The sequence below is a fragment of the Schistocerca piceifrons genome, chromosome 6 (genome assembly GCF_021461385.2).
Source record: "Schistocerca piceifrons isolate TAMUIC-IGC-003096 chromosome 6, iqSchPice1.1, whole genome shotgun sequence".
Taxonomy (NCBI): domain Eukaryota; kingdom Metazoa; phylum Arthropoda; class Insecta; order Orthoptera; family Acrididae; genus Schistocerca; species Schistocerca piceifrons.
Genome location: NC_060143.1, coordinates 259,897,327 through 259,969,415, shown reverse-complemented (window position 1 = coordinate 259,969,415; position 72,089 = coordinate 259,897,327).

Sequence of the window (72,089 nt, the reverse complement as noted above, 5' to 3'; positions counted from 1 at the left end):
AGCGTACATTTAATAACAGTCGATCTTATGAGCAGCAACAACATCTGCAACAACATATTATGATGAATGAACCAGACAATAGGTGTTATCTATAGCATAATACGTCAGGAAGAAATAACAGAGCAGTTCATATAGTGGATATGCCACAACATTCTCCCGTAAATAACAGCACGTACGATAGAATTTGACCATATGCAGTACAGGTTTCATATTCCAGTAACGTAAGCCATAATTTTGACACGCAGAGCCTTGTTCACGAAAATGTTATTAATTTTGACGCCATCCGACACACGTTTGCATGAAAGACAGTATCACGACGTACGTAGACGACATTCTTATTGCAGAAGCGAACTGGTCGGAACACAATGTGATTTTAGAACGTCTGTTACAAACTTTCCATGCACAAGGATTTACAGTTAATCTTAGTAAATCGCACTTTGGCAAAACTTCTATAAAATTTCTTGGACACGTAATTTCAGCAGAAGGCATTGCACCTGATCCGGAAAAACTTCAAGCTCTACGTGACATTACTGTTCCTACGACGAAGAAGCAATTACGCAGTTTTTTGGGCTTAATTAATTTTTCGTAAATTTATTCATCACTCTGCTTTAGACACACCCAGATTATGCCAATTAACAGGTAAAAACAGTATTTGGTCTTGGGATAAGCAAGCACATTCTGAATTCATGAACCTGAAACATGCTCTGTTGAATGCTCCACTTTTATCGCACCCAGATCTTACCAGAAATTTTTCCATTGCCACTGACAGTTCCAATACCGCTTTAGGCGTACACATTTTCCAGGAAATTGAAGAAGATGGGTCTACAGTAATCAAAAACATCGCATTTGCAAGCCGCATTTTGTCACCTGCTGAACGAAATTATTCCGTTACAGAATTGGAAACATTATGTGTTGTATGGGCTTTGACGAGATTTCGGCACTTTCTTTATGGCAGACATACCACCGTGTACACAGACCACAGAGCGATACAATTTTTACTTTCGGCTAAATTTACTCACGACAGATTAAGTAGATGGAAACTGTATTTACAGGAATTTAATTTTACGATTGTTCACATTCCCGGCACGCAAAATGTTATAGCAGACGCACTATCGCGTTCTCTCAGCAACAATCAGCAAGACGTAGCAACCAACTTTTGCAAAGCAAATTTCAGTGTCATGTACATTCAGCAAGTTGCATTTGAAAACTTTATTTCATCGTCATTACAGGACATAGCAAAAGAGCAAAGTAAAGACAACGTGTGGAAAGAAATTAAACACCTTTGGCAAGATAAGAATAATGTTACGATTAGAAACCATTACACTGTACGCAATGACATTCTGTTTCGCCGCTCTCATCCTGACAGCAACAATTGGTTATTATGCATTCCTGACGAACTGGTTAACAAATTAATCTGGTACACTCATTTAAGTTACGCACATTACGGAGCAAGAAAATGTTTTCTTATACTGAGACAGAACTGTTATTTTACCAACATGGAGAAACGTATACGACGAGTTTTAGCGTCTTGTAAAATTTGCCAGAAAGCTAAATCAGACACAACTTCACATATTCCTCCTTTATATCCCATTATACCTGTTAAATTAAGACATATGGCCGCTGTAGATATTTTTGGTCCGATTCCGAGAACTAACAGAGGTTTTTGCTACATCTTTGTCGCTGTTGAGCTCACTTCAAAATTTTTTTCTTTCACTCCGTTACGCAAAGCTACTGCTAAAACTGTTTCGAAAGCATTTGTAAAACATTTTCTATTTCATGTAGGGCATGTGATGAGAGTAATTTCTGACAATGGATCTCAATTTTGTTCTAGCATATGGACACGCATGTTACGAGCTAGAAACATTTCTCCGATTTATATATCCAAGTACCACGCTTCTTCGAACCCTTGTGAACGGTTAATGAAAGAAATTGGTAAGCTGTGCCGAATATACTGCCACAAAAGACATATTGATTGGAATACACACATACTTTCATTCCAAGATGTAATTAATTCCACTCCAAATGAATCCACTATGCTATCTCCGTCTGTTATATTGAAAAACGTTGAACCACCAAACAAAATTAAAGAATTAGTAAACTTCCCTAAATGTCGTCGACTAAGACACCACGAAATAATTGATATTGCGCTGAACAACATCAAACGTGCCGCAGAGCGCCGGAGAAGACAGCAAAAACAGGTTTGTACACGCCGCGACTTTCACGTTGGACAGAAAATATTAGTACGTACACACTATTTATCCAACAAAATAAAAGGTAAGTGCAGTAAATTTGAACTTCTATACGCAGGTCCATATCGGATTCGCAGCATCCCTCACCCCAATGTTGTACACGTCGAAACTTTGAGAACCAGAAAATCGAAAGGCAACCACCATTGGTCAAATATTAAACCCTTTATTGAATGAAGACACTTTATGATTCGACACACTATGTTGCTATTTACTAATTTTTTATGACCACTTATGCAACTATATTCACATGACTAATTACTGATGATTATCGTATTTTTTCTTGGCAAGTGCCCGGCAAGGTAAGGTTAGCAGGTCGCTTTTCTTGTCGGTACACATCAGACCGTGCACATTTTCCACCTTTTTTTGTGTATATGATTGCACTCCAGTTTTGTTTGTATGCACTGTGAAATAGTTAAGATATAACACACCAGTCGACTTTGACATTTTTTGCCTTATGACATCTCAACATCGTGACTGTTTTACATTTTTTTTTTTTGCTGCTGCATTGTGATATTCTCTGTATATTTTGCATCTGAACACTGTCAATGTCTTTGACATATTACGTTTTCTGTCATGTTATGCTGTATGGTTAATTATGTCACCATAAACCAGTCATTATTTAGTGGGTATATGATTTAAATGCAAGACATTAATCTTTGTTCATCAATTTCAGAAAGAAATGATGCGTGTAAGAAATAAATTCAACAGAAACGGGAATTTCACCTAGGGAATAAACGAAAGAAGATGCAATAACTTTATGAGGAAGAGTAAATGGATCAGGATTAACAGACATTAACAAGAATATACTATACTCATCATAGAATAGCAGTTTTAACTAATTTTTTCTTTCAGAATACAATGTGATTGATGCAGGCTGTCAGACAGAACTACACATCTTAGTTTTAGTGATGAAATATGCTAGAGATAAGGGATAGTTGTATAATGAGTAATGAAGTGATTTTTTTGCAGATGATAATGAATGCTGATGAATAATGATGAAGAATATGCTATTATGAATAATGAAGTTTTTCTTTACAGGTGATGATAATAATGAAGTTATGATAATATGGATAATGAAGTGATGGATAATGAAGTTTTTTTTTCTTTACAGATGACGATAATGTTGAAGTTATGTATTTATGCTATGTAGTTATTTAAGTATTTGTTGCAGTTTGTTTTGACAGCAGGTGTTATATTGCATAGTAGGATGACGGAAAGTTTTGGAAAGGACAGCTACGGAACACATTTTTATACACATTTCACTACCTGTTAATTCGAAGTTCACTACTTTTCAGCATAGTGTGCGTTTCTTCTTTCAGGTCAATAATCCATTTTGTATTTTTTCCAGGAGAAGCTTTTCATGATACTTACTAAACCTGTTACTTATTATACCTGTTCTAGTACTTGCATTTTTATTTTTTACCCATTTGTGTTTATCGTTTATAAATGTGATCACATATACTGCCTTGTTACATAACCTTGCTACAGCTGACTCATGACGAATGACGTTACCTATCCTCATTTGCAGCAATAGGTCAAAAACAAATAGTGTTATGCCTCAGCAATTAATTTTCGATCCCAACGCAATGCATTGCTAACAAAAAAATGTATTACCAGTCCCAAATAGTGATACCAGTTTGAGAAAGTTCTGAGTAATGCTGATTAGCTCTGAATAGTATGTCACTTCAGTAATGACTTCTTAATGATACAAAAAAAATATATATATATAAAATAATGCTTTGTAACTGGCTAATAACTGCCACTGTTTATTGTAATGAGACTACTTATAATGCCTGTGACTATTAATGCTATGATTGTAATTAACTGATTTTTAATAATGACTTCGTAATGATCTGAATAATACTGAATGAGGAACAATGTTTTATTGTAATGAGACTATTTATAATGCCCATGATTATTAATGCTATGACTGTAATTAACTGATTTTTAATAATGACTTCGTAATGATCTGAATAATACTGAATGATGAACTATGTTTTATTCTATTCAATACTTGCTGGCCACTGAGTGCCAATAATTAATGTCACTCAATGAATTGTTATTAATTATGCCATTAATTAGCTCTTGTTTTCAATGTTGATACTTTATAACTGGAAAAGAATGTGATTGTTTCATAATGCTTTGTAATTAGGAGAAGGCTAATAATTCTTACTATATTCAAATGACAAATGATTAATTACGCTTTGTAACTGGAAAAGAATGCGATTGTTTAATAATACTTTGTAATTAGGAGAAGGCTAATGATTCTTACTGTATTGGAATGACAAATGATTAATTAACTATCCCATACTTTGTAACTGGAAAAGAATGCGATTGTTTAATAATACTTTGTAATTAGGAGAAGGCTAATGATTCTTACTGTATTGGAATGACAAATGATTAATCAACTATGCCATACTTTGTAACTGGAAAAGAATGCGATTGTTTAATAATGCTTTGTAATTAGGAGAAGGCTAATGATTAATACTATATTGGAATGACAAATGATTAATTAACTATGCTATACTTTGTAACTGGAAAAGAATGCGATTATTTAATAATGCTTTGTAACTAGGAAAAGAAAGTTACTGATTCTATGTAAAACAATTAATGAATATTTTTCTGTAATACTACATACTTGGTACAGAAATGTTCAATAACTGGGCTATGAATGCCGCAAACTATTAATGTCCTTCACCTTATGAGCTAACTACCCTGAATTACTGCAATGTCCATTTGTCCTGTCTATCCTAGTGATCATGGAGCACTATCTTTGGTTTTGCACTAATTCTACGTTGGTGTGCCTTGTAAGAGCGTGGTGTTGACACGAGATGCTGTCCACCACCGTGAGCGATGAAGACGTTATTATGGTCCGACTGTTTGGTGTACCTAATGTACTGCCAAAATGAGAACATGGAACATTACTACGACAGTTCAGTGTCTTGGCTACACTGATAAATTCTGATGGGAAAAGAACTTCAAATTGTGTCACTTGATGTTGTACTTCTGTGGAAAGATATGGACTTTCAGAACAGCTGTGTGCAATCTAAAGTGCCACAACCATGATGCAATCCTTCCCTTTCCTATCCTAATTCTTGTCACATAGTGAAAATCATTTTTTTGCTAACATCATTTATGTTCATGGGTTATACATTTTTTTCGATTTGCTGAACTCCAGTGCGAGTACACTTATGTCACTTGTCGATATGATTTTTTTTTGCCATTATGTTTATTTATTGCGAAAATGCTAAAGACATTTTTTCGATTTGTTCTGAAGTACAGTATATGTGCACTCTTGTCTTTTATATTGTATATACATTTTTATTTTGATGATATGTTCTGAATTACAGTGCATGTGCACTAATGTTATGTGTTAATATGTTTTCTACTGAACTTCAGTGCCTGTGCACTTTTCTCATTTTCCAATATGATTTGTACTCATTCTGTATGTTCAATACTACAGTGCGTATGCACTTATGTCATTTGTTACTCATTGTATATACATTTCGTCATTTGCTGATATGTTCTCAACTCCAGTGCGAGTACACTAATGTCACTTATCAACATGATTTTCTGCCATTCTGTTTATTTGTTCTGAAAATGCTAAAGAATTTTTTCAGTACGTGTGCACTTTGTTATGTGTCAAATAATTTGTATATACATTTTTCTGATTTGCTACTATGTTTTCTAGTCACATTTTGTCTTTGTCTGATATATTTTGTACTCGATGCGTGTGCACCACATTTAATTTATGTACTAAATTTGAATATTCTGTAAATTGTAAAAATTTCTTGCGATGGCAAGTCCAAATGACTCACCATCGCTGCCAAATTTTTGCCCCCCTAGTGGAGGGTTATGAAACACGTATGTAACGTAGCAGCGATGGTGAGGCATGATAAAATCTTTGACCAGAGAGCCTTTTATCGTGGTTGTGCAAACTCAGCAGATGGTGTACTGGGATCTTATTTCACTGGCGGAAGCAACGCCTATCGGGTTTGAAACGGTTTGTCACCGACAAGGCGTAACACTCACTTCCGGTCCGGCTAGGATCTCTTTCCGACTATTTGCTCCCCCGCCGTGTTACATAACTGTGAGTGGCGTGACATTCCTTGCTGTCAAATCAACAGATCGGACGACTTCATGGACACTCCAGACTCTATATCTCCTTTCTATCTTTCTGTCACGTCACCTAGTCGACTCATCGTAATTGTTAAAAAAAAAAAAAAATTGTTCAGATGGCTCTGAGCACTATGGTGAAACACGTATGTAACGTAGCAGCGATGGTGAGGTATGATAAAATCTTTGACCAGAGAGCCTTTTATCGTGGTTAGTCTGCGCTTGACCGCGCGAGTGTTGCGAGCAGTACGCTAGTTGTCGTCGTGGAGTACGCTAGTAGTCGTCGTGCAGTACAGTCTGTCGATAGCAGTAGCTCAGTTCAGTTGCGTGCAGTATGTCGGTAATAGCAGTCGAGTGCAGTTGTGTGTGTGAGGAGTCGGCGAGCGTCGACATGGCATTCTGGTCAAGAGGCTGAATGAGGTATATTGTTAATTAAGGTAATAATCAGATAATGTAAAGTTTATTTATTGTAATTAATTTCCAACAAGTGCCCCAATAATAATTTTGATTTCAAAGCAATTTTACAAAAAAAAAAAAAAAATCATTTAATTACGATTTCCTTCATTTCCCTTAAAGAAAAGTTTCAGTTAAATTAAAAAAAAAAAATATTATTTGCAATGCAGTTCCTCCAAGCCGTGCGCAACAATAAGAGCAGAAATTCGACAAGCAGTTTCAATGAGGTAAGAATTTAATTCTGATTTTTTTGCACAGGGCCAAAGACCGATATTTCGGTTTAATTGAATTATCATTATCACTGAGATTTTCTTATCACTGAATTGACTTTCATTCTTTTTGTGAGGAACTTATACTTGGGTCAGATTGCGATTCTCACTTTTATTGTCATTAAATTTAATTGCTAGGGAGGTTACGTTTGGCTCCCATTCATTTATTATTTCTGTCTTTAAAATTTCAGTGGGAGGTTACACTTAGCGCAATGTCCATTAGCATTCTTAAATAATATTGTCATTTTTAAATTTTTGTGGAGAGGTTACAGTGGGACTTAACATCTGAGGTCATCAGTCCCCTAGAACTTAGAACTACTTAAACCTAACTAACCTAAGGACATCACACACATCCATGCCCGAGGCAGGATTCGAACCTGCGACTGTAGCAACTGTCTGGTACCGGAGTACTACTTTACCCAAGGGCTTCCAAAGGGACCGTTGCCTTTTTTAATGTTTTGCGTAGTATATTTTGCGGTGAGCTTAGCTTGTGTGTATAGTGGTTGAGACGTTCCCGTACGCCCTGGTATCGAACGCTAAGTCATTTATTTTGTTGTACCACAAGTACTTACTTACATATTAAGTGCCCAGTATACTGCGATGTTCTTCATCATGCTGTAAACATGTTTCCATACGCATCCATGTTGTCTTTGACTTATTTTTGAGGAAGTCCTATGTGATGCGCGAAATGTATCCTCAGTTTCATTGCACAGTTCTTCGTTTGCAAATACATGCGCCTTAACCCTTTCGCTACAGTGAAATTCTGTAGAAGTCGGGAGCGAAAGTGTTGCCCAGCCGGTGAACTGCTGTAGCAGTTCCGCTTCGCATCATATTTCTCAGTTTCAATACGCTCGACTTAGGTAGAAGTTTTACCTATGCACCATCGAAGGGCTTTTTGCAAAGTCCGTAGTTAACAACAGAGTCACTAGATGGCAGTTGCATTCAGTTACAAAGCGTCGGTTCCGCTTGAGTTGCACTGCTCATTTCCGGCCTTGTTTCTAATCTGATGTGACGTGTTTTTAAGCTCAGTTAGTTTCTACTAGAAGTGACATGACAGATGTGCAGGAAGCTGGTTAGTGACTGTGAAGATGAAAGCGAACCATCGTCCGAGTCTGACGATGAACATGAAACACCTATTGTAGCTGCATCTACGTCAGGCACACATGCTACTCCAGCTATTCCATTAACATCCGCAGACTCAGATTTGTGCACAGAAGACGAATCTATAGATACTGAGGTAGCTGAACAGGCATCAGAACCTCCGAGCAAGAAAAAATATTGCCGGCCGCGGTGGCCGTGCGGTTCTGGCGCTGCAGTCCGGAACCGCGGGACTGCTACGGTCGCAGGTTCGAATCCTGCCTCGGGCATGGGTGTGTGTGATGTCCTTAGGTTAGTTAGGGACTTATGACCTAAGATGTTGAGTTCCATAGTGCTCAGAGCCATTTGAACCAAGAAAAAATAGCGTGGTAAAATGGCGATTTGAATCCTGGAAAAATATAAAGTAGAAAAAAGTAGATCAAGCGGAGGAAAAAGATCAGAACGTCCCTCGAGCCTGACAGCAGGGCCTCACCTACGTGACGAGTGGAGCAGCTACATACGTTGCGTTGTCTGTAAAGCGCAGAACAAGCGGAAGCAGATTAAAACGTGCTGTAAGGAATGCAATACGATACTTCGCACCTTTCCTTCCTCCATGATTTACGATACACATAAGACGTTTTGAAATATAACACTGTGCAATGAAGTTCTCGTAATGTCATTCTACTGAACCGTAAAGTAAATTAATTGTAAATAAATACTATTCAACAAGTGAAAACAAAAATAGTATTCAATATACGTTTTAAATAATAAAATACCCACTCAACCAGAGCTGAATCCGAAACACGGATCTAATAGAATGTACGAAAAAATTACACGAGTTATCTACAAGATTCAAGAGAACTGTTTTTATTGAAAATGAATATCAGAGACATGTGTGATGTGTATAAATATTTTCCCAAAGAAATACACAGTATAAAGTGCAGACGAAACTGTGTTGCTGGAACTGCTGATGTTGTTGAAAACGGAAGCATATTGTGGAGCCACAGCTAATTATAGGAACGGGCAATCGTAATTAATACAGCCTCTTCCGCCCGTCCACTGTCCGTACTCCTGCTCTAGACATCTGGCCGGAGCGCGTACATGATGCCACCGAAAATGGTACTCTCTACTGCGAGAGCGTTAACGCCATACTTCCGCACACTACAAGCGCTGGAACCCGTCTCTCGCTCTCTCCGCGCGCTCTGCGCAACAACTCCCTACCCAAAGATTTTACAAGCACTGCTATTATCGTTGCTAGTCGATACAAATAACAGTTCCTTTAGCTTTTTCCCAGAGCTTAGAAGTTTCACAGTAAAACACAGATAAATACAATGAAACGTCAACAGACTTCTACCTAAATGTACACATACAGTGAAGCAATGTTCTTACTTATTAAAAGAAAGCGTTTAAATTACACATTTTTAGATACAATTAAAACAAGATATATCGGCAGCAGGTGCCATGTATCCTGAATTTTCGGTGTTACAAGTGTATTGCCCTGTCTGCTCTGTGTCATTTTGAAGTGACTTGTCTTAATCCTTTGGTCAGTGTTCTCTCCGCCCATCTTCCCCGCAAAAAAATAAAAAAATAAATAAATAAAAAAATTGAAATGGTTAATATTATTATGGTTTTGTAATGTGCCCATTTGTCACGCATAGCTGTACCAGGAACCTATGCCTCATCTAGCGATTTTAAAGGAAAATTTTGTTTGTTTTAAATTTATTATGCAGGGAAACTAGCAGTTTCTAACAAGGGAACCTCCCCATCGCACCCCCCTCAGATTTAGTTATAAGTTGGCACAGTGGATAGGCCTTGATAAACTGAACACAGATCAATTGAGAAAACAGGAAGAAGTTGTGTGGAACTGTGAAAAAATAAGCAAAATATACAAACTGAGTAGTCCACGGGTCGTATAGGCAACATCATGGTCAAAGTGACCTCAAGAGCGTCGTGGTCTCGTGGTAGCGTGAGCAGCTGCTGAACGAGAGGTCCGTGATTCAAGTTTTGCCTCGAGTGATAATTTTATTTTCTTTATTTTTGCATAGTTATTATCTGTCCGCTCGTTCATTGACGTCTTTGTTCACTGTAATAAGTTTAGTGTCTGTGTTTTGCGACCGCATCGCAAAACCGTGCGATTAGTAGACGAAAGGACGTGCCTCTCCAATGGGAACCGAAAACATTTGATCGCAAGGTCGTAGGTCAACCGATTCCTCCACAGGAATACATATCTGATATATTCTATACGACACTGGTGACGGAATGTGCGTCACATGACAGGAACATGTTGTCGACCCACCTAAATTGTACACTTGGCGAAGGGGTAAAAAGATTCTTCTACCTTGCCCGACTTCGGTATTTTGTGGATGTGATAAACACTCCCAAAAAGTGATGAAAACATAAGAGTTTTTCACATAAACTGAAAATAAAAAATTAAACTTTTCACTCGAGGGAAGATTTGAACCAAGGACCTTTCGTTCCGCAGCTGCTCACGTTACCACGAGACCACGGCGCTCCTGCGGCCTCAGAGTCTTTGACGTTGCCTATCTTCCCATGAACTACTCAGTTTGTATATTTTGTTTATTTTTTCACAGTTCCACACAACTTCTTCCTGTTTTCTCAATTGATCTGTTTTCAGATTTTCAAGGCCTATCCACTGTGCCAACTTATAACTAAATCTGAGGGGGGTGCGATGGGGAGGTTCCCTTGTAAGTTTTAACATTTGTTTTCACGATGATTTAGAAGATGGTGTGCTCTGGTATAAGTTTTACAGCCCTTTTAAGCATGTTGTGAGCTCCATTTAATGTTAAGACCCTAGTGAGTTTCTTCCTGGAAGAAATTATAGATCTCCTTCTGTTAGCGAAGTTACCACAACTTTATTTCCAGTGTAATCCAATCAGAAACTTATGTTTCCTGTTTGTTAACAGCACAGGCTGAGCTGCTGGGAGAGCGTTCCGTGTCGGCGCCTTTTCGCCACGTGGGCCTAGCCTACTTGCGACCGTGTTCGCGGCTGTCGAGCATTTCCTAGCGCGGCTCGCTGTTTGTTTGCAGTCGCGCGTCATGGCTGCCTATGCTCAAGTTGAGTGTCTTATGTTATCTGACTTATGCTGAAAATGAAATTTTGCTGTCGGCCAGGAGGCTTTTGATTAACTGGCTTCGCAGAAGAAGTTTAGCTTTTAATGTTTAACACACATTATATCCTTGTTCTAATTTTATTGCAAATCTTTTGGTGTAAACCTTTTGGAGATCTCCCTAATGTTTTGACGAAATTGATCTAGAACTGTTTTAATTATTTTAATTGACTGCTTTACTTATACTGGTTTAGTTTAAAAAAGAAATTTTAAAAGGGACTATATGTTAAGGTCTTATTTCTTGAATTGGTAATTCAAAGGGTGTCTCATTCACCATATTCAACGCCTTCATGTTTATAATGTCAAATCAACTTTAATTTTCGGAACTGTTCTTCAAAGGGCACCTGTCTTTAAAAAAAGAATGTTGCTACCCAAGGATAAATGATGTTAGTTAAAGGGGCCTACTCCTTCCATGCAATTTTCCCGATCCTGGTAATTCACGAGTTCAGAGTTAACAGAGCACGGCATTCTACAACACGCTCATTCAGGTCTGAATCCGATAACTTGTTTACGAACATCGATCAAAAAATTCTGACGTTAAGGTCTTTTTCCATGTGATCTCACATTGTTGTCCTCGGTATACCGAATTCCGAAGCATGTATACGTGTCGATGTCATATGGGGTTGTTCAATCGTAGTAGAGACTCAAGGATAGCTTTCTTCTCGTGTCTTCTTCCTTCTACTCCGCGTCCTTTCTTTAACGCTACCAAATGCAAATGCACGTCCTCACTAAGACGGAAGTGTTGACTTTCCTGGAAAGCTACCATAATCTCTCTCACTGTTTGCCTGTGTGTTGTCGTTCGTGCACCTACACCACTTGTCCCTAAGCGCTCCTTAGTAGTGTAGCCATGACCGATCACATCTGCCATGGGTACAAATTAAAACTAAAGTGCGACTGCGTAAACACGTAAGCATGAAATCCAAGAACTGATTCCAACAATTGATACTAAACAGGGGTTACATGGCTATGGGGACTTCTCGCCCACCCTGTATGTTGAGAATGTTACACAAACATCAAAGGAAATTTTGCATCACCTCGGTTCCGAGAGTTAGGGACCTTTACAAAAAATTGGAATACAACATAAACATCATATCCGATCTTTTTATTCCTCATGAAAACAACAAATTGCATATTGTACCGCCATACAGCGAGACCTTCAGAGGTGGTAGCCCAGATTGCCGTACACACCGGTACCTCTAATACCCAGTAGCACATCCTCTTGCATTGATGCATGCCCTTATTCGTCGTGGCATACTATCCACAAGTTCATCAACGCCCTGTTGGTCCAGATTGTCCCACTCCTAAACAGCAATTCGGCGTAGATCCCTCACAGTGGTTGGTGGGTGACGTTGTCCATAAACACCCCTTTTCAATCTATCTCAGGCATGTTTGATAGCTTTCATGTCTGGATATCATGCTGGCCACTCTAATCGAGCGATGTCGTAATCCTGGAGGAGGTCATTTACAAGATGTGAACGATGGGGGCGCGAACTGTCGTCCATGAGGACGAAAGGCCCACCCATATGCTGCCGATATGGTTTCACTATCGGTCGGAGGATGGCATTCCCGTATGGTACAAACGTTACAGCGCCTTCTATGACCACCAACGGTGTACGTCGACCCCACATAATGCCACCCCAAAACACCAGGGAAGCTTCACCTTGCATAAAAATGTGAACATTCATTACACTCCAACAAAGTTAACGGTTTTAAAACAACAATTCTACAATATTAAGTTTTCAGATAGAAAGACAATAATTTAAATTAAAGTGACTTTAGCATTTGTTTGTCTGACATAAACAACAATGCCGCAGAGTCCAAGAGATCAGTAACACTTCGTTTCATATAAACCAATTAATAACAATTTTAACAATTAACAAAAGTCCAAATGAATAATTACAATGACCAAAATTTATTTACAGCTGATAACAGTTCCCAAGGGGCGAAATAATACTGATAATAATTCGCTCGTAGAAGGAGCAATCAAGCTTAGCGTAGACACCTGGCGTACAGAGCATACATTGGTAAATATTCAATTACGGAGACACTAGCTGCTTGCACACAAAATCAAATTTACGAAACTAAGCACAGAACGCCCCAATGAAATCCTAAGTGCAGCGATACAATTACAACTGAATAAACAATAAAAAAAAACACAAACACATGGGGGGCTACAGCCAATTCAAGTGAATAACACAAGCAAATTTAAATCTTAAAACGATTGGGTCAAACAAACTTTACAACTGCCATAAAACTAGTTCACAAAATACCCACTTATAAGGCTGCCTTACAGTCAATCCTTAGCTGGTGCTCAGGCAACACCCAGAACTCCCAAAAAAATATCTGGTGGGATAACAAGGCTGTCGAGTAAGACCTCTACCCAGAAATACAAAGTGAAGTCTGTAACTGATTGCCAGTTCTGAGAGAGGGTAGCTTCAATTACTGTTCAACACCACTCTTTGCTTAACGGATCGTAACAATAAATCACGAATACTAATTCTTAGTTCAGGAGCAAAATGTAACCTGCACTTAAAACAACTTCCGGGTAAACACACATGCAGGTATAGAGGCCAGGAAACGTTTTCAAGTAAAACGACATAAGCAGAGGAAAATCACCTTAAAACATTTCCAACAGTCCAAGTCTGACAGCACAAATTACTAACTGGCAGATACGTGAACCGGTCCACGTAGCAACAGTCGTGAACGGCCCCTGAGCGCCTAGGCTCTTCGGCTAGCCTGCAACACACCGCCAGTAGTTGCCGCACCAGCCAAATCGACGACCACTTCGCCAGACACTTGCTAGGCTTGTAGTGCCCACACCTCAAATTCAGCGACCCCTTTTTTTCTCTCCATCAGAGCACGCTACTTTGCGATCGACTCACAACAGACGACCAAAAATCCAAACAATGGGCAAGGGTCGCTATTCACAGAGCTCAGCCTCCACGAGAAAGGGAAGCCGACGCAAAATTCTCTGATTAACTTAGCTAATGTTAACTTCGGATGTTTTCCCTGTGGCAAGGTTGTGTACTAAAAGTTTAATGGGGCTCAACAGTTCCCGTACCCAGTAAGGTCCTGAAAAATGGGGACCAATTTACGGGAAGGCTCCTCATTCCCTCTTGTTGCAACACTAAAATTGTGGATATAAACATAATCGCAAACCTTAGTATTAAAGGGGCAACTCCGTTGATTATAACGGCAAGCCTGCTCCGATTCGTTACATTAATATTTACCCAAGCACTCACCAAGTTCCGTTGCATAATATCGGGGCTAATCGTGCCCTGAAGAATTTCATTCAACGATCATAATTTAGCTGAGGGAGAACTGAGAGGATAGGCGAGCATTTAAGAAGTAGGTGTTGCCTTAATGGCATCATGCTGTGCCAAATTAAAGGCTGAATTCAACCAGAAAACTGAAGTGTCCAAACTCTTTCGAGCCTTAGCAAGAACCATAATTAACATGTACTTAAAAGACTTAGCTTAACTATTTCAGAAAAGAGGGTCTGGTGGTGATGTACTAGACGTCGTTCTCGAAACAGAAACTCCTGAGCTCTTTTGAGGCAATCTCCGGGCCGTTATCACTCATTAAAGACTTTGGCGGCCCAAAATCGGAAAATGCTGGAATGACAAGATTGCGGTGATTCCCCCGCCCCCCTGACTGGGGAACAGGCAAGTAAAACGTGAAAAGCCATCGAACACCACTAGAATATAACTGTTAAAATCTCTCTTATGAGGTAGGGGACCGACGTGCAAAAAAGACCTTTATCTAAAACCTAATCCATAACTTACCTCTCCTCTCCAAGTAACCTTCTCCCTTCTCTTTTTAGAATGAATAGAATATCCTGGTGCTTTAGATCCGAAAATAGCTCCGGTACCTCAGTTAGGACAGAGGCCACACAACATACAGGTTGAGCCTCGCAACCACATCCGCGATGACTGTTCCCTCAAACATACGGCTGACGACGTCGGCAATATGATTCTCCATACCTTTGATCTGTTTGACAGTAAATCAGAAAGCCAATATATGGATTGCCCAACGAGCGATCCTCCCCGCCTTCCTAGGGCGCCCCAACACCCCACTTACGACTGTTATCAGTATCGAGATGGAATTCCCTACGCTCGACATCAAAATTAAACTTCTCTAAGACAAAGAGGGCCGCGAGAGCTTCCCACTCAAACCGAGTATTTAAGCTCCGCAGGAGATAATCTCTTCGAGGCGTAGGCTGTTTGCCCTCACATTCCCGTAAAACGGCAACAACGCCAGAATCGGAGGCATCGGTCTGTACAGTAAAGGGCAGCTCAAAATGAGAGATCGCCAAAAGTGGTGGATTACTAAGAACTTTGGTGGCTTCAAACGAGGGTTGTTGATATTCGCTCCACTCGAAAACTTCTCCCTTCCTACGCAAGTTACGCCAACTGCGCAGAATTAGACAAAAATTTGAGAAAAGAAAGCCATGCCAATAAACTTGGCCTCCCCTTTCTTGTTCTTGGGAGGAGGAAATTTACGGTCGCATGTACGTTTTTGGCCAATTCTGGAGCCCTTGGCTGACACCAAATTTCCCAAGAAAGTGATCTTAGAGGGTTTAGCAGTGAGCCCAGCAACCCTAAGCCGAAACAAGACTTGCTCAAGATGTTACAGGTGTTCAACAATGTAGCACTATAAATAACATCATTGAGATAGTTATGAACGGATTTAAATTTAAGATCCCCTAACACATTATTCAGTAACAAGGTAGCTTCGGTTGAGAGGCCAAAGGGAAGGCGGTTAAATTTATATAGGTTCCAGTCAGTGCAGAAGCCAGCGACATGTTTGGAATCTTCGGTTAAGGGAAACATATAGTATACTTGATTCAAATCCAACATAGTAAAGAAACCACGTAAAACAAATGTGGAGATCCGGCAAGGGAACTGACCCAAATAACATTCTCATTCAATGTCCTGTAGCCAACAATAGGTCAATAATCTCCACCTTTGTTTCTCCGGGATCAGAAAAACTGGAGAGTCATAGGGGGGCGTGGGCAGCGTAATTACTCCATCTCGGATCATGTCATTAATCAATCCCATCAAGAGCATCTTGGGGGTGGTGGTGATCTCTTATAAGGTGTTTGTCTCACAGGAACGTCATCAGCCAAGGGAATCCTGTGCTGAATTCTCTTGGTGACGCCCAGTTTATTTGTCAGAACTTCAGGAGAACGGGGAAGCAGTTGTCTTAGTTTTTCGGCCTCGAATGAACCAAGATGACTGACATCAAAATCGGAATCTTGGGCATGAACCGCATTGACCAGGTCTCGCACTTGGCAAGAACACAACGCTCTGTGGACAACTGGACAAAATTTGAAGTAAAAAATCTTACTGGCTTCATCTAATACAAGCCTGTGCGCAGCCGAACAACAGGTTAACCTAATATTTCTTTACAACCAGTAAATTAATCGGCCACGAAAAACCGAGAATACACAATTGCCTTCGCACTTCACTTACCAGAGGCAATATCTGTCCATTAACGGCCGCGATATCTCTGGGATAAAGCACGCAAGGGAGATATTCCACAGATCGCCCTAAATTCAAGGTACCACTGATAATCTAACAGCGAAATTCTGCTACCCGAATCGAACAAGGCACATACAGGCTCGTGGTTAATTTGCGCACAAACATAGGGTAGCCTCTGACCTACAACTGGTGTAATATGTGCACAATAACTGAGTGGCCTACGACCGCTAACAACTCTCTCCATCTCCTGGCATCAGCTGTTCGGATGGGGCGCGCACTTCACTAGACTGTCACGCACTAAAAGCCCACCATCACTGCATCGGTAACAAAATCTGTCTTTACACTGAACCGGCAAGGTACTTCGAGACTTCCTCATGTCGCCGTAAGGACGAGAGTCAAACTCACAGTGTTTCTCACGGCTTTCAACAGCAAATCGCACCCATTCCGTGGTAGCAACCAGACTGTGTGGTTCTACTGGAGGGACAGGTTTGCTAGAAAAATTACCCGCGAACAGTCATCTGCATTGATGCTAACACGTTATGGACAATCTCAACCTCGGTGGCCTGAAGTTCTAGCGCAGAAACTGCCATGCGGATCCTTTCATTGTAGTCAGACAAACTGTCGTGAGGTGATTTTAAAAAAAATAAAATAATATATATATATATATATATATATATATATATATATATATATATATAAGTTCGCTTTAATACGAGGAGGCATTTTAAGCTGAAAAATTTGTTTCCTGCAATCAAGCAGTTTGGCGTCTTTTGGGTTCTCAACAACCCCCAAGGTAACAGATACAGCAGTTGGATGATAACCCGCTGCGAAATACAGAAGGCGTTGGCATGGTGTCTGAAACGAACGGTTAACCACAAGGAAAACTCGATTTGCGCAAGATACTCAATAAAAAGTTCAATAATTCATTGCAATAAATGAATGATGGGGTTTGAAAAGGTAGCAGATTCTTCAAGAACCGGCCTATTTATCATCGTCTCTCCTACTGACTCGGAGGCCTGTGATAACTGGCTAACAACCCCAGCCTGATCTTCGCTCGCTCCCGCCCACTCATTTGAGCCGAGAATACTCAAGGCCACCTATAATTTTTTATCGTGATTATGCAACTGGTCAACTAAATTAATCTGTTCAGCATTTTACTGCTATTGTTTCAAACCTGTGGCGCGATTGCCCCAATGTGTAAACTGGGCCTGCACTCTGTGCAGTTATTTACAGGCGGGTTGACTATCCTCAAGAAATGCTGTATTCTGACAGACCTCGACTAGGGCTGAAGAGCAAACATCAGTTGCTAAACCTGCCTCACCAATGCTGTCAGACGTGAGGTGCAAGGATCCATCGAGAGCGAGGCGCAAACGAGCTGTCAGCTCAGCCACGCTGGCGTATCTTCAACTCATACTGCAGTTGGTCGCGCTGAAGAGAAGATATGCCCAGACACGTCGTGGCCTCCATAATGCAAGGTATGTACATGGAACAGTAAAATAATTAAGAGAGTCCCCTAGAATGTAATAAGTGCAATTCAGAAAGCAGTACATGGAGAATGAAGACATCTACCAGAAAAAGAACCCTCCCCCCCTTCCGGAATTATCTTACTAGTGCAACCACGCTCCGAGGCAACGATCTCTAATGTCGAAACATCGGCCACCCAAAATAGCCAATACCGATTTTAGTGGAAGGACTGAACCTCACGATTTGAATTATATTTCACCGTTTGTTGTACTGGCAAAAGGAATTACAGTCCGTATGTATTTTCAAAATAGTTTCACTATCACAGGAGAGAGCACGTAATGCTGGCGATGCTAAAAGCAACTGACACGAAGGTCCATGCTAGCAAAACGCAGCATCTGTGCTTGTGCTTTGTTTAAGGTCATGGCATAACATAAGACACCGGAGGTTGTATACGTTTAAAGCGAAACGGAAAATAATTGGGAATAAGCAGAAATCAGGGTAAAAAACTCGCTCACTAGCGCTACTTGCTGGCAAGATTACTACTTCTATAAAGTTACGCTGGAGAGAAGTAAATTTAAACCTCGTACTGTTACCGAATTTCGGTGCGCTTAAATTTCACCCGCCGTTTTTCAAATTAATTTCGTGTGATGGTAGGCCAGATACGCTAAGACAGTTGAAAAATTCGACTGGCTAATTGGTAGAGTCATCTGGCTACATAACTATGTTAGTATAGATGTATTCGAGATTTTCTCTTCAACATGAGCAAGTATTTCTGAGTTAATTCTTGCAGCTTGATCGTTTTGAGGTTTCATTATAGCCTTTTCATGAAACTAAGAATTTTCTTTAGTTGTTATTTGCATTTGATCACCATAAAGAGAAGAAATGAGGGCTTTAAGTTGCAGTACCGTACGGCACAAATTACCAGGAAAAATATATCCGTAAAAACTTGGCTCATTTTTCTGGGAGCAAAGCACCGATAAGTTGGTAAAGTCGACACTGAACTTTAAAGGTGGGCATGGGTGGTCCTTCTGTTATTGGTCTCGCTCCAAAATACATTATTGTATGCACGGTCGTTATCCAAAACGAGTTGCGGTTATCGATGGTCACTATTCAACAGAATATTAAAATCTCAAGCAAGTTTGTTAAAAAATTCAACGTGCACTATTCCACTCAAGCAACACGTTCCATACCTATCTTTTTGCCGTTTCAGAACCTCACAAAATGTACAAATTACGACTATTCCACCAACTGAAGCAAATGTGAGTCAATCATAGGATTAATGTTCAAGCAAATGGGTTCTTTACTAGCCCAGGCAAGTTAAACATACTCAGCAACTATTTCTTGAGGTTTTTCTGAATCTTCAGAGGACACTGACATTCTATTTAGCAAGTGTCGAAATCGACCAGTGAGCTAGGCGCTGCTCTGTCTGCGCCTGATGTAATTAATCTATTCTTCCCCTTTCACTGATTGTAAAATTCACATGACCTTGGCGCATGCGTTCATAATTTTCCCTAGCTAATTCGAAACGCCACTGGTCCTAGTCATCACTTTCGAAAACTGTATCAAAACTGTGCTGCTCATGCTGCTAAGGCGCAGCTAATGAATGACGTTCACGATCCGAGTTTAGGTGCACTACACGCTGGTCACTGCTTCTGAGAGGCCATGAAGCAGCTGCGCAAACACGCTGAGAATTTAGGCGGAGTTCTCTTTAGATGAAAGTGTCCGAGAGGCGAGACAATGTATGGTGCTCTCGATCAGCGCTGAGTCAAGACAATCTTTCGGTAAAAGTCTCCGGTGCTCGAATCAATTTATGGCGCTGACAGCAGTGTTGCAGCTAAGAGTTAATCTTAGTAAATCGCACTTTGGCAAAACTTCTATAAAATTTCTTGGACACGTAATTTCAGCAGAAGGCATTGCACCTGATCCGGAAAAACTTCAAGCTCTACGTGACATTACTGTTCCTACGACGAAGAAGCAATTACGCAGTTTTTTGGGCTTAATTAATTTTTCGTAAATTTATTCATCACTCTGCTTTAGACACACCCAGATTATGCCAATTAACAGGTAAAAACAGTATTTGGTCTTGGGATAAGCAAGCACATTCTGAATTCATGAACCTGAAACATGCTCTGTTGAATGCTCCACTTTTATCGCACCCAGATCTTACCAGAAATTTTTCCATTGCCACTGACAGTTCCAATACCGCTTTAGGCGTACACATTTTCCAGGAAATTGAAGAAGATGGGTCTACAGTAATCAAAAACATCGCATTTGCAAGCCGCATTTTGTCACCTGCTGAACGAAATTATTCCGTTACAGAATTGGAAACATTATGTGTTGTATGGGCTTTGACGAGATTTCGGCACTTTCTTTATGGCAGACATACCACCGTGTACACAGACCACAGAGCGATACAATTTTTACTTTCGGCTAAATTTACTCACGACAGATTAAGTAGATGGAAACTGTATTTACAGGAATTTAATTTTACGATTGTTCACATTCCCGGCACGCAAAATGTTATAGCAGACGCACTATCGCGTTCTCTCAGCAACAATCAGCAAGACGTAGCAACCAACTTTTGCAAAGCAAATTTCAGTGTCATGTACATTCAGCAAGTTGCATTTGAAAACTTTATTTCATCGTCATTACAGGACATAGCAAAAGAGCAAAGTAAAGACAACGTGTGGAAAGAAATTAAACACCTTTGGCAAGATAAGAATAATGTTACGATTAGAAACCATTACACTGTACGCAATGACATTCTGTTTCGCCGCTCTCATCCTGACAGCAACAATTGGTTATTATGCATTCCTGACGAACTGGTTAACAAATTAATCTGGTACACTCATTTAAGTTACGCACATTACGGAGCAAGAAAATGTTTTCTTATACTGAGACAGAACTGTTATTTTACCAACATGGAGAAACGTATACGACGAGTTTTAGCGTCTTGTAAAATTTGCCAGAAAGCTAAATCAGACACAACTTCACATATTCCTCCTTTATATCCCATTATACCTGTTAAATTAAGACATATGGCCGCTGTAGATATTTTTGGTCCGATTCCGAGAACTAACAGAGGTTTTTGCTACATCTTTGTCGCTGTTGAGCTCACTTCAAAATTTTTTTCTTTCACTCCGTTACGCAAAGCTACTGCTAAAACTGTTTCGAAAGCATTTGTAAAACATTTTCTATTTCATGTAGGGCATGTGATGAGAGTAATTTCTGACAATGGATCTCAATTTTGTTCTAGCATATGGACACGCATGTTACGAGCTAGAAACATTTCTCCGATTTATATATCCAAGTACCACGCTTCTTCGAACCCTTGTGAACGGTTAATGAAAGAAATTGGTAAGCTGTGCCGAATATACTGCCACAAAAGACATATTGATTGGAATACACACATACTTTCATTCCAAGATGTAATTAATTCCACTCCAAATGAATCCACTATGCTATCTCCGTCTGTTATATTGAAAAACGTTGAACCACCAAACAAAATTAAAGAATTAGTAAACTTCCCTAAATGTCGTCGACTAAGACACCACGAAATAATTGATATTGCGCTGAACAACATCAAACGTGCCGCAGAGCGCCGGAGAAGACAGCAAAAACAGGTTTGTACACGCCGCGACTTTCACGTTGGACAGAAAATATTAGTACGTACACACTATTTATCCAACAAAATAAAAGGTAAGTGCAGTAAATTTGAACTTCTATACGCAGGTCCATATCGGATTCGCAGCATCCCTCACCCCAATGTTGTACACGTCGAAACTTTGAGAACCAGAAAATCGAAAGGCAACCACCATTGGTCAAATATTAAACCCTTTATTGAATGAAGACACTTTATGATTCGACACACTATGTTGCTATTTACTAATTTTTTATGACCACTTATGCAACTATATTCACATGACTAATTACTGATGATTATCGTATTTTTTCTTGGCAAGTGCCCGGCAAGGTAAGGTTAGCAGGTCGCTTTTCTTGTCGGTACACATCAGACCGTGCACATTTTCCACCTTTTTTTGTGTATATGATTGCACTCCAGTTTTGTTTGTATGCACTGTGAAATAGTTAAGATATAACACACCAGTCGACTTTGACATTTTTTGCCTTATGACATCTCAACATCGTGACTGTTTTACATTTTTTTTTTTTTGCTGCTGCATTGTGATATTCTCTGTATATTTTGCATCTGAACACTGTCAATGTCTTTGACATATTACGTTTTCTGTCATGTTATGCTGTATGGTTAATTATGTCACCATAAACCAGTCATTATTTAGTGGGTATATGATTTAAATGCAAGACATTAATCTTTGTTCATCAATTTCAGAAAGAAATGATGCGTGTAAGAAATAAATTCAACAGAAACGGGAATTTCACCTAGGGAATAAACGAAAGAAGATGCAATAACTTTATGAGGAAGAGTAAATGGATCAGGATTAACAGACATTAACAAGAATATACTATACTCATCATAGAATAGCAGTTTTAACTAATTTTTTCTTTCAGAATACAATGTGATTGATGCAGGCTGTCAGACAGAACTACACATCTTAGTTTTAGTGATGAAATATGCTAGAGATAAGGGATAGTTGTATAATGAGTAATGAAGTGATTTTTTTGCAGATGATAATGAATGCTGATGAATAATGATGAAGAATATGCTATTATGAATAATGAAGTTTTTCTTTACAGGTGATGATAATAATGAAGTTATGATAATATGGATAATGAAGTGATGGATAATGAAGTTTTTTTTTCTTTACAGATGACGATAATGTTGAAGTTATGTATTTATGCTATGTAGTTATTTAAGTATTTGTTGCAGTTTGTTTTGACAGCAGGTGTTATATTGCATAGTAGGATGACGGAAAGTTTTGGAAAGGACAGCTACGGAACACATTTTTATACACATTTCACTACCTGTTAATTCGAAGTTCACTACTTTTCAGCATAGTGTGCGTTTCTTCTTTCAGGTCAATAATCCATTTTGTATTTTTTCCAGGAGAAGCTTTTCATGATACTTACTAAACCTGTTACTTATTATACCTGTTCTAGTACTTGCATTTTTATTTTTTACCCATTTGTGTTTATCGTTTATAAATGTGATCACATATACTGCCTTGTTACATAACCTTGCTACAGCTGACTCATGACGAATGACGTTACCTATCCTCATTTGCAGCAATAGGTCAAAAACAAATAGTGTTATGCCTCAGCAATTAATTTTCGATCCCAACGCAATGCATTGCTAACAAAAAAATGTATTACCAGTCCCAAATAGTGATACCAGTTTGAGAAAGTTCTGAGTAATGCTGATTAGCTCTGAATAGTATGTCACTTCAGTAATGACTTCTTAATGATACAAAAAAAATATATATATATAAAATAATGCTTTGTAACTGGCTAATAACTGCCACTGTTTATTGTAATGAGACTACTTATAATGCCTGTGACTATTAATGCTATGATTGTAATTAACTGATTTTTAATAATGACTTCGTAATGATCTGAATAATACTGAATGAGGAACAATGTTTTATTGTAATGAGACTATTTATAATGCCCATGATTATTAATGCTATGACTGTAATTAACTGATTTTTAATAATGACTTCGTAATGATCTGAATAATACTGAATGATGAACTATGTTTTATTCTATTCAATACTTGCTGGCCACTGAGTGCCAATAATTAATGTCACTCAATGAATTGTTATTAATTATGCCATTAATTAGCTCTTGTTTTCAATGTTGATACTTTATAACTGGAAAAGAATGTGATTGTTTCATAATGCTTTGTAATTAGGAGAAGGCTAATAATTCTTACTATATTCAAATGACAAATGATTAATTACGCTTTGTAACTGGAAAAGAATGCGATTGTTTAATAATACTTTGTAATTAGGAGAAGGCTAATGATTCTTACTGTATTGGAATGACAAATGATTAATTAACTATCCCATACTTTGTAACTGGAAAAGAATGCGATTGTTTAATAATACTTTGTAATTAGGAGAAGGCTAATGATTCTTACTGTATTGGAATGACAAATGATTAATCAACTATGCCATACTTTGTAACTGGAAAAGAATGCGATTGTTTAATAATGCTTTGTAATTAGGAGAAGGCTAATGATTAATACTATATTGGAATGACAAATGATTAATTAACTATGCTATACTTTGTAACTGGAAAAGAATGCGATTATTTAATAATGCTTTGTAACTAGGAAAAGAAAGTTACTGATTCTATGTAAAACAATTAATGAATATTTTTCTGTAATACTACATACTTGGTACAGAAATGTTCAATAACTGGGCTATGAATGCCGCAAACTATTAATGTCCTTCACCTTATGAGCTAACTACCCTGAATTACTGCAATGTCCATTTGTCCTGTCTATCCTAGTGATCATGGAGCACTATCTTTGGTTTTGCACTAATTCTACGTTGGTGTGCCTTGTAAGAGCGTGGTGTTGACACGAGATGCTGTCCACCACCGTGAGCGATGAAGACGTTATTATGGTCCGACTGTTTGGTGTACCTAATGTACTGCCAAAGTGAGAACATGGAACATTACTACGACAGTTCAGTGTCTTGGCTACACTGATAAATTCTGATGGGAAAAGAACTTCAAATTGTGTCACTTGATGTTGTACTTCTGTGGAAAGATATGGACTTTCAGAACAGCTGTGTGCAATCTAAAGTGCCACAACCATGATGCAATCCTTCCCTTTCCTATCCTAATTCTTGTCACATAGTGAAAATCATTTTTTTGCTAACATCATTTATGTTCATGGGTTATACATTTTTTTCGATTTGCTGAACTCCAGTGCGAGTACACTTATGTCACTTGTCGATATGATTTTTTTTTGCCATTATGTTTATTTATTGCGAAAATGCTAAAGACATTTTTTCGATTTGTTCTGAAGTACAGTATATGTGCACTCTTGTCTTTTATATTGTATATACATTTTTATTTTGATGATATGTTCTGAATTACAGTGCATGTGCACTAATGTTATGTGTTAATATGTTTTCTACTGAACTTCAGTGCCTGTGCACTTTTCTCATTTTCCAATATGATTTGTACTCATTCTGTATGTTCAATACTACAGTGCGTATGCACTTATGTCATTTGTTACTCATTGTATATACATTTCGTCATTTGCTGATATGTTCTCAACTCCAGTGCGAGTACACTAATGTCACTTATCAACATGATTTTCTGCCATTCTGTTTATTTGTTCTGAAAATGCTAAAGAATTTTTTCAGTACGTGTGCACTTTGTTATGTGTCAAATAATTTGTATATACATTTTTCTGATTTGCTACTATGTTTTCTAGTCACATTTTGTCTTTGTCTGATATATTTTGTACTCGATGCGTGTGCACCACATTTAATTTATGTACTAAATTTGAATATTCTGTAAATTGTAAAAATTTCTTGCGATGGCAAGTCCAAATGACTCACCATCGCTGCCAAATTTTTGCCCCCCTAGTGGAGGGTTATGAAACACGTATGTAACGTAGCAGCGATGGTGAGGCATGATAAAATCTTTGACCAGAGAGCCTTTTATCGTGGTTGTGCAAACTCAGCAGATGGTGTACTGGGATCTTATTTCACTGGCGGAAGCAACGCCTATCGGGTTTGAAACGGTTTGTCACCGACAAGGCGTAACACTCACTTCCGGTCCGGCTAGGATCTCTTTCCGACTATTTGCTCCCCCGCCGTGTTACATAACTGTGAGTGGCGTGACATTCCTTGCTGTCAAATCAACAGATCGGACGACTTCATGGACACTCCAGACTCTATATCTCCTTTCTATCTTTCTGTCACGTCACCTAGTCGACTCATCGTAATTGTTAAAAAAAAAAAAATTGTTCAGATGGCTCTGAGCACTATGGTGAAACACGTATGTAACGTAGCAGCGATGGTGAGGTATGATAAAATCTTTGACCAGAGAGCCTTTTATCGTGGTTAGTCTGCGCTTGACCGCGCGAGTGTTGCGAGCAGTACGCTAGTTGTCGTCGTGGAGTACGCTAGTAGTCGTCGTGCAGTACAGTCTGTCGATAGCAGTAGCTCAGTTCAGTTGCGTGCAGTATGTCGGTAATAGCAGTCGAGTGCAGTTGTGTGTGTGAGGAGTCGGCGAGCGTCGACATGGCATTCTGGTCAAGAGGCTGAATGAGGTATATTGTTAATTAAGGTAATAATCAGATAATGTAAAGTTTATTTATTGTAATTAATTTCCAACAAGTGCCCCAATAATAATTTTGATTTCAAAGCAATTTTACAAAAAAAAAAATCATTTAATTACGATTTCCTTCATTTCCCTTAAAGAAAAGTTTCAGTTAAATTAAAAAAAAAAATATTATTTGCAATGCAGTTCCTCCAAGCCGTGCGCAACAATAAGAGCAGAAATTCGACAAGCAGTTTCAATGAGGTAAGAATTTAATTCTGATTTTTTTGCACAGGGCCAAAGACCGATATTTCGGTTTAATTGAATTATCATTATCACTGAGATTTTCTCATCACTGAATTGACTTTCATTCTTTTTGTGAGGAACTTATACTTGGGTCAGATTGCGATTCTCACTTTTATTGTCATTAAATTTAATTGCTAGGGAGGTTACGTTTGGCTCCCATTCATTTATTATTTCTGTCTTTAAAATTTCAGTGGGAGGTTACACTTAGCGCAATGTCCATTAGCATTCTTAAATAATATTGTCATTTTTAAATTTTTGTGGAGAGGTTACAGTGGGACTTAACATCTGAGGTCATCAGTCCCCTAGAACTTAGAACTACTTAAACCTAACTAACCTAAGGACATCACACACATCCATGCCCGAGGCAGGATTCGAACCTGCGACTGTAGCAACTGTCTGGTACCGGAGTACTACTTTACCCAAGGGCTTCCAAAGGGACCGTTGCCTTTTTTAATGTTTTGCGTAGTATATTTTGCGGTGAGCTTAGCTTGTGTGCATAGTGGTTGAGACGTTCCCGTACGCCCTGGTATCGAACGCTAAGTCATTTATTTTGTTGTACCACAAGTACTTACTTACATATTAAGTGCCCAGTATACTGCGATGTTCTTCATCATGCTGTAAACATGTTTCCATACGCATCCATGTTGTCTTTGACTTATTTTTGAGGAAGTCCTATGTGATGCGCGAAATGTATCCTCAGTTTCATTGCACAGTTCTTCGTTTGCAAATACATGCGCCTTAACCCTTTCGCTACAGTGAAATTCTGTAGAAGTCGGGAGCGAAAGTGTTGCCCAGCCGGTGAACTGCTGTAGCAGTTCCGCTTCGCATCATATTTCTCAGTTTCAATACGCTCGACTTAGGTAGAAGTTTTACCTATGCACCATCGAAGGGCTTTTTGCAAAGTCCGTAGTTAACAACAGAGTCACTAGATGGCAGTTGCATTCAGTTACAAAGCGTCGGTTCCGCTTGAGTTGCACTGCTCATTTCCGGCCTTGTTTCTAATCTGATGTGACGTGTTTTTAAGCTCAGTTAGTTTCTACTAGAAGTGACATGACAGATGTGCAGGAAGCTGGTTAGTGACTGTGAAGATGAAAGCGAACCATCGTCCGAGTCTGACGATGAACATGAAACACCTATTGTAGCTGCATCTACGTCAGGCACACATGCTACTCCAGCTATTCCATTAACATCCGCAGACTCAGATTTGTGCACAGAAGACGAATCTATAGATACTGAGGTAGCTGAACAGGCATCAGAACCTCCGAGCAAGAAAAAATATTGCCGGCCGCGGTGGCCGTGCGGTTCTGGCGCTGCAGTCCGGAACCGCGGGACTGCTACGGTCGCAGGTTCGAATCCTGCCTCGGGCATGGGTGTGTGTGATGTCCTTAGGTTAGTTAGGGACTTATGACCTAAGATGTTGAGTTCCATAGTGCTCAGAGCCATTTGAACCAAGAAAAAATAGCGTGGTAAAATGGCGATTTGAATCCTGGAAAAATATAAAGTAGAAAAAAGTAGATCAAGCGGAGGAAAAAGATCAGAACGTCCCTCGAGCCTGACAGCAGGGCCTCACCTACGTGACGAGTGGAGCAGCTACATACGTTGCGTTGTCTGTAAAGCGCAGAACAAGCGGAAGCAGATTAAAACGTGCTGTAAGGAATGCAATACGATACTTCGCACCTTTCCTTCCTCCATGATTTACGATACACATAAGACGTTTTGAAATATAACACTGTGCAATGAAGTTCTCGTAATGTCATTCTACTGAACCGTAAAGTAAATTAATTGTAAATAAATACTATTCAACAAGTGAAAACAAAAATAGTATTCAATATACGTTTTAAATAATAAAATACCCACTCAACCAGAGCTGAATCCGAAACACGGATCTAATAGAATGTACGAAAAAATTACACGAGTTATCTACAAGATTCAAGAGAACTGTTTTTATTGAAAATGAATATCAGAGACATGTGTGATGTGTATAAATATTTTCCCAAAGAAATACACAGTATAAAGTGCAGACGAAACTGTGTTGCTGGAACTGCTGATGTTGTTGAAAACGGAAGCATATTGTGGAGCCACAGCTAATTATAGGAACGGGCAATCGTAATTAATACAGCCTCTTCCGCCCGTCCACTGTCCGTACTCCTGCTCTAGACATCTGGCCGGAGCGCGTACATGATGCCACCGAAAATGGTACTCTCTACTGCGAGAGCGTTAACGCCATACTTCCGCACACTACAAGCGCTGGAACCCGTCTCTCGCTCTCTCCGCGCGCTCTGCGCAACAACTCCCTACCCAAAGATTTTACAAGCACTGCTATTATCGTTGCTAGTCGATACAAATAACAGTTCCTTTAGCTTTTTCCCAGAGCTTAGAAGTTTCACAGTAAAACACAGATAAATACAATGAAACGTCAACAGACTTCTACCTAAATGTACACATACAGTGAAGCAATGTTCTTACTTATTAAAAGAAAGCGTTTAAATTACACATTTTTAGATACAATTAAAACAAGATATATCGGCAGCAGGTGCCATGTATCCTGAATTTTCGGTGTTACAAGTGTATTGCCCTGTCTGCTCTGTGTCATTTTGAAGTGACTTGTCTTAATCCTTTGGTCAGTGTTCTCTCCGCCCATCTTCCCCGCAAAAAAATAAAAAAATAAATAAATAAAAAAATTGAAATGGTTAATATTATTATGGTTTTGTAATGTGCCCATTTGTCACGCATAGCTGTACCAGGAACCTATGCCTCATCTAGCGATTTTAAAGGAAAATTTTGTTTGTTTTAAATTTATTATGCAGGGAAACTAGCAGTTTCTAACAAGGGAACCTCCCCATCGCACCCCCCTCAGATTTAGTTATAAGTTGGCACAGTGGATAGGCCTTGATAAACTGAACACAGATCAATTGAGAAAACAGGAAGAAGTTGTGTGGAACTGTGAAAAAATAAGCAAAATATACAAACTGAGTAGTCCACGGGTCGTATAGGCAACATCATGGTCAAAGTGACCTCAAGAGCGTCGTGGTCTCGTGGTAGCGTGAGCAGCTGCTGAACGAGAGGTCCGTGATTCAAGTTTTGCCTCGAGTGATAATTTTATTTTCTTTATTTTTGCATAGTTATTATCTGTCCGCTCGTTCATTGACGTCTTTGTTCACTGTAATAAGTTTAGTGTCTGTGTTTTGCGACCGCATCGCAAAACCGTGCGATTAGTAGACGAAAGGACGTGCCTCTCCAATGGGAACCGAAAACATTTGATCGCAAGGTCGTAGGTCAACCGATTCCTCCACAGGAATACATATCTGATATATTCTATACGACACTGGTGACGGAATGTGCGTCACATGACAGGAACATGTTGTCGACCCACCTAAATTGTACACTTGGCGAAGGGGTAAAAAGATTCTTCTACCTTGCCCGACTTCGGTATTTTGTGGATGTGATAAACACTCCCAAAAAGTGATGAAAACATAAGAGTTTTTCACATAAACTGAAAATAAAAAATTAAACTTTTCACTCGAGGGAAGATTTGAACCAAGGACCTTTCGTTCCGCAGCTGCTCACGTTACCACGAGACCACGGCGCTCCTGCGGCCTCAGAGTCTTTGACGTTGCCTATCTTCCCATGAACTACTCAGTTTGTATATTTTGTTTATTTTTTCACAGTTCCACACAACTTCTTCCTGTTTTCTCAATTGATCTGTTTTCAGATTTTCAAGGCCTATCCACTGTGCCAACTTATAACTAAATCTGAGGGGGGTGCGATGGGGAGGTTCCCTTGTAAGTTTTAACATTTGTTTTCACGATGATTTAGAAGATGGTGTGCTCTGGTATAAGTTTTACAGCCCTTTTAAGCATGTTGTGAGCTCCATTTAATGTTAAGACCCTAGTGAGTTTCTTCCTGGAAGAAATTATAGATCTCCTTCTGTTAGCGAAGTTACCACAACTTTATTTCCAGTGTAATCCAATCAGAAACTTATGTTTCCTGTTTGTTAACAGCACAGGCTGAGCTGCTGGGAGAGCGTTCCGTGTCGGCGCCTTTTCGCCACGTGGGCCTAGCCTACTTGCGACCGTGTTCGCGGCTGTCGAGCATTTCCTAGCGCGGCTCGCTGTTTGTTTGCAGTCGCGCGTCATGGCTGCCTATGCTCAAGTTGAGTGTCTTATGTTATCTGACTTATGCTGAAAATGAAATTTTGCTGTCGGCCAGGAGGCTTTTGATTAACTGGCTTCGCAGAAGAAGTTTAGCTTTTAATGTTTAACACACATTATATCCTTGTTCTAATTTTATTGCAAATCTTTTGGTGTAAACCTTTTGGAGATCTCCCTAATGTTTTGACGAAATTGATCTAGAACTGTTTTAATTATTTTAATTGACTGCTTTACTTATACTGGTTTAGTTTAAAAAAGAAATTTTAAAAGGGACTATATGTTAAGGTCTTATTTCTTGAATTGGTAATTCAAAGGGTGTCTCATTCACCATATTCAACGCCTTCATGTTTATAATGTCAAATCAACTTTAATTTTCGGAACTGTTCTTCAAAGGGCACCTGTCTTTAAAAAAAGAATGTTGCTACCCAAGGATAAATGATGTTAGTTAAAGGGGCCTACTCCTTCCATGCAATTTTCCCGATCCTGGTAATTCACGAGTTCAGAGTTAACAGAGCACGGCATTCTACAACACGCTCATTCAGGTCTGAATCCGATAACTTGTTTACGAACATCGATCAAAAAATTCTGACGTTAAGGTCTTTTTCCATGTGATCTCACATTGTTGTCCTCGGTATACCGAATTCCGAAGCATGTATACGTGTCGATGTCATATGGGGTTGTTCAATCGTAGTAGAGACTCAAGGATAGCTTTCTTCTCGTGTCTTCTTCCTTCTACTCCGCGTCCTTTCTTTAACGCTACCAAATGCAAATGCACGTCCTCACTAAGACGGAAGTGTTGACTTTCCTGGAAAGCTACCATAATCTCTCTCACTGTTTGCCTGTGTGTTGTCGTTCGTGCACCTACACCACTTGTCCCTAAGCGCTCCTTAGTAGTGTAGCCATGACCGATCACATCTGCCATGGGTACAAATTAAAACTAAAGTGCGACTGCGTAAACACGTAAGCATGAAATCCAAGAACTGATTCCAACAATTGATACTAAACAGGGGTTACATGGCTATGGGGACTTCTCGCCCACCCTGTATGTTGAGAATGTTACACAAACATCAAAGGAAATTTTGCATCACCTCGGTTCCGAGAGTTAGGGACCTTTACAAAAAATTGGAATACAACATAAACATCATATCCGATCTTTTTATTCCTCATGAAAACAACAAATTGCATATTGTACCGCCATACAGCGAGACCTTCAGAGGTGGTAGCCCAGATTGCCGTACACACCGGTACCTCTAATACCCAGTAGCACATCCTCTTGCATTGATGCATGCCCTTATTCGTCGTGGCATACTATCCACAAGTTCATCAACGCCCTGTTGGTCCAGATTGTCCCACTCCTAAACAGCAATTCGGCGTAGATCCCTCACAGTGGTTGGTGGGTGACGTTGTCCATAAACACCCCTTTTCAATCTATCTCAGGCATGTTTGATAGCTTTCATGTCTGGATATCATGCTGGCCACTCTAATCGAGCGATGTCGTAATCCTGGAGGAGGTCATTTGCAAGATGTGAACGATGGGGGCGCGAACTGTCGTCCATGAGGACGAAAGGCCCACCCATATGCTGCCGATATGGTTTCACTATCGGTCGGAGGATGGCATTCCCGTATGGTACAAACGTTACAGCGCCTTCTATGACCACCAACGGTGTACGTCGACCCCACATAATGCCACCCCAAAACACCAGGGAAGCTTCACCTTGCATAAAAATGTGAACATTCATTACACTCCAACAAAGTTAACGGTTTTAAAACAACAATTCTACAATATTAAGTTTTCAGATAGAAAGACAATAATTTAAATTAAAGTGACTTTAGCATTTGTTTGTCTGACATAAACAACAATGCCGCAGAGTCCAAGAGATCAGTAACACTTCGTTTCATATAAACCAATTAATAACAATTTTAACAATTAACAAAAGTCCAAATGAATAATTACAATGACCAAAATTTATTTACAGCTGATAACAGTTCCCAAGGGGCGAAATAATACTGATAATAATTCGCTCGTAGAAGGAGCAATCAAGCTTAGCGTAGACACCTGGCGTACAGAGCATACATTGGTAAATATTCAATTACGGAGACACTAGCTGCTTGCACACAAAATCAAATTTACGAAACTAAGCACAGAACGCCCCAATGAAATCCTAAGTGCAGCGATACAATTACAACTGAATAAACAATAAAAAAAAAACACAAACACATGGGGGGCTACAGCCAATTCAAGTGAATAACACAAGCAAATTTAAATCTTAAAACGATTGGGTCAAACAAACTTTATAACTGCCATAAAACTAGTTCACAAAATACCCACTTATAAGGCTGCCTTACAGTCAATTCTTAGCTGGTGCTCAGGCAACACCCAGAACTCCCAAAAAAATATCTGGTGGGATAACAAGGCTGTCGAGTAAGACCTCTACCCAGAAATACAAAGTGAAGTCTGTAACTGATTGCCAGTTCTGAGAGAGGGTAGCTTCAATTACTGTTCAACACCACTCTTTGCTTAACGGATCGTAACAATAAATCACGAATACTAATTCTTAGTTCAGGAGCAAAATGTAACCTGCACTTAAAACAACTTCCGGGTAAACACACATGCAGGTATAGAGGCCAGGAAACGTTTTCAAGTAAAACGACATAAGCAGAGGAAAATCACCTTAAAACATTTCCAACAGTCCAAGTCTGACAGCACAAATTACTAACTGGCAGATACGTGAACCGGTCCACGTAGCAACAGTCGTGAACGGCCCCTGAGCGCCTAGGCTCTTCGGCTAGCCTGCAACACACCGCCAGTAGTTGCCGCACCAGCCAAATCGACGACCACTTCGCCAGACACTTGCTAGGCTTGTAGTGCCCACACCTCAAATTCAGCGACCCCTTTTTTTCTCTCCATCAGAGCACGCTACTTTGCGATCGACTCACAACAGACGACCAAAAATCCAAACAATGGGCAAGGGTCGCTATTCACAGAGCTCAGCCTCCACGAGAAAGGGAAGCCGACGCAAAATTCTCTGATTAACTTAGCTAATGTTAACTTCGGATGTTTTCCCTGTGGCAAGGTTGTGTACTAAAAGTTTAATGGGGCTCAACAGTTCCCGTACCCAGTAAGGTCCTGAAAAATGGGGACCAATTTACGGGAAGGCTCCTCATTCCCTCTTGTTGCAACACTAAAATTGTGGATATAAACATAATCGCAAACCTTAGTATTAAAGGGGCAACTCCGTTGATTATAACGGCAAGCCTGCTCCGATTCGTTACATTAATATTTACCCAAGCACTCACCAAGTTCCGTTGCATAATATCGGGGCTAATCGTGCCCTGAAGAATTTCATTCAACGATCATAATTTAGCTGAGGGAGAACTGAGAGGATAGGCGAGCATTTAAGAAGTAGGTGTTGCCTTAATGGCATCATGCTGTGCCAAATTAAAGGCTGAATTCAACCAGAAAACTGAAGTGTCCAAACTCTTTCGAGCCTTAGCAAGAACCATAATTAACATGTACTTAAAAGACTTAGCTTAACTATTTCAGAAAAGAGGGTCTGGTGGTGATGTACTAGACGTCGTTCTCGAAACAGAAACTCCTGAGCTCTTTTGAGGCAATCTCCGGGCCGTTATCACTCATTAAAGACTTTGGCGGCCCAAAATCGGAAAATGCTGGAATGACAAGATTGCGGTGATTCCCCCGCCCCCCTGACTGGGGAACAGGCAAGTAAAACGTGAAAAGCCATCGAACACCACTAGAATATAACTGTTAAAATCTCTCTTATGAGGTAGGGGACCGACGTGCAAAAAAGACCTTTATCTAAAACCTAATCCATAACTTACCTCTCCTCTCCAAGTAACCTTCTCCCTTCTCTTTTTAGAATGACTAGAATATCCTGGTGCTTTAGATCCGAAAATAGCTCCGGTACCTCAGTTAGGACAGAGGCCACACAACATACAGGTTGAGCCTCGCAACCACATCCGCGATGACTGTTCCCTCAAACATACGGCTGACGACGTCGGCAATATGATTCTCCATACCTTTGATCTGTTTGACAGTAAATCAGAAAGCCAATATATGGATTGCCCAACGAGCGATCCTCCCCGCCTTCCTAGGGCGCCCCAACACCCCACTTACGACTGTTATCAGTATCGAGATGGAATTCCCTACGCTCGACATCAAAATTAAACTTCTCTAAGACAAAGAGGGCCGCGAGAGCTTCCCACTCAAACCGAGTATTTAAGCTCCGCAGGAGATAATCTCTTCGAGGCGTAGGCTGTTTGCCCTCACATTCCCGTAAAACGGCAACAACGCCAGAATCGGAGGCATCGGTCTGTACAGTAAAGGGCAGCTCAAAATGAGGGATCGCCAAAAGTGGTGGATTACTAAGAACTTTGGTGGCTTCAAACGAGGGTTGTTGATATTCGCTCCACTCGAAAACTTCTCCCTTCCTACGCAAGTTACGCCAACTGCGCAGAATTAGACAAAAATTTGAGAAAAGAAAGCCATGCCAATAAACTTGGCCTCCCCTTTCTTGTTCTTGGGAGGAGGAAATTTACGGTCGCATGTACGTTTTTGGCCAATTCTGGAGCCCTTGGCTGACACCAAATTTCCCAAGAAAGTGATCTTAGAGGGTTTAGCAGTGAGCCCAGCAACCCTAAGCCGAAACAAGACTTGCTCAAGATGTTACAGGTGTTCAACAATGTAGCACTATAAATAACATCATTGAGATAGTTATGAACGGATTTAAATTTAAGATCCCCTAACACATTATTCAGTAACAAGGTAGCTTCGGTTGAGAGGCCAAAGGGAAGGCGGTTAAATTTATATAGGTTCCAGTCAGTGCAGAAGCCAGCGACATGTTTGGAATCTTCGGTTAAGGGAAACATATAGTATACTTGATTCAAATCCAACATAGTAAAGAAACCACGTAAAACAAATGTGGAGATCCGGCAAGGGAACTGACCCAAATAACATTCTCATTCAATGTCCTGTAGCCAACAATAGGTCAATAATCTCCCCCTTTGTTTCTCCGGGATCAGAAAAACTGGAGAGTCATAGGGGGGCGTGGGCAGCGTAATTACTCCATCTCGGATCATGTCATTAATCAATCCCATCAAGAGCATCTTGGGGGTGGTGGTGATCTCTTATAAGGTGTTTGTCTCACAGGAACGTCATCAGCCAAGGGAATCCTGTGCTGAATTCTCTTGGTGACGCCCAGTTTATTTGTCAGAACTTCAGGAGAACGGGGAAGCAGTTGTCTTAGTTTTTCGGCCTCGAATGAACCAAGATGACTGACATCAAAATCGGAATCTTGGGCATGAACCGCATTGACCAGGTCTCGCACTTGGCAAGAACACAACGCTCTGTGGACAACTGGACAAAATTTGAAGTAAAAAATCTTACTGGCTTCATCTAATACAAGCCTGTGCGCAGCCGAACAACAGGTTAACCTAATATTTCTTTACAACCAGTAAATTAATCGGCCACGAAAAACCGAGAATACACAATTGCCTTCGCACTTCACTTACCAGAGGCAATATCTGTCCATTAACGGCCGCGATATCTCTGGGATAAAGCACGCAAGGGAGATATTCCACAGATCGCCCTAAATTCAAGGTACCACTGATAATCTAACAGCGAAATTCTGCTACCCGAATCGAACAAGGCACATACAGGCTCGTGGTTAATTTGCGCACAAACATAGGGTAGCCTCTGACCTACAACTGGTGTAATATGTGCACAATACCTGAGTGGCCTACGACAGCTAACAACTCTCTCCATCTCCTGGCATCAGCTGTTCGGATGGGGCGCGCACTTCACTAGACTGTCACGCACTAAAAGCCCACCATCACTGCATCGGTAACAAAATCTGTCTTTACACTGAACCGGCAAGGTACTTCGAGACTTCCTCATGTCGCCGTAAGGACGAGAGTCAAACTCACAGTGTTTCTCACGGCTTTCAACAGCAAATCGCACCCATTCCGTGGTAGCAACCAGACTGTGTGGTTCTACTGGAGAGACAGGTTTGCTAGAAAAATTACCCGCGAACAGTCATCTGCATTGATGCTAACACGTTATGGACAATCTCAACCTCGGTGGCCTGAAGTTCTAGCGCAGAAACTGCCATGCGGATCCTTTCATTGTAGTCAGACAAACTGTCGTGAGGTGATTAAAAAAAAAAAAAAATAAAATATATATATATATATATATATATATATATATATATATATATATATATATATATATATAAGTTCGCTTTAATACGAGGAGGCATTTTAAGCTGAAAAATTTGTTTCCTGCAATCAAGCAGTTTGGCGTCTTTTGGGTTCTCAACAACCCCCGAGGTAACAGATACAGCAGTTGGATGATAACCCGCTGCGAAATACAGAAGGCGTTGGCATGGTGTCTGAAACGAACGGTTAACCACAAGGAAAACTCGATTTGCGCAAGATACTCAATAAAAAGTTCAATAATTCATTGCAATAAATGAATGATGGGGTTTGAAAAGGTAGCAGATTCTTCAAGAACCGGCCTATTTATCATCGTCTCTCCTACTGACTCGGAGGCCTGTGATAACTGGCTAACAACCCCAGCCTGATCTTCGCTCGCTCCCGCCCACTCATTTGAGCCGAGAATACTCAAGGCCACCTATAATTTTTTATCGTGATTATGCAACTGGTCAACTAAATTAATCTGTTCAGCATTTTACTGCTATTGTTTCAAACCTGTGGCGCGATTGCCCCAATGTGTAAACTGGGCCTGCACTCTGTGCAGTTATTTACAGGCGGGTTGACTATCCTCAAGAAATGCTGTATTCTGACAGACCTCGACTAGGGCTGAAGAGCAAACATCAGTTGCTAAACCTGCCTCACCAATGCTGTCAGACGTGAGGTGCAAGGATCCATCGAGAGCGAGGCGCAAACGAGCTGTCAGCTCAGCCACGCTGGCGTATCTTCAACTCATACTGCAGTTGGTCGCGCTGAAGAGAAGATATGCCCAGACACGTCGTGGCCTCCATAATGCAAGGTATGTACATGGAACAGTAAAATAATTAAGAGAGTCCCCTAGAATGTAATAAGTGCAATTCAGAAAGCAGTACATGGAGAATGAAGACATCTACCAGAAAAAGAACCCTCCCCCCCTTCCGGAATTATCTTACTAGTGCAACCACGCTCCGAGGCAACGATCTCTAATGTCGAAACATCGGCCACCCAAAATAGCCAATACCGATTTTAGTGGAAGGACTGAACCTCACGATTTGAATTATATTTCACCGTTTGTTGTACTGGCAAAAGGAATTACAGTCCGTATGTATTTTCAAAATAGTTTCACTATCACAGGAGAGAGCACGTAATGCTGGCGATGCTAAAAGCAACTGACACGAAGGTCCATGCTAGCAAAACGCAGCATCTGTGCTTGTGCTTTGTTTAAGGTCATGGCATAACATAAGACACCGGAGGTTGTATACGTTTAAAGCGAAACGGAAAATAATTGGGAATAAGCAGAAATCAGGGTAAAAAACTCGCTCACTAGCGCTACTTGCTGGCAAGATTACTACTTCTATAAAGTTACGCTGGAGAGAAGTAAATTTAAACCTCGTACTGTTACCGAATTTCGGTGCGCTTAAATTTCACCCGCCGTTTTTCAAATTAATTTCGTGTGATGGTAGGCCAGATACGCTAAGACAGTTGAAAAATTCGACTGGCTAATTGGTAGAGTCATCTGGCTACATAACTATGTTAGTATAGATGTATTCGAGATTTTCTCTTCAACATGAGCAAGTATTTCTGAGTTAATTCTTGCAGCTTGATCGTTTTGAGGTTTCATTATAGCCTTTTCATGAAACTAAGAATTTTCTTTAGTTGTTATTTGCATTTGATCACCATAAAGAGAAGAAATGAGGGCTTTAAGTTGCAGTACCGTACGGCACAAATTACCAGGAAAAATATATCCGTAAAAACTTGGCTCATTTTTCTGGGAGCAAAGCACCGATAAGTTGGTAAAGTCGACACTGAACTTTAAAGGTGGGCATGGGTGGTCCTTCTGTTATTGGTCTCGCTCCAAAATACATTATTGTATGCACGGTCGTTATCCAAAACGAGTTGCGGTTATCGATGGTCACTATTCAACAGAATATTAAAATCTCAAGCAAGTTTGTTAAAAAATTCAACGTGCACTATTCCACTCAAGCAACACGTTCCATACCTATCTTTTTGCCGTTTCAGAACCTCACAAAATGTACAAATTACGACTATTCCACCAACTGAAGCAAATGTGAGTCAATCATAGGATTAATGTTCAAGCAAATGGGTTCTTTACTAGCCCAGGCAAGTTAAACATACTCAGCAACTATTTCTTGAGGTTTTTCTGAATCTTCAGAGGACACTGACATTCTATTTAGCAAGTGTCGAAATCGACCAGTGAGCTAGGCGCTGCTCTGTCTGCGCCTGATGTAATTAATCTATTCTTCCCCTTTCACTGATTGTAAAATTCACATGACCTTGGCGCATGCGTTCATAATTTTCCCTAGCTAATTCGAAACGCCACTGGTCCTAGTCATCACTTTCGAAAACTGTATCAAAACTGTGCTGCTCATGCTGCTAAGGCGCAGCTAATGAATGACGTTCACGATCCGAGTTTAGGTGCACTACACGCTGGTCACTGCTTCTGAGAGGCCATGAAGCAGCTGCGCAAACACGCTGAGAATTTAGGCGGAGTTCTCTTTAGATGAAAGTGTCCGAGAGGCGAGACAATGTATGGTGCTCTCGATCAGCGCTGAGTCAAGACAATCTTTCGGTAAAAGTCTCCGGTGCTCGAATCAATTTATGGCGCTGACAGCAGTGTTGCAGCTAAGAGATCGAGAGAAATTTATTCGAATACGCTGAGAACTTCGGCCGTTTTTTCTATGAGTGAAGGCTTCTAAGAAGCGGTGTAATGCATAATACTCTCGACCAGAGCTACATGGCATCTCGCTTTCGAAAGAAGTATCCTAAGAACTGCTAAAACCTGATGTTCTTCAGCCGCAGAAAATCTCACCTCAGCATCTTCAGTGGATTCTTTTTGAGACCGCATAGTCCCCAGTCACTTAGCCTCTCTATTCCAGTCACTGAGGTAAAAAGCTAACAACGCTATCGATTGATTCTTTGCTGTACTACGAAACTAAAAGCGCAATCTGCTGGTTCTTTGGTGAACTATGTCTTGATTATCGTGTCTCTGAGGTAGACATGCCAACTACTAAATTCAACAGACTCCTAAAACTTTACATTAAGATGTATTTTTGCCGTGATCCGATTTTGATGAAATAGAGCCTATTTCTCGCCCCAAGTTTCGCTGAAGTAACATGTGAAAACCCCATGAAAATTAGTCCAGTTGTTTGGAGATAAGCATGCTGAAATTGACTGACAAACAGATAGACATAGTTTTTAAAAATACACTGCCAGCTATTAAAATTGCTAAACCAAGAAGAAATGAAGATGATAAACGGGTATTCAGTGTACAAATATATTATACTAGAACTGACATGTGATTACATTTTCACGCAATTTGGGTGCATAGATCCTGAGAAAACAGTACCCAGAACAACCACTTCTGGCCTTAATAACGGCCTTGATGCGCCTGGGCATTGAGTCAAACAGAGCTTGGATGGCGTGTACAGGTACAGCTGCCCATGCAGCTTCAACTCGATACCACAGTTCATCAAGAGTAGTGACTGGCGTATTGTGGCAAGCCAGTTGCTCGGCCACCATTGCTCAGACGTTTTCAATTGGTGAGCGATTCGGAGAATGTGCTGGCCAGAGCAGCAGTCGGACATTTTTTGTATCCAGAAAGGCTCGTACAGGACCTGCAACATGCGGTCGTGCGTTATCCTGCTGAAATGTATGGTTTCGCAGGGATCGAATGAAGGGTAGAGCCACGGGTCGTAACACATCTGAAATGTAACGTCCACTATTCAAAGTGTCCTCAATGCGAACAAGAGGTGACCGAAACGTGGAACCAATGGCACCCCATACCATCACGCCGGGTGATACGTCAGTATGGCGATGACGCATACACGCTTCCAATGTACGTTCACCGCGATGTCGCCAAACACGGATGAGACAATCATGATGCTGTAAACAGAACCTGGATTCATCCGAACAAATGACGTTTTGCCATTTGTGCATCCAGGTTCTTCATCGAGTATTCCATGGCAGGCGCTCCTGTCTGTGATGCACCGTCAAGGGTAACCGCAGCCATGGTCTCCGAGGCTGCTGCAAACGTCGTCGAACTGTTCGTGCAGATGGTTGTTGTCTTGCAAACGTCCCCATCTGTTGACTAAGGGATCGAGACGTGGGTGCACGATTCGTTACAGCCACGCGGACAAGATGCCTGTCACCTCGACTGCTAGTGATACGAGGCCGTTAGGATCCAGCACGGCGTTCCATATTACCCTCCTGAAACCACTGATTCCATATTCTGCTAACCGTCACTCCATCTCGACCAACGCGAGGCGCAATGTCGCAATACGACAAACCACAATCAAGATAGGCTACGATCCGACCTTTCTCAAAGTCGGGAACGTGATGGTACGCATTTCTCCTCCTTACACGAGGCATCACAACAACGTTTCACCAAGCAACGCCGGTCAACTGCTGTTTGTGTATGAGAAATTAGTTGGAAACTTTCCTCATGTCAGCACGTTGTAGGTGTTGCCACAGGCGCCAACCTTGTGTAAATGCTCTGAAAAGTTAATCATTTGCATATCACAGCATCTTCTTCCTGTCGGTTAAATTTCGCGTATGTAGCACGTCATCTTCGTGGTGTAGCAATTTTAATGGCCAGTAGTGTACCTTTTTTACTAGTATGTTCTGTCAAACTCCCTACATCACTTGCAGGCTGTTGCCGGCGGACGTTTACATTGTACAAACACGGCTATTCTACAGTATTATTATTAGTGGAGATATAGATATTACAGTTGAAGTTTTGTGTTCCAAATTTGGAATACAACGTAATTCTTCTTATAATAGAAAATTTGCAACGCAATGAAAATACAAATATTACAGCAACATCAAAAATGGCTCAGATGCGAGAGAACGACATATATCTGCAATTCCTATAATACTGGCTTCTAGAAGGTATAAATGATTGAATTCACAGCACATGATTCGAAAATAACAAAACAGTTATATCGATATCACGTCCTTACAACAATGTAACTGAATGATACGCCAAGAAACGGAATCCCATAATCCTGCAAAAATGAGACAGGGCACTCTGAGATTATGCTTCTATGGAATGTAAATAAAAGCGTTGATGAGGCGTTCAGAAGCCAGGCTGACTAACTCCATCAAATGAAAATGTTCAGTACAGACAGTTAAAGTTATTGACCTATGTAAAAAAGCCTCTATGATTTTTCAGCATATTTAGAATAAACTCATTTTTGTTTCTTACAGTTAAGTTTACGTTAGAAACGCTTTATAAATATATAAAAACTTTCAATGTCTCTCTCCCCCATAATAAAAGCCACTTTGTATGGAGTTAGTCACATTCCCATGTGAAAGGTGTTGATAAAATTTTCTGAGTGATTTGTAGACAAGTAATTTAATGAAACAAATGCGGACAAACAAAACCCTTTTACGTGAAGAAGTCACAAGTAATTAAGTAGTACTTAAAATACAAGTACAAAAAGTCTATACCACAAACAAAAAATTGCCTAAAACACAAATTACAACTTAATACGTTGCCTCTACTCTGCGTAAGTGATGCAGTCGTCATCATTGACAGGATCGTCCTGCAAGAAAACCTTTTATAGTTTTCAAGTGTTTAGAACAGTTGTGATGAACAGGAGATATAAAAATTCAGGAGGTCAATAACACCCTTCTCTTCTTCCATGGAGATCGGTCTTGATGTGGTATAAAGAACATCATGTGGAACATTAGCTACGATTTCTAAAGGATGTCTGTTTCCACTTTCCTTGCGGATACTAATTTTCCCAAGTAGCTTTTCTAGTAGTAGTGTCTTAATGGAAAATATTTGGTTAGTTTGTTAGTGTCTTTTGGAATGAGAAATTATTATTGTTGTGGACACAAAAAGTTTTTGAAAGTGTTCTACGCTATAAATGTGTAAAGGTTGTACACTCTTTAAGATCAGAAAGTTTAATACTTCGTCTATAAACTTGAGAGACGTGGGTTGTAATTAGTACACATTTGCACTGCACATAGGCCACAGAGATAATATCTATCCATTTTTACACTCAGTACTTTATATATTGAAGGTAATTGGAGTTTAAGTCTTTAAAAGTATTCCGGTAAAAGTGAAAATAATTTAGTGTGTTTATGCAAGAAAAACAATCTTGCGACGTTATGCGTCTGTACCTACGATCGCGTAAAGTATGAGTTAGACACCACAAAAACACAGTTTCATTTCTGCCAAATATCCTCCAAAAGTCAGAACTGCTCTTAAGGTTCAATGTCTTTCACTTTTACAACAGCATAAATTGAGAATTAATGTTTTTGCCTTAAGCCATGAGCGAAACCATAGTTCATTCTGGACGTTTTACCTACGTCAGCGTTATACCTTATGTATAAAAATATTTGTAATAGATCTCAGATTTCCTATAGGATAATAATATAACTGTCTGTGCTCTTTAGGTTCCACTATTTCATAAATAACTATTGAAAATTGAAATTTCCGCGTAATGGCGAACACTGAGACCAGAGATGTTACTTTCCTCCCCGCAGCAGCGTATGCTAAAAGTGAACTCAAGTATGTGGCAAATGGGAATTACATTTCTATAAATGAAAACATGTAACCACATTTACTTCTAAGTCTCTATTTTAGAATAAATCAAATTTAACAGAATAACAGACCTGAGTACAGCAATACGTTATTACTTACATTGAGTACATCTGATCAATAGCAAGCGAACGGAGCAACCAGACAAAAGGGAGAGAGAGAGAAAAACGAAAAGAACAGAGCGCGATGATCTTATCGTACGATTATATATATGTATTACATGATAGTAGCCAGTGATTACATGGTTTCGCTTGTATACACACCCTTGTCATAGTCTTTAGTAATAATAGACGAAATATTTACCAAATGTAAATAATTACCGATTTCATCACTTTTTCTGCTATCAGAATAATATTTCACTTTTAACAAACATCCATTTAGCTTGTATATTTTATACTTATTTGTCAAAAGTAGCGATCGGTCACTGTATGGTGAGAAAGTAGTTCCATATTTGATATCAAATGGTTAAGCCTTCTCAATCTCGACCCATCTCTTTGTCAGTCCGTTAACAGTTTCACCTCAACACTTTTTTTCCGTGTTGGCGATACATTTTTCTAAGTTTTCCGTTGAACATAAGCTTTCATGATTTATTTCCGAGAGGAAATTCTTGTTTGTTTCCCTGCACCTAAGAATAGTATCATGCCAGTCCCTAGATGAAAAGATGTGGCTACTAGTTTTGTTTAATTTTCAATAAAAGAAAAATCTTTATTGTTCGGAAAGTAGCTGTGTCCAGACAGAAGTAACTAAGTCAATAGGTTCAGTGTTACCACTCGGATTTTGCAAGCATTTCATAAGAGAGAGAACACCTTTGAGGTTGCGGCTTTGACCACCGCATGAGTCATAATACATGACAGTACGTTTAACATTATGGCCATTGACAGTCAGGTGCTTCATTAGACAAGAGATTATTTACTGCGAACATCTCGAACCCTCAGTTTCGGGCCATTACTATAGGTGAGCTGCTAAATTATTCAACACGTGAACACCAAAATTTTCGTTTGCAACAGGCTACACACGTTGACAGTTTTGCGAAATCCGAAGCCTATTGTAGATCGAAAGTTAGCACGCAGTAAACCGGAGTGTTCTTCTTTCAAGCATTGCCTAGACTTTTGTGTCTTTCTTATATGCAGCTCCTCCTCTGTTCCTATCACTCTCCTTTCATCTTCGTTTGCCAGGTGAAATCTATTTTAGAACCTGTCACACACTTGGCTTGTCTCTCTAAGCCGTGCTTTAAAAAGCTGATTGTAGTACATTTTCTCTTTTTATAGGTGTCTTTTGCTTTTATCTTTTCACCATCCCACAACACATATAAATCCTTATAGCAAGTCCGGATTAAAATATTTTGTATTAGGGTTGCGTGTCGTCATGCACTGGCTGAAGTAAGCACGAAATTATTTTATGTGATTTACAACATTAGAAATGTCTATTTTATTTCCTTGGGTTGACTTTCTGCATCCATTTATAATACAACTTACGTGATCCTTAATGCTGGACTTACGAATTCGGCCATCAGACTTGAAATATTTGCCTATAGTTGTTTTACAAACCCGAATTTCATTATTCTTGTTTTGGAGAAAAAAATGCAAAACTATGGCTTTTTGGACGCTTAGATTGATCAGTAGGTCGACATGTCATGATATTTCTTGATCTGATACAGCCATTGAGAAATATGCTTTATTCTGTCTGCTTAGAGAGACTGTAAAATGATTTGAAAAGTATTTCCCTGTTATCTTCTGATATTGTTTCATTGTATTTTCTTGAACACTTACACTTTTTATCAATGAAGAATTTTTCAACGACTGTATTGCCTGATCTAGTTTTATACGTTTCACCAGGAAGCCTCTGTCTCTTCTGACGCGCCCTCTTCCAGCTACCACGGTTTCTTTTACGTTTATGGTCTAACTGGGTCCGGCGTACTCCTAACCTCAACATCTGAAAGAGCAGAGTCACTGTTTTGCTCAACTAAAATATCATTATTATTACATTGGTGAACCTCATTAACAGCTTAAATTATTTAAAATCTTTAGTTTTTTACGTAATTCTAACGAAAAATTATTATAATTTACATGTAAATCATAGTTGGTACGAAGTCTGGATCCGAAGACCGATTTTTCACTAAAAATGTCACTTTCACTACTGTGTGCACTCATCATACGATACTGCTCGATAGAAATAAAAAAGAAACTTAAGAAATATCATGCACACAAACACTGTAAATCTTGAAAAACACAGAATATCTGCAAAACTGTAACCTAAAGTCGGTTCTACATCTGCTGTCATGGAGCCATGAAGTTAATCACTTGGGCCATTGAAACCACTGGTAAAATGTTCCTTTGCTAGAGCAGATAGCCCATTCTAGCGATAAAACATTTAAAAGTCGAGTTTGCCGTTTTGCCCGCTTATAAATATTCAGTGATGCAAGTCAACCATGTTATTACTCACACTTAAAAAAAAAAAAAATTGGTGTTAGTCGGCTTGGCTTCTGAATTTCAAATATTGCCAGCGCACAGCAATATGTTTCATGTGAAACGCAATTTTCACCACAAATGTGATAAGATTAACTAGGAAATATGATAACACAGAAGGTCCATATTGTGCATTACTTTTGTGTAACACAGAGGAACAATAGGAACGATATCCAGCATTAAATGAGGTTTCCTGAAATTAAGTTTTTCCACCGGGATTATTCCATTTCGAAGAACAATTCTGTATTGGAAAGGGCTTCAATGGGAAGTTTTTGCGATTACGGTGAAGATAGATTTGCGATTCTTCGAGAAAATTTGTCTCATTGCGTTTGGTCCTACCAGTTTCCGTGCGTATAACTTCAGATATAGGCAAGCCCTCATTAATACTAATGCAAAGCTGATTGCGCTGGACATTAGACTAAATACAGTAAATACTGCAAATGCAGTGCGAGAATCGTCAGGTGAAATGGCCGCTTCCATACATTTCGCCGACGTTTATCCGGAATTACCTGATCGCATCCAAAGCGTCCACTAATGGAGAGGGCGCGTTCAGCATTCGCTCCCTGCTTCATGCCTCGGTCCTCTTAGCAATGCGATTAACGACCGGCTGCAAAAAATTGGAGGCCTGCTTCTGCAACACTTCCAGTGAATTTGATGTAGTGTTGGAAGAACTGTGATACGGTGTATGAGCTTAAGTGTTATTTCAAGTTACGCGCGTTGTCAACGGGCTACTTTCGTAGAAACGGCAGAGCGATGCAGCACCAACCAGCGGCACTAAGGGAATTGGTCTAAGACTTCTTTTACAAGGCGCTCGTCTTAACGATTTTAATAACAGCCATTCAGAACGACAAGTTCACCTGATTGATTTAGAGACTTTCGTTCTCGACTATCTATGACAGGAACGATCGTTAGAAACAAAAATTTTAGTAAACATGGGCTCTAAAATGCATAGTTTAAGAGGTATGAGCACTTCTCCAGTAGAAAATATGCGTTTAACAGTAGCGAAGACGAACGACTACTCATAGCTCTTAAGGTACGCACTTTGAGCCCATGTTTACTGGACTTTTTTTCATATGTTCTTCCATATCACCACATCTCGAAACAGGGAAAGCAACGACCTTGCTGGTAAAGAGATTTGTTTCACAGTGGCGAAGATGAAAAAGTGTACACTTTTGAGCACACGGTAACCACAATTTTTTGCTTCGAATGATAGTTCCTGTCATATCTCTGAATAATGACTACTAATCCTGGGACACTCTGTACACACGAACCTATTTACATAGATAAGTTTTCCTTTAAACGAGATTAAATTCTCGTAAAATATTTTCAACCGCCTATATATGTGCGAGCGTGTGTGAGCTTATGTTTATAGGGAGCAGTAATTCTTGGAACGATCCATTTTACTTGCTTGTTATTGCCATTTCTTTGTGAGGTTTACCTCAAGAGTGCCAAGTCGCGTCTGATAACTCTTGCCACTTTACCACAATCTTGAGTTACAACAGATGCGTAAACACATAAAAAGTACAGCAAAATATAAACATATCGATTATTACGTTTGATGAAACTATCACTGACTTGAGATTTATTTTAATGATTTTAGCGTCGGAAAATTTTAACAATTTTGTAACACCTATACAGAATGTTAAACAGACTATCGTGATTTTCCGAAGCACCCCCCCCCCCCCTTCCCAGGTATATTTGAGGCCGTTGTCATACCATTTTTTGCTAACAATTCACTCTTACCTGCGTTTTCGGTTAGATAACTTTGTGTTTTCCACTAAACAACAGTACCAGTATTTATTACTGAGGCTGGAGCCAGTACATATTTGCATCACGAAAACCCTTCTGTAAAAACGCTAAATTACTAGTATAAATGGTCGTCAGTCCTGAAAAAGCAAATCTAATACATAAAAATGAATAGTGGTTGGTTACTCCCCTTTGAGTTTCTACACCATGCATACGACGACAGTGAAATGTTGACGAGGTTTTGTACTCACATCTGCAAAAGTTTGTGTGGGGGTAAGAACCACCTGCCACCTATAGGGATGGCGGTGAAAAGTAATGACATAGAAGCTTAAGTCAGGAACGTCAGGAAGAAAATTCAAATAAATTTTGCGTGTACATGACTCATTATTTGTATAAAAGTATCGTGGGAATGGGGGTGAGAAGATGTGACTTGTAAAAATATTCGATGACGACCGATATTAGCATCAAAACTATGTATTATGGAGTCGCTAAACTTATTGGAGGCACTCACGATGACGTTTCATCCCTAGAGATCTATGGAACGGGTATGAGCGCAAAGACTGTGACATATGAGTATATCTCTATAACGCCTCAAGGAATTCCTAGCGCCGTGGACTGCGCGGCTGGTCCCGGCGGCATGGGTGTGTGTGTTTGGCCTTAGGATAATTTAGGTTAAGTAGTGTGTATGGTTAGGGACTGATGGCCTTAGCAGTTAAGTCCCATAAGATGTCACACACATTTGAACATTTTTAGAATTTCTAGCAAACTTGGTTTATGTATGACTTGCAGTCTGCAAAAATTTACTGTGATAGTAAGATACCGTCAGGACCCATATGATTGAGCGTTGGGGGTAATAAGGCTTACGTTAAAGCATAGCACAGGAATGTCTAGAGCAACAATTTTTTACGCAACCACTTTCGCCGCGTGCGGCTGGCCGGTGAAGCTGTCTTCTGCGGCCACCGCGATGAGTGACAGGAGGTCCGCAGTAAATAAATATGGTATAGCTTGCCACATCAGTTAAGTCTAACGTACATAACACAGTCATGACACAAACATTTTAAAAGTAAATTACGCACGTATATTAAGCAAGGGGAAGCTAGAACTGCATCCCATCGTTGCTCAAGCATTTCTGACACCTGCTTAGGAAATTGTTCATTACACTCAGCAGTTCCCTCTGAGAAATGGCAGCAATTTCTTGGCGAATGTTAGTTTCAAGTTGATCTGAAACATGTGGATTTAATTTGCGGACTTCCTCTTTTAATGCCTCCCCGACATAAAAATAGCAGCGGCTGAAATTGGGGGAGCAGTGGGTTATGTGTTGTTATTGACAGCTCTAGCGTGGAGATACGTCATGAAGTTCCTGTAATGAGAACTAGGCTGTATGTGCCACCGCAGAGACCTGCTGAAAAGTCGAGAAACCACGTTCTCTCGGTAAAGTGGCGAAAAATTGGCCACAAAATGTTTTCCACATATTTCTCACTGTTAATTTTTTCCTGGAAAAAATAAGGCCTATTATCCTCTCACCACTTATACAAAACCACACTACTGTTTTCTGATCATGCAAGTGTGTCTCGTGCGTTACGTTTGACTTTTCAGAGCTCTAATAATGATTAATTTGTGAAATAATGTATCCACTTAGGTTGAACTGTTATTCGTCTGAAAAAGAAGTCAGGTGATGGTCAATTTGTCCGTCATGCACCCTATTCAAAATCAATTAAAAAAGCCGCAACGTTTTTGCATGATCACACCGCTTAAGTTCTTGCATTGTATTTTATAGCACTGTAACTTCAGCAACTTCTTACCGTTGGAACAGAACCACAGGAAATTCCTATTTACTGAAAAACACGAACTTAATTTCCGGGAGAAATTCTCAGCGAGTGTCCAATGTTATCGAGAATGCTGTACTTATTTGTCTGTTTTTCCTGTCAACAACACTTCCCGTTTCACGAAATTTATTGACCAATTGGTGAATCGTGCTCCGATTAGAGAACTGAACTTCGGGAAATTTCTCTTGAAATAAACTTCTTACTGCACACGCTGGTTCTGTACGTGTGTATGAATAATACATAAATACTATTTATCGAACGAATACTAATATCTCCCCAATTTCATATAAAACACTTTCACTCAGTACAGTGTGTTGCGTCGCCTAAGAAACATGGGCTAGCTGCGCAAGATTTGTACACAAACAAAACAGTGCCACACATAAATTGAATACCGTTTCTAGTGCCACATGGTACAATCATCAGATAATCAGACAATTGGCCTCTCAGTCCATTTGCTTGAAACGACAATTACTGCCAGAATTACAAGTTTCCTCACATATCATATGAAATTGCAGGGCAAGATCCGCTAAGCAAACGGATAAAACATGTGTAAAAATTTGTCTAAAATATGTTAAGTGTATGTGAAATACGTATTTGTATGGAATACAATATGAAACTATTGCGTGTGCATTGTATATGTGTACCTACTTAGAAAGAAAAAAGAGGCACGGCAACACATGGCGAGTACAACTAGTGAAAAATAATTTTGGACTTGGACTAAAAAGTAAGTTTCTGAACTGGACATGATACTTTACCCCTTTACTTTAGTGAAAACCACGACGATTCAAGGAAGTACAATGTCAACACTTTTTTCAGTCAGAATTGCTGAATCTTTCCATAATAAAATGTAAACAGATATAATAACATTGTAAGATACTGTTCCAAAATATTAAAATACAGGTAACCATAAAACATTGATATTAAGACGTTCTTTTGTGCGTAAGAAAGTCTAGTAAATTTCCTATTAGTTGTGGCTTATTCAGTTAATCTACTGGATTAATAGAATAGTAATATGCAACAGAAAATCAATAAAACACATTTACTCTATGTAGAGAGTACTCATTTAAAATCTGTATTTCACAATAGTTACTTTACTGTTTAAATATTAAGCAATGCATAAAATTACTTTCCAAGCAACAAGTGACTGTATAAAAATGACAAAGACTAAAGGAAGTGATCGATCCACATGAATTTGCAATGAAAAAAGGACACTTTTCTTACAAAATATTATATTGATCTAAATAGTTAGAATCTAAAATTTTAGCTGACTTTTCCGTTGCATTTCTAAAGAAATAAAAACATTTTTACCTTTCTAATGATACTCGAGTATGAGCCAACACATTTGCTGTATCTTCACTTCCCTTACAAGAATCACAATCTCGCTCTTCATAACTATCATGTTTACTAAACAACATTACTTTTTATATCCTCAAAAATTTTGTACTGTAGGCAACAACGTAAAAGAGACGACTTACTACTGCAATTAAATACGTCTGTACCCTTCGTTCAACACTGTACACCGCAGTTCACTGCATATCACCACTGCCCTTTACAGACTTCTACCTGCAGCTTTACTTCATTAACGTTTGGCCACGACTGACTCACAGAGGCGCTCCGAATATTTTACGCCAAGGCGAGAAAAGGCACCAAAGTAAAAGACACTGTATTTCCAGTCCTGGAATGGAATAAGACTAGAAATAGCATTATGATCGGTAGCAATCTCCTTCAGTCTTTAATGAAATAAAAAAAAGAAATAAAATGAATGAAAGTGGATGAAAATGGAGGGGAGAAATGTTACTTTAAATTATTTTTGTTATTTGCTCTTTCAGTACGAACTTTGTTGTAGAACCCCTTATTTACGTGTGGTAATAAAAATTCATTTAGACAGAATTAAGCACATTTAAAATTATGTGAAACTTATTGAACCCTCTCATGCTGATAAATTCATATTAACTGATTAAGAACATTTAGTTGAAAATTGTATAAATTAATTTTTTTACGTATTTCGGCCTTGGCACACATTTTCTAAATGCAGTGGTTTTTTAAATATTTACTGAATTCTTTCCCGGCGTTAGCTATGGAACACAAGACTGTCTCTGTTAGCAGAAAATGGTTAAATATTGCCAAGCCGACCTGAACGTTTAATTATCATTGATAAAACACACTTCACTATACGTTTAAGTTATTTGCTTTAGAAATTGAAAGAACCAACAGATTGTTAAACTTAAACGTTAACTATCCGCCTATGAATGCACAAATGTGAAACCAGTAATAAATTCCGTCAGGCTCAGAATTGCTGTAAAAGAAAAATATTTTCATAATTCACTGCTAATTTTATCTGCTCCCGATTTACGGGTTTGGTTAATTTTTCTTAGCGGAACAATTTTCCAAATGTGCCGCCGCTGCAAATCTTTCGGTCGCGGCACAGCCCAGCAACACCAACGATAATCGCTAAAAATGCTGAAAATTCTTTAAAGAAATATTATAGATGACATGGGCAAGCTAATTTACATTAGTAATACACAATTTTGATAAATTATAATGTATTTAGACCACAACAATAATTCAACTTACATTAGTTTGTAATTTCTCCTCTAATGGCGGCTAAAGATAGATACAGACAAAAGAAATCTACTCATTCATAAAATGCTACGTCACAGGTTCCTCTCTCTCTCAGCTCTCGAGGAAGACGACAAAGAATGCACATTATGTATTCCTATTTATACCACTACCGACCTTTAATGTCTCTTTGCAATCTTACAACGTTACTCCCCTCTGTGGCTGTAGTTTACATTTTTCTTATCGCAGATATTGACATATTTCGTAATTACATTATGAGTATAGAAATATTACAATCATAAATACATCGAGAATATTATTACAGAAAATATTACAATAATAACGAATGTCCTTTATACAAAATTAAATAATATTTTTTTGCTAAACAATTACAGTACATACGAATTGCTTCATAGTGTACATAGTACAATCAAATGTCATTTCCTTTGATTAATAGTGTGTGTGGTGCCAGGGAACGTTACAAGTCATAGACATCTACATAATCTCTTTGGCATAATGAATTCCCATGACACCATGACGTCTCCGTGACATATTTCAGCCAAATAAAGTACTTAGCCGGCTATCGGAATTTAATCTCCTCACTACGAGGAAAGAGTAATTCATAGAAATCTCCAGACTGATAAATGTCACAGAGAAAAATTCCGTAAAGTGTTAATTCAAATCAGTTGTTTTTACACGGTAAGCCAAAACTCTATCAACAAACTTTCAGAGGTTCTTCACGGATACGTCCCGACTATTTTGTATGAGGATCCACCGTCTCTGACGGCCTATATCACTTTTTCCTAATATCATCAAGTCAGGTACTGAATATCACTTCCGATTGATTTTGTACGCTCTCTGTAGTCTGCGTCCGGCAACGTCAACGCTTCTGGTAAGGTTGAAGATCCCTTCGAGTGCCACTTAGCTGCTGTATCCCTAATGGAATAAATTGAAACAAACAAATACCCAGATTTGTAGTTTTCAAAACAACATCATTCTTATAAACATTATCTTTGTTACATAATACTTACCATATGTCTTTGCTGTGATAACTGATACAGTAAGAAGCCCTGTATCACCACACCAATAAGTCGTTTTCGTGAGCACCAGTTTTAGTATATCCCATGCAGCCAGCCTTACGGTGAATGGATGGATACTCTCGTTTTTCAGCCTGTCGTACAGTTTTCTGTAGCTTTCTTCGTATTGTAGAACGATCTGCGGGATCCTGGTTTGCTGTCGTTTTCTGAAAAGATGCCAGAAAGCTCTGTTTCACGGTTTGAACAGCACAGCATGAATTACTTGTCTCTAGGAGTTGTTTGTTCGACGTGTACTGCGTTGACCTGTTTCTTCTTTTAACTGAGCCTTATTGGCAGATGACTGCTAAACGTCGTTCGTAGAAGTCGTGTAAGTTTACGTCATTTGGTGTCTGCGCCTCTTCTTAGGTTTCGTTGGGTGAATTCGTGTCGCTATCCGACTGGATATCCATGTCGCTGGAGCGGGCAACAGGGTAGCCAGTGGGCAATCCCCGTCAGGCGCCGATCGGCCACCTGCGAAACACGCACGTGCCGCCGTTATTCTGCCTCGGCATCACTCTGCTACTGTTTACTAAAGCCGAAGACCAGTTTTTTTTTACTTTATTGCTATCTACCTGCCATATGGGCAGGCAGTGGACTGCTAACGGTGTAAACATTCTACTCGTCAGCCACAAGCTTTAGAAATGCAAACGAAGATGAAACAAATATGATTAATGAGGGGTGATGTAGTCACTGTGAATGTGACAGCGATCCAATGTTATAAAATTTTCATAAATTCCACTACAGTCACTGCTGACAATTATTTGCTTTTTCCAATTCATGGTGGCATGATGCCGCAAACTGCCAAGACTTTTTATCTCTTTATTGCAAATATATATTTGTTCAATTACCGGTGAAATCCTCTGCTATACCTGCAGGGCAGGACAGATAGTTTAGCTTGTGGAAATGGGCAAATACGAGTGGCTGTCAGTTGCACTCGAACGTACTATTTTATTCATTTGACAAACATTACAAGAGTAAAGAAAACATTAAAAACAGAGCAAGCCAAACATTAATTTTAGAACTTAATTCCCGGCTAAATACGCCATTCAATCTCACGCCTCAAGAGCAAAACAACTGTAATTTAAGACCGGCTGAAGACTCAAAAATATGAATTTGAATTTAAAAGGCAGAAGGCCTTATCTTAAAACATTTCTGTAAATTAGGTTGAAGGCCCAAACAATCTCAAGCCTTAAGGGCAAAACAACTTTGATTTGAAATCGGCCGAAGGCCTATGACTTAAAGATCAAAACAGGAATTTGAATTTTAAAAGGCAGAAGGCATTATCCTAAAATTTCTTTAAATCAGGCTGAAGGCCCAAACAATCTCACACCTTAAGGGCAAAACAACTCTAATTTTAAATCGACTAGAAGTCATACGTAAACAAACAACAAGGACAAATAAAAAAAAGAAACAGCACATCAAACGGCGCTCACAAGTTTCCAAGGGTCGGCCTGGAATTCAAACCCTAACGTTCGCTTAGGTGAGACAGGCAGTCGGCCGAACAATTCTCAATCCGACGACAACCCAACTGACAGTCAACGGATCAATCGGCAGGATAACTTCCACCCGACAGGGAGTTCAATGGAACGCCAAAGGTATCGGTTGCCACAACGAAGTACACATTCAGCTGTCAAACTACACGCTGTGCTGGACAGCCACAACTTGACGAGGAAAATACACTGCCTGAATTTACGTCAGCGGCCAGGGCAGGTAGCCGGCACGATAACGGCCACAAGGCAGAAGATTCCGCTGGTGCACTTCAATTCAAAATAATCAAGTTATACTCAACGGGAGGGCGGCTAGAATTTCACCAACTCGAAAACACACGTTATTGCTCGCGGGAATGTCCCAACAGCCCACAACGAAATCCATACGACACAATGTGAAGAGTTGGGGCTTGCTGGTAGGTTAAGTAAAGACACAACTTTCGTGTCCGGGAAAGGTGAGCCACGGACCTGGTAGCAATGGGAGCAGCTCCTCACACTCCGACCGCGCGTGGACGTGGCCAGCGGCCCCGGCCAGAAACGCGCCACGGAGACTTCCTCGCTGCTCCACGCCAACCGACCAACTGCTTGCACACGGCACAGCCCGAAACTATAAGCGCCAGGCCAAAGATAGTAGAATGGTGCGAATATCGATACACGCTGCTGCTGTGACTCGCGGAGAGAGAGAGAGGATAACAGCATAATCGCGATAACCGCGGGAGACTAATCACAGAATAGCAACCCTTGTTTAATGCAAAGCATAACACGAGCCAGCCACAGCTCAACCGGATTCGATCGTTTTGAGCATCTTCAGTTTTATCTAAACACGGAAATGGGCATAGGTTACAGAAGATGTACGTAATGCTAGGCTACCAACTGTAATGAGCAATGTCGTAACATACTCTGTAAGGGAAAAACACCAGCACCACGAAGGAAGAATACTGCTGCGCAATGTGGGATCCTTACCAGGTAGGACTGACGGAGTACATCGAAAAAGTTCAATGAAAGGCAGCACGTTTGTATTATCACGAAATATGGGAGAGAGTATCACAGAAATGATACAGGATTTCGGCTGGAAATCATTAAAAGACAGGCGTTTTTCGTTGCGACGGAATCTCCTCATGAAATTCCAATCACCAACTTTCTCCTGCGAATGCGAAAATGTTTTGTTGACGCCGACCTACATAGGGCGGAACGATCACCGCGATAAAATAAGGGAAATCAGAGCTCGTACGGAAAGATATAGGTGTTCGTTCTTCCCGCGCGCTATACGACACTGGAATAATAGAGAACTGTGAAGGTGGTTCGATAAACCCTCTGCCAGGCACGTAAATGTGATTTGCAGAGTATCCATGCAGATTTAGATGTAGATCCAAACGGGACCGAAATCAGTAGATGTGATTTACATCTAATAGGCAAACAAATGATTATAATTTCGGAAAAAATAGATAATTTATTGAAGAGAAAGAGCTTCACACAAATGATTCAAATGGCTCTGAGCACTATGGGACTCAACATCTGAGGTCATCAGTCCCCTAGAACTTAGAACTACTTAAACCTAACTAACCTAAGGACATCACACACATCCATGTCCGAGGCAGGATTCAAACCTGCGACCGTAGCGGTCGCGCGGTTCCAGACTGAAGCGGCTAGAGCCGCTCGGCCACACCAGCCGGTCAACATACGGGTTCCATAATATCCTCGATGTACCAGTGTGCTGTAAGAGTACCGTAAATGACAACCGAAAAGGTCCTGCTATGAAAAGAAATGGCAACTCATACCGTCATTCCTGGATGTCGAGTCATATGGCGGGCAAGTCAGGATGGTAATCCACTGCCGTACGAGACGCCCCCAGACACGTCTGCGCTGCTCATCGTTGCTCAGCGGGAGACGGGACTCATCACTGCAGACAATTCTAATCCAGTCAATGAGATTCCAAGCCAGAAACGTGTCTGGAGACGCCCCGTACGGCGGTGGGATACAAACCTAATTGTCGTTCGCCATACGGCCCGACGTAGACTAGGAATATAGCAAAACTGTCTTCAGGAAGTTATCAGAGAAAACAATTAAAATATGTACCGGTAAGTGGCACTGTCACATTAATTAAAATAATGATAAAATAGTAACTCGCAATGCCGAGTCGTCGCTTGCGTTGTGTGCTTTGACACTGGAGCAAAGAGATTAGGGGGGCCGCAGCTAGATTTTGTTGGCCGAATACAGTTTGCAATGGCGTAATGCAAAGTTAGAAATGTAATCTTAGAGTATGTCTGCATACATTTAAATTGAATACATAACATGCAATTGAAAGGGAGCGAGTGTTGAAGGAGCAGTATTAGTTTATATTCTGGTAGCTACAAATAAATGCATGTGCCATATACGAAACATTAAAATTAACTGGCAGCAGCTGCATCTGTATACAGCGAAACGCAACATTTAAATTCAGTTACAAGGGAGCTAGAGTTATAACATGAGTCAAGGGGAAAATATTACTTTAACTTTCGTAGGGTAGCTGTAAATAAATATGCGTGCCATCTGCAGTACGGTAAAATTGGACATCAGATTGTTAAACGATAAAAAAGTGGCGGGCGGGCACAGTGGGGATAACGAGAGATCTGAGGAACCGCTGGCAGCTCGTGACCAAGAGATAATGAAAATGGACAGACTGAGGAATAAAATTAATAAAAAGTACAAGGCTAAACAAGAGTATGATAATGAACTACTATTACAATTGTAGAAAGGAGTGCCTGGAAGTAGTCTGTAACATGTCCAACACAGAAATAAGCGTATTGAAAGCAGCATATCAAAACACGATATAAAGGCTGCGGGCACAACAGACTCTCCAAAAGCGAAGCAAGAAAAGCGTGGGAGGTAGAGGAAGGAGTAGATCTCTGCCACGATAAAAGACCTGCAACAGCTTAACATACAAGAGAAAATAGGCATTGGGTCCAAAATGACTCTGTTCATTGAAAAGTTTAAACAAGTGGCTTTCCCTACCCCAGCAGCAATCTCTGTCTCTTCTTAAAGATTCAGTAGTGGTCCCTTTGGGTCAGTGTCTACTACCCGCGTATTTTGATCTATGTTAGTTTAGTATATTTTGCGTAATATGATTAAAAGGTGAAAATCAAGGACCACTGACAGGTTTTCTTATGAGAAGGAATTTTGTAGCACTTGTTCTAAAGGAGAGGGATTTCTGCGTGCCTTTCGTCACTGCGTAAGTAGCGATAGCAGGCAGAGAAACAGAAGGGAGAGAGAGGAATATTTATCGAAATACTATTGTCGCGTCTCAGAAATGGCTCCTGGTAGTTGTTTGTATAATTTGCATATCGTGCGTGGGTGTCGACTTCCTTCATGGAGCAAGGCCACGAAGCTTCACGACCATATCGGTTATCATTATTGACCCTACGTTCGTTCTTAGATATTTCAGTCCTTTCACGTACATTCCTTTTATAAATGACTTTCTCTTGATAGACACTTAACCTGTTGAAATCCGTGTTCTCGTCCCTGTTCGCCTGAAGTTCCGCTATCGCAGATTTCAGACTTCGTTTTAAGACGTGTGGCGTCTCTGTTCTTCAGTCAGATGTTTCATTATCCTCTCAGTTTTGTCTGGTTACACCTCGTCACAGATAAAAGTCACTTCATAGACTCCTGCAGTGTGGAGGTGATTAGGTGTGTCTGTTTTGCGCCGAAAAGTCTTTGATTTTCTTCTGACTGAGAAATGTGGTCTTAATACCACTTTTCCGGAAGAATTTTACTTATGCAGTCTGTAACAAGAGAAACAAACGGTAACATTACGGAATGAGAAGTCGGTTCCTCGTTCATCGTACCAGCACAATTTAATACTACTTCCTTTGTAGGCCATATCTATGGACAAACTATCATAGCCATTGGCCTTCAGTGTCTCCTTCAAGATATTCATTTCCGATTCCAAACTATTAATGTCTCTGATAACCGAAAGCACGTGAAGATAGAGTATTGGCCAGTGCTTACTTGTAGGCTAGGAGGTGGGGTGGAGTGGCATCTGTTAGGTATTGTGAGCCATACAGTACTGTCAGTTCATCTACGAACAGGATAGCTACCTCACTGTGTCCAAGATGAAGTTGATTTTGGAATCATGTATATGGCATCGTCTACATCGTGGAGCCTACAACCTGAATTTAGTGGCGCATTACTTAATGTCTGTTGTTCAAAATTCTTTATAAAAATTTCAGTTGCTGCTGCTGACAGAGATGAACGGAATGCAACAAAGTCAGATTATTAATATGATTGTCGTTTAGATTTAAAGGATCCCTATGACACACGTAATTCGATCAGGTTAAATTAGGGTTTTCCAAACTGTGTTTCGCTGGAACTGAGTAAGTGCTCGATGGAAATCTAGTTTTCTTACTTTTTTCTTTAAATTGTATTATGTTCCTGTGTCATTTTTGCTCCCTATGAACTATGGACCTTGCCATTGGTGGGGCATGAGAAAGGGAACTGGCGTTCTACGGATCGGAGAGTGGAATGTCAGATCGCTTAATCGGGTAGATAGGTTAGAAAATTTAAAAAGGGAAACGGATCGGTTAAAGTTAGATATAGTGAGAATTATTGAAGCTCGATGGCAGGAGGTACAAGACTTCTGGTCAGGTGAATACAGGGTTATAAATAAAAACCAAACAGGGTTAATGCAGAAGTAGGTTTAATAATGAATAAAAAATAGCAGCGCGTGTAAGCTACTACAAATAGCATAGTGAACGCATCATTGTAGGCAAGATCGACACGAAGCCCACCTACCACAGTAGTACATGTGCCAGCTAGCTCCGCAGACGACGAAGAGATTGAAGAAATGAATGATGAGATAAAAGAAATTGTTCAGATAGTGAAGGAAGAGGAAAATTTAATAGTCATGGGGGCTTGAATTCGATAGTAAGAAAAGGAAGAGAAGGAAAAGTAGTAGGTGAATATGGAATTGGGGTAAGAAATGAAAAAGGAAGCCGCCTGCTAGAATTTTGCAAAGAGAATAACTTAATCATAGATAACACTTGATTTAAGAACCATGAAAGAAGGTTGTATATGTGGAAGAGGCCTGGAGGCACTGTAAGGTTTAACGTGGATTGTATAACGGTGAGACAGAGATTTAGGAACCAGGTTTTCAATTGTAAGATATTTTCAGGGGCAGATGTGGACTCTGACCACAATCTGTTGGATATGAAGTGCAGATTAAAACTGAAGAAACTGCAAAAAGGTGAGAATTTAAGGAGATTGGTGCTGGATAAACTGGAAGAACGATTGTAGAGAGTTTCAGAGACAGCATTAGGGAATGATTGATAAGTACTGGTGAAAGAAATACAAAAGCAGAAGATTGGGTAGCTTTGAGATATGAAATAGTGAAGGTAGCAGAGCATCAAGTAGGTAAAAAGACAAGGGCTAGCAGAAATCCCTTTGTAACAGAAGAGATATTGCATTTACTTGATGAGAGGAGAAAATAAAAATATGCAGTAAATGAAGCAGGCAGAAAGGAAATACAAACGTCTCTAAAATGAGATCGACAGGAAGTGCAAATGGCTAAGCAGGGATAGCTAGAGGTAAAATGTAAGGATGTTGAGTCATATATCACTTTGGGTAAGACAGACACTGCCTACAGGAAAATTAAAGAGACCTTTGGAGAAAAGAGAACCACTTCCATCAATATCAAGAGCTGAGATACAAAACCAGTTCTAAGCAAAGAAGGGAAAGCAGAAAGGTGGAATGAGTATATAGAGGGTCTATACAAGGCCGATGGACTTGAGGGTAATATTATGGAAATGGAAGAGGACGTAGATGAAGATGAAAAGGGGGATATGATAATGCTTGAAGAATTTGATAGAGCATCAAAGACTTAACTCGAAACAAGGCCCCGGGAGTAGGCAACATTCCATTAGAACTAATGATAGCCTTAGAGAGCTAGCCCTGACAAAACTCTACCATCTGGTAAGCAAGATGTATGAGACAGGCGAAACACCCTCAGACTCAAGAAGAATGTAATAATTCCAATACCAAAGAAAGCCGGTTTTGATAGGTGTGGAAATTACCGAAGTATCAGATTAATAAGTCACGGCTACAAAATACTAACACGAATTGTTTACAGACGAATGGAAAAAGTGATAGAAGCCAACCTTTGGGTCTATCAGTTCGGATTCCGTAGAAATGTAGGAATACGTGAGGCGATACTGACCACACGAGTTATCTTAGAAGATAGATTCAGGAAAGGCAAACCCACGTTCTAGCATTTGCAGACTTAGAGAAAGATTTTGACAATGTTGACTGGAATGCTCTCTTTCAAATTCTGAAGGTGGGAGGGGTAAAAAGCAATGAGCCAAAGGCTATTTTCAGATTGTACAGAAAGCCAGATGGCACTTATAAGAGTCGAGGGGCATGGAAGGGAAGCAGTGGTTGGGAAGGGAGTGAGACAGGGTTTCAGTCTATCCCTGATGTTATTCAATCTGTATATTGAGCAAACAGTAAAGGAAACAAGAAAAAAATTTGGAGCGGGTATTAAAATCCATGCAGAAGAAATAAAAATTCTGACATTTGCCGATGACATTGAAATTCTGTCAGAGACAGCAAATGACCTGAAAGAGCAGTTGAACAGAATAGACAGTGTCTTCAAAGGAAGATATAAGATGAACATCAACATTAGCAAAACGAGAATAATGGAATATAGTGTAATTAAATTAGATAATGCTGAGGGAATTAGATTAGGAAATGAGACACTTAAAATAGTAATTGAGTGTTGGTATTTGGGAAGCGAAATAACCGATGATGGTCGAAGTAGAGAGGATATAGAATGTAGATTGGCAATGGCAAGGAAAGCGTTTCTGAAGAATAGAAATTTGTTAACATCGAGTATAGATTTAAGTGTCAGGAAGTCTTTTCTAAAAGTATTTGTATGGAGTGTGCCATGTATGGATGTGAAATATGAACGATAAATAGTTTAAACCAGAAGAGAATAGAAGCTTTTTATATGTGGTGCTACAGAAGAATGCTGAAGAATAGGTAAGGAAGTCACGTAACTAATGATGAGGTACTGAATAAAATTGGGGAGAAAAAGAACTTATGGCACAACTTCACTAGAAGAAGTGATCGGTTGGTAGGACATGCTCTGAAGCATCAAGGGATCACCAATTTAGTATTGCAGGGCAGCGTGGAGGGTAGAAATCGTAGAGGGAGACCAAGAGACGAATACACTAAGCAGATTCAGAAGGATGTATGATGCAGTACTTACTCGGAGATGAAGAAGCTTGCACATGATAGAGTAGAATGTAGAGCTGCATAAAACCAGCCTCATTACTGAAGGCCACAACAACAGAAACAGTTATGATTTGAAGTTTAAGCAGTCACTGAATAAAGCAAGTTACTCATTTTGAAAAGATTTATTAAATTTATTACCCTTCAAAATAAACGAGGTGTTCGCCCAAAGTATTAGGGTTGCTAAGGTGTTCCATCAGAGAAAAAGTTTGCGAACTCTTGGGTTGTTCGCATCTGGAGGATTATTTCCCCGCGCGATCTCCATAATATCTGCTATCGGGATGTTCATAAATAAAGATTTCACGTCGAAGCTTACAAGAAATTGCAGGGAGGGGAGAGGGAAACGTTAACTCAGTTTTTGTGTGTGTGTGGGGGGGGGGGGCGGAAGGGATGTGTATTATGTCCTAGATGAAGTTAAAAATGGTAGACCAATGTGAAATAAATTTAATCACTGATGTCAACGCCTTGTGCCAGTCCAAGAATTTTCTCCCTTACCCTTACATAGCTACATTCACCAGACTCAGGCTTCGTTGGATAGAGGTTGAGTTTCCGGGATCCAACTCTCGGTAACTCCCAAACCGTAAGAAAAGGCATCTGTCGGTTCATGTCTTGTCAGCGGGAGCTCCGACTCTCGTGGTGGTATTCAGAGAGTGGTGATTGGCATGCAAATTCCGTCGCTGTGGGGGCGTTTAATGGGAGCACTTAGTCGAGTCGGGCGCGGTTCTCAGTCAGTCTGCCTACGCCAGGGTGGAGGCACTGATGAGCAGTGAATGGGGTATTGCAGGGATAACCTCCCTGCACAGCTGCATGAAGTTGGTTTGCAGTGGGCATTGGCAACCGGAAATTTGTACCATTTACAACCAAGTAACCGTAATTCAGCACCGCGCAGCAGCGAGGAATTACCAGTAAACGTCTTCTCAAAAGGCAAGTCTCCATTTGACGAACTTCGACATATCAGTTGAACAGCGCCGACAATAGGCTGAATCCTTGCCTTACTCTCTTCTTTATTCCGAGCTCTGGAGCAGTATAGTAGAGTACTAGTGCAGTATAGTATATTACCCTTCTTGCCCTTTTCTTGCTCTACTCTTCTGGGGATTTCAAACACCTGGCACCACGTTACGTACTCGGGCACAATTTATAGATGGCTAAGCTTTTGTAGTGTGTCTTGTTTCTTACGTCTTGCTCCATTATCACAGGCAACGTAAGAAATGATTCCGTGCCTTTAGCTTTCTTTGAACCAAACTGATCCTCTAACAGATGATCAGTCATCCTTTATTGGTATTGCAATGGTTGTTAAATTTGTCTGTCTTTTACTTCTTCGTAACTGTGTGGATGATAATCTTCCAATGCTCCAATATAATTCGTGTCTACTGGTGTGTTTTTCACATAACTAGTATCATACTGCACATGGCGAGTGTTATCAGGAGCCCTTATCACCTGATCTCCCTCTACACGTTGTTTTCAGTCGGGCTGGTCGTCAGAATAGCGCCACTTCATCGCTCTGGACGGACTGTGGCTGCTGGTGTCACTTGAAAAGTCTAGCTGGAAATGAGCATATGGCATCGGTGGCCGGAAGGCCACATACGGGTAAGTTCTGGCACCTAGTGCAAGTCTTATTTCATTCGACGTCACACTGGGCGACTTGCGCGCCGGTGATAATAATGAGGACAACACAACACCCAGTCCACCGGCGGAGAAAATCTCCAACCTGGCAGGGAATCGAACCCGGACCCTCTTACATGGGAGGCAAGCACGTTACCACCCAGCTAAGCATGTGGACTCATACTAAGTTAATTACGAGTCTAAGACTAGGCTTTTCTTGTTTCGTCTATCGGTTAAGGTGTAGTAGTTGACTCTGGGACACGAGAAACCAACAGCTCAGTTCCTGGAAACAAAACTAGACATATGTAAGAATAAATTACCGTTTTGTTCCATAAAGGTGCCCATTACTGAGGAAAGTTTTCGGCTATTTTCTCTAAACCAAAAAAAGATTGCAAACTAATTTCTTGTACTTCATTAAATTATTTCTTTGAAGTACCACCTGATGAATACATTATTAATAATATCAAATAATGTGTTACGAAAAATCTGTCGCTTGCACGTCTTTAGCACCGTTACATGATCAATGCAAGCAATTGTTGTTTCTGTTTCATGATGTGTTGCTACAAAGGCCTACGAAATATAGTATGCACCGCATTGTGCATACAAACACATAACTGTGTCAAGAGTATTATAACAGTTTAAATGAGAATATGTTTACGATTTCTTGAATTTTTACATTTCAATGAGGACCATTTAATTAGGACCTGTGGAAGTAACGTAAGTATATATTATTTTTTAAATTTGAGGGGTATTTGAAAAGTCCATGCAAAGTCCGAGAGATTGCATCACCAGCGCTTATCGAGGTCATGTTTGGTTAATAGCATTTTTCGAAGGAACGCACACCAAGTGTATGTGTTGGTCTATTCTGTCATTCTGCGCAACGGATTAATCTAAGATGTACCCCTTACCTTGTGGCTCCTGCAAGATGCAATTTACACCCCCACATTACTACAGAAGTCAGACAGACGCTCCTAACGTTCTAAAGAGAAATGCCTGAAAAACTTTCAGCAATAAATATCTTCTGGAGTCGTCCTCTGTAAGGAAATGACACAAAAATTCACAGAATTTCTTATGTAACTGGTGGGATACTTGGGTTGGTTCAAATGGTTCAAATGGCTCTGAGCACTATGCAACTGAACTTCTGAGGTCATCAGTTGCTTAGAACTTAGAACTAATTAAACCTAACTAACCTAAGAACATCACACACATCCATGCCCGAGGTAGGATTCGAACCGTTGTGATTGGTCGGCTCCAGACTGTAGCGCCTAGAACCGCACGGCCACTCCGGCCGGCGATACTTGGGTACTGGAGTAGTGCTAGTTACTGTAAGAAAAACATGAAACTAACGAAAATTATTATTTATTTTGCTAAAATTCTGAGAGATCACAATGGCACCTTTAGCTATGAACTGAACAAGTTACTTCTGGGTTCTTTTCGGAATATGAAGTTACCTCTCAAGGATAGGATTCCGTAATGAAATTTCTATACAAAGTTTAAGATTGTTATTGACTTGGCAGAATGGCTGAGAGCCGCACCTACTCGACTTGAATAATTATCCATTAGAATGTTTGCTAGGTATGGTCGAGGTTGTTGCATGTGAAATGCAGTGAACTGTACTGTTGTGGAGGAAATATGGGGCTCGCAACAGCTGTAGTGCACAATACCATAAGCTGTGATGACTGCTGTCTGCGCCGCTCGCTGCTGCCAAATAAGATAATTCTTGTTCTATCTGGATTGACCTTCGCCAATCAAACTCTCCCTATGCCTTGATGAAGTCAAGGATTTCTATTGGCCCCTAGTCTAACTATTGGCATAGTACACCAGTCAGATAACCAGTCCACCACGATGCCACTCAAAAATTCGCTCGCAGGCTTTTAACTATAGCTCTGTCCATTCACACCGCACAATAAGTATGGCGGCCAACTCAGTGAACAACACTTAATTGCATGGACTCAATATACAGTCACACTCCGATTCGCTCTCGACAGAGGTGCTCTCCCAGTGAAGTACTGAGGAGAGACTTGTTCCTCGCTCTTTGAGTACACGTACGAGCGCATACACTCTCGTTACGTGTTCTCGCTCCAAGAGCGACAACAGAACAGCCCTTCTCCACGCCAGATGTGAAGGGGTGTATCTTCTGGTCTCTTCCATTACTACTTCAGCTCAAGGCATCAGGAATATCGTCTGCCAATCAGCATTGCTCTTCTGAAATGAGAGAATGACGTTTCGTTTAAGGCGACCAATCCAGAAATCTGTAGCAGCAGCATTTGGCGTTTGCTGTCTCCCTGTGAAAATCTCTGTAACTGTCTGCTATATTTGTAAAGAATGCGTAGGCTGGGCGCTCCTATACAACGTAGTGGAATTTGCTTTTCAGCCTAACATGGGATCGTTCTTCCTTTCACTTAGACGAACGCTGTCTGCTCTATGGACGGTCGCGCACCAACATAGATAGGTTGAGTCGTCCTCTGAAGGGACCGGCCCCCTGGTGTGCGCTTTCCATCTCAAAAACTAAAAGCTCCTGTGACTGTCGTTTCTGGAATGTGTGTGTGTGTACGCCAGCCTCGAGTATTTCAATCTGGCTGTGCATTGGCGATTTACTAGTTATTTGCATATCGTTTACATGAATTCATACAACACTGACTTTATCTTACCGAGTTTGGGTTCGAGTGAAGCGTCTTGATGTGCGGAATATGATCGTGAGGGCGGAATATGTAAGCAATGAAGGTCAGGAGACCATGACGTCTTACACAAGTGTCAGCCATATTGGTCTATTTCTTTTTGTTTGGCAGTCGAGTGATTGCCAAAAAATGGACGAAAAATAATTTCGTGTGGTGATTAAACACTACTTTATGAAAGGCAAAACGCCTCAGGAGACCAAAGAGAAGATTGATAAACATTATGGTGACTCTGCACCTTCGATTAGAACAGTTTATAAGTGGTTTCAAAATTTTTGGGGTGGCCATATGGGCACAAGTGAAGATGAACGTTCTGGACGCCCTGTGAAGGTTACGACTCCAGAAATCATTGATAAAATCCATGATATGGTGATGGACGACAGAAGAGTTAATGTGCGTGAGATTGCTAGTGCTGTGGGAATCTTGAATGAATGGGTACATAATATTTTGCATAAACGTTTGGACATGAAAATTGCTCACACTTGACCAAAAACGGAATTGTTTGAAGTGTTGCAAGGATGGGGTGCAGTGTTCAGGAAGAATCCGCAGGACTTTAAGCGTCGTTTCGTCACTGTGGATGAAACGTGGATACATTACTATACTCCTGAGACCAAACAACAATCTAAACACTGAGTCATCAAGGGAGAATCTGCACCAAAAATGGCGAAGTCCATTCCTTCGGCCAGTAAGGCTATGGTGACTTTCGCTTGGGATTCGCAAGGGATAATCCTCATCAACTATCTGGAAAAGAGTAAAACTATTACAGGTGCATATTATTCATTGTTATTGTACCGTTTGAAATCCGAACTGCAAGAAAAACGCCGGCCATTGGACTGCAAAAAAAGTCCGTTTCCATCACGACAATGCACCAGCACACACCTCAGCAGTTGTGGTCGCAAAATTATTGGAAATCGGATTCCAACTCGTTTCACAGCCCTCTATTCTCCAAACTTGGCTCCCTCCTCCCTCGCACTACGAATTGTTCCCCAATTTGAAGAAATGGCTGACGGGACAAAGATTTTATTCAAACGAGGAGGTGATTGCAGCAACTAATAGCTATTTTGCAGACTTGGACAATTCCCATTATTCGGAAGGGATCAACAAATTAGAACATCGTTGGACGAAGTGTGTACTTCTAAAAGGAGACTATGTCGAAAAATAAAAAGGTTTACCCGAAACACGTAAGATTTTTTTTTTTTTTTTTTTTTTTTTTTTTGCACAGGCTTTTCAAACGCCTCTCGTACGTGTTATATATTCTCGTTTTATGACAACTGAGCTGTTCACGAGCCAAATGCAAGCTGCACGCATGCTATATAGATAGCAACTGATGTGCGAGAATGCCTTTGACTGGTTTCTGGGTAACCAGTTGACGCGCTTCCACAAGGGGGGGGGGAGGGGGGGAGGATGGCAGTGTGGCGTCAAGCGACGGTATACGAGTAGAACGTCCACGTCATTCGTTAAGATAGTTCGCCCTCTGGAGGGCACAGTTGCTGATCGGGGTGTGCTGTTGCTGGAGACGTGTTTACCTTCCCCCTGGACTGACCACTGGGGCAGAAGCCGTAACCTGTTCTCAGCACTGTTAATGCTGAGACACTCATCTGAATTCGAGAGACTAGCCACTCAATCACTTGACGACTGTGAACCTGGCATGGGATTTCGTTTCATCTGAAAACTGTTAGAATTTTTATGGTGAACATGGCCTTCATTATTCGGCTTCGATCTGAACTTGTTAAACAGGTTTCCTGAGCCCCTTTAATTTTCATTACGTAGCACCTCACAAGTGTGTTTTCTGTGGTTTGCATACATCTTAGCGAGTGTGCCCGTCACTGAATAGTGTTAAGCAGTTTCATGCCGTTTTGAGCACGCATCAGGAACCTGTTGCGTGCTTGTGTAATTTGCTGAATTTTCTTGTTAAGTGCATCAGGCGAGCAGTTGCCGTACTTCCTGAAAGAGTGTAGCTCGTTGGTGCGTACAAAAACATGGTTCAAACGGCTCTGAGCACTATGGGACTTCACTACTGAGGTCATCAGTCCCCTAGAACTTCGAACTACTTAAACCTAACTAACCTAAGCACATCACACACATCCATGCCCGAGGCATGATTCGAACCTGCGACCGTAGCGGTCGCGCGGTTCCAGATTGTAGCGCCTAGAACCGCTCGGCCGCTCCGGCCGGCTGGTGCGTACCGAAACTCTACATATTATGTTGTTATCCTTTTAGTGACCTGTACTCTCAAGAGATTGATTTTAAAACTTCCTTCTAGTTTGGATTTTATGTCTTTTTCTATAGTGTCAAGCTGATTCGTGCTGCACTGGAGCATGGTATTATAATAATAATAATTATTATTATTATCATTACTGTTGCTGTTATACGTTCATGGTAATGAAAAAGGTTCCCTCGATGTATGTGCCTGCTGTCTGGAGTCTCAATTTAAATTCACAAATAGCTCGAAACAAAGAGCAACCTTGATGTATAATTTAATTTCCGAATGCAGTGTCTAAGTTAGCTCCTTTTGTTAAAGCAGCTGGCCAGCTAGCTAAACTTCCGTGCTCATTTTGGATGAGCTCAACCGTTTGTTATATTGGCCACTTTTCTATTGATGCCCATTGTTCTGCCTCCCTCGGTGTCTCAGTGTGTGAATGTTAGCTTAAAGATTTTGTACTTACCTTTTCTCACCGTTCAATGGCGTCAGCTATTAATCTTTTTTAAACTGACTATCAAGAAATTAGTTTTATTTTCAAAAATATTTATTTGTCTGTGGCTAAAACGCGTTCTGCCTTTTGGTTAAAGAAACTAAAGTCAATTTTTTCTAGTACCGTTGTGAGGCACGTTTGAGTCTCCAACTTGTAAGTGTCAGTTGTCGGCGAATTCTGAATTAAAATTATGTTTCTTACCCTTACTGGACGTTTCCTATATCCCAATGTGGCATTCGGTGCATATTAAGTACAGTTTTGAGGCGTCCTCCATACTGAAATCTTATATCAGGCCATTGATCGTAAATACTGTTTTGAATTATTGTTCATTCATTTGCCCAAAACCCTGATTGTTTTTGAAATTTTGGAATTCTGTTTTTTAAGTTTTTATAAATTTCCGCGAGGCTTTCGTGTTGTTATTAAGCTTTAAATTGTCTGTGGTACTAAAAAAAACAGTCTTCCTTAATTATTGTCTCGATGGAGAATTGTAATATTTATTTATCCTGTCTTAAGGGCTTTTTCTAGAGAACCGTAAGAGCTTCCAAATTAAGTGTATATTATTTATTTATTTGCTGACTCTTAATGTTAATAAATTGTTGTTACAGTTTTGCATGGTTTTATAGGCTGAACATCTTACCACTTACCTTACCTTCTCCTTATCTACCCTACATCCATGATGATCTCGTGAGTAAGGGTCTGTAGATATCTAATCTGATCTCATGTAGATAGCACGGGCACAAGCAGACATTCAACTACCAAATCAGTCAGACATTTAAGTATGGATTTATGCAGAATAAAATGATGATAAAATGTGACTTCACCGTATTCTATAACTCGAATATTTTCAACTAGTTTTAAGAAAACTCGTTTTGGTTCAGGGAGTCTGTGATGGGAATATTTGGCAGGTGATTCCTGTTCTGCCACTTGTTTTAAAAATACGAGACATCAGGAAACCATGGTATTTTTAGTTTGTTTATTAACAGTACATACCAATCTAAGAGGTCTGGCGTGTCTATATATATATATATGCTGCTAATAATAGCATGGTTGAACCTATGACACCTCGGACTGAAGCAGCGTTCAGCGAGCGAATGTTCCACTATTGGTATCGCAGAGCAAGTGCGAGTGCTTTTACTAATAGCAAGATCTTACTTCTTTCAGTTCGTGTTATTTGAGAAATTATGTATATTTTATATTCACAGGAACGCTTGTGACCTTACTTATAAAGCCTGAAGTTAGACCTTAAATTTTGTTTCCCAGGGATACGTGGCATTGTTAATTAGGGCTTTTCTTTTCTTTAGTTTCAAGTAAGTCATCTTGATCCTTTAGCTGTACATGTGCTACTTTATTTCTCAAGCGGTTACAGAATTTGTTATCAATCAGGGTGTGATCTTGTATACTACGTAAATAAATATCAAGATGAAAAATGTACGTTATAGTTGTGCTCATCAGTCCAGAGACTGCTTATATGCAGCTCTCCATGCTACTCTATCCTGTGTAAGCTTCTTCATTTCGAAGGAACTACTGCACCCTACATCCCTCTGAATCTGCTTAATGTATTCGTCTCTTGGTCTGCCTCTACGATTTTTACCCCCCCCCCCCCCCAACCGCACTGCCAGCCAGCTCTAAATTGGTGATCCCTTGATGCCTCAAAACATGTCCCACCAACCGATGCCTTCTTCTAGTCAAGTTGTGGCACAAATTCCTGTTCTCCCCAATTCTATTCAGTACCTTGTCATTACTTACGTGATCTACCCATCTTATATTCAACATTCTTATCTAGCACCACATATCGAAAGCTTCTATTCTCATTTTGTCTATTTATCGTGCACATTTCACTTCCATGCGTGGGTACAATCCATAGAAATATTTTCAGGAAAGACTTCCTGACATTTAAATCTATATTCGATATTAACAAATTTCTCTTCTTTAAAAACGTTTTCCTTGGCGTTGACAATCTACATTTTGTATCCACTCTACTTCGAGCATGAACAGTTATTTGTCTTCACAAACAGCAAAACTCATTTACTACTTTAAGTGTCTCATTTCCTAATCTAATTCCCTCAGCATCAACTGATTTAATTCGACTACATTCCATTATCCCTGTTTTGCTTTTGTTGATGTTCATCTTATATCCTCCTTTCAAGACACTGTCCATTCCGTTCAACTTCTCTTCCAAGTTCTTTGCTGTCTCTGACAGAATTACAATGTCATCGGCAAACCTCAAAGTTTTCATTTCTTCTCCATAGATTTTAATACCTGCTCGAATTTCCTCTTTCGTTTCGCTCACTGCTTGCTCAATATACAAATTGAATAACATCGGGGATAGGCTACGACCCTGTCTCATTCCCTTCCCAACCACTGCATCCCTTCCGTGCCCCTCGACTCTTATAATTGCCATCTAATTTGTGTACAAACTGAAAATAGCCTTTCGCTCCATGCTTTTTACCCCTTCCACCTTCACAATTTGAAAGAGCGTATTCCAGTCAACACTGCCAAAAGCTTTCTATAAGACTACAAATGCTAGAAACGTACGTTTGCCTTTCCTTAATCTATCTTCTAAGATAATTCGTACGATCAGTAATGCCTCAATTGTTCCAGCATTTCTATGGAATCCAAACTGATCTTCCCTGGGGTCGGTTTGTACCGGAGTTTCCATTCGCCTGTAAAGAATTCGTGTTAGTATTTTGCACACGTGACTTATTAAACTGATATTTCGGTAATTTCCACACCTATCAACAACTGCTTTCTTTGGGATTGGAATTATTATATTCTTCTTGAAGTCTGAGAGTGTTTCACCAGTTTCATACACCTTGCTCACCACACGGTAAACTTTTCTCAGGGCTGGCTCTCCCAAGGCTATCAGTAGCTCTAATGGAATGTTGTTTACTCCCAGGGCCTTTTTTCGACATAGGTCTTTCAGTGCTCTGTCAAATTCTTCACACAGTATCATATCTTCCATTTCATCTTCATCTACGTCCTCTTCAATTTCCATAATACTGCCTTCAAGTACATCGGCCTTGTATATAC